At 38.8% G+C, this 72,089-nt stretch overlaps 1 non-coding gene and 1 pseudogene across 1 annotated transcript; one reads left to right on the top strand and one right to left on the bottom strand.

Annotated features, from left to right (window-relative positions):
* The first annotated feature begins 19,768 nt into the window (after positions 1-19,768).
* Positions 19,769-44,979, top strand: LOC128576987 (periphilin-1-like; annotated as a pseudogene).
* Positions 37,064-37,170, bottom strand: LOC128578688 (U6 spliceosomal RNA). The gene has a single exon (XR_008377828.1). It is a non-coding gene; the product is annotated as a U6 spliceosomal RNA (small nuclear RNA).
* Positions 44,980-72,089: the final 27,110 nt, after the last annotated feature.

Below are 72,089 nucleotides of genomic sequence, written 5' to 3'. Positions count from 1 at the left end.
TTTTGCTCAGGCTGGTCATTAACTCCTGAGCTCAAGTAATCCACCTGCCTCTCAGAGTGCTAAAATTGCAGGCATGAGCCACTATACTCAGCATACACATTCCTTAATGAGGTTTCTGTTAGAAGTTTTGGACCACTTTTTAATCAGGTTGTTTGTTTCCTTATTGTTGAGTTTTCAGAGTCCTTTGTATATTGGGGATAGCAGACTTCTATTAGATATGCCTGTGCAAATATTTTCTTCTGATATGTGGCTTTTCATTTGATTGACAACGTCTTTGGAAGAGCTGCATTTTTTTTTTATTTTGAATGAAACCCAGCTTATCAATTATTTCTTTTGTGGATCATGCCTTTTGTGTCCTATTTAAAAAGTCATTAACAAACCAAGGTTATCTGCATTTTCTAGGAGTCTCATAGTTTCATATTTTACATTTAGGTTAGTAATCCACTTGAGTCAATTTTTGCAAAGGGTGTATGGTCTGTGTCTATATTCATTAAGGTTGTTTTTTGCATGTAGATATTCAGTTGTTCCAGCATCATTTGTTGGAAGACTATCTTTGCTCCATTGTATTGACTTTGCCCCTTTGTCAAAGATTTGAATGAAGATCCTTGCTCTCATGGACCTTATCTCCCAGCAAACTCGATATTTGTGTGAGTATATTTCTTTTATTTTCCTTTGATTATAGTTGACATGTTAACTGTATGAGTCATAGGCTATAAAGTGATATTTCTATGCATCTATACAAGGTGTAATGATCAAATTAGGTAATTAACATATCCATTAGCTCAAATGTTTATCATTTCATTATGTTGTGAACATTCAAAATCCTATCTTCTAGATTTTTTGGTTTTGAAGAGATGGGGTCTTACTATGTTGCCCAGGTTATCCTCAAAATCTGGAGCTCAAGTGATCCTCCTACATCAGCATCCGAGGAGCTAGAATTATAGGCATGCACAGATGTGAATGGTTTAGCTTTTTGAAAATATACAATAAATTATAGTTAACTATATTCATTCTACAGTGCTACAGAACATCAGAGCTCATTCCTCTAATCTAGGTGTAGGTAATTTTGTATTCATTAACTAACCTCTCTCCCCATCCTCCTCTCTCCTCTATGTTTTTCTGCCTCTAATATCCACAATTCTACTGTTGTATATTTCTTGGCTGTTGTCTGTTTCATTGATCTGTTTGTCTATTTTTTCATTAATAACACATTCCCTTGATTACTGTAACTTTATAGTAAATCTTGCAGTGGGGTTGTGTCAGCCCTTCAACATTGTCAATATTGTGTTGGCTATTCTGGGTCTTTTGCCTCTGCACATAAACTTTAGAATCAGTTTGTCAATATCTGAAAAAAAAAATAACTTGCTGGGATTTTTAATTTGAGATTCCATAAAACATATAAATCAAGTGGCAAAGGATATACAATATTGTGTATTCCTATTCCTAAATCTGGAATATGTGTTCATTTATTTCTTTTTATTTCTTAAGAGTTTTGTAGGCTCGGCACCTGTAGGTCAAGCGGCTCAGGCACCAGCCACATACTCTGGAGCTGGAGGGTTCCAATCTAGTCTGGGCCTGCCAAACAACAATAATAACTACAACCAAAAAATAGCTGGGCATTGTGGTGGGCGCCTGTACTCCAGCTCCTTGGGAGGCTGAGGCAAGAGTACCTCTTAAGCCCAAGAGTTTGAGGTTGCTGTGAGCTGTGAAGCCACAGCTCTCTACCAAGGGCGACAGCTTGAGACTCCGCCCGCCCCCCCAAAAAAAGAGTTTTGTAGTTTTTCCTCATATGGATCTTCTACATATTTTATTGGATCTCTACCTAAGGATTTTATTTTGCTGGATCTCTACCTAAGGGTTTTATTTTGAGGGAGTGCTGATGTAAAAGATACTGCCTTTTAATTTCAAATTCCACTTTTTCATTGTTGAAATATAGAAGAGTGATTAAATTTTTAGTTTAACTTCATATCCTGGAAACTTGAAGGAGTATTTCTGCTATTAATTCATTCAGGTTTTGTACATGGACAACCATTTCACATGTGAACAAAGACAATTTTATTTCTTCCTTCCCAATAAATATACATGTTATTTCCTTTCTGCATCTTACTGATTTAACTAGAACCTCCGGTGTAAGGTTGAAAAGGAATAGTGAGTGGGGACATCTTAACTTGGTCCTGATTTTAGTGGCAAAGTTATTAGTTATGCCACTAAGTTAGCTGTAGTCTTATCATATTCTCTAACAATTTGAGGAACTTCTCTTCCATTGCTAATTTACTGAGACTTTTTATCTGAATGGGTGATAGATTTTGTTAACTGCATTCTCTGCATCTATTGATGATTGTGTGATTTTTCTTCTTTAGCCTTTTTTTCTATATATTTATGATTTACAACAGGTTATGTTTTTTTCTTTTTTTTTTTAGATTTATTCCTAGATCTTTTATTTGTATGCTACTGTAAATATCACAGTTTGAAATACTTTCTTTTCTACCTGGCTTATTGTACCCTCAATGAATCCCCAACAATAAAAAAAAAAAAGAAAAGAAATATTTTCTTTTCTAAGTGTTTGTTACTGATGTAAAGAAATACAACTATTAAAGAGTAATCATGTATCTAGAACCTTTACCAAATGTATTTATTCTGTTAATAATTTTTTGCAACTTCATCTGTTATTTTCCATATATACAATCATAGCATCTTATCATACATCCAATTAGAGTTTTCTTTCTTCCTTTCTAGTCTATATACATTTTATTTGTTTTTCTTGATTTACTCCACTTTCTTTATTTTATTTTATTTTATTTTATTTTATTTTATTGTTGGGGATTCATTGAGGGTACAATAAGCCAGCTACACTGATTACAATTGTTAGGTAAAGTCCCTCTTGCAATCATGTCTTGCCCCCATAAAGTGTGACACACACTAAGGCCCCACCCCCCTCCCTCCATCCCTCTTTCTGCTTCCCCCCCCATAACCTTAATTGTCATTAATTGTCCTCATATAAAGATTGAGTACATAGGATTCATGCTTCTCCATTCTTGTGATGCTTTACTAAGAATAATGTCTTCCACTTCCATCCAGGTTAATACGAAGGATGTAAAGTCTCCATTTTTTTTAATAGCTGAATAGTATTCCATGGTATACATATACCACAGCTTGTGAATCCATTCCTGGGTTGGTGGGCATTTAGGCTGTTTCCACATTTTGGCGATTGTAAATTGAGCTGCAATAAACAGTCTAGTACAAGTGTCCTTATGATAAAAGGATTTTTTTTCTTCTGTATAGATGCCCAGTAATGGGATTGCAGGATCGAATGGGAGGTCTAGGTTGAGTGCTTTGAGGTTTCTCCATACTTCCTTCCAGAAAGGTTGTACTAGTTTGCAGTCCCACCAGCAGTGTAAAAGTGTTCCCTTCTCTCCACATCCACGCCAGCATCTGCAGTTTTGAGATTTTGTGATGTGGGCCATTCTCACTGGGGTTAGATGATATCTCAGGGATGTTTTGATTTGCATTTCTCTAATATGTAGAGATGATGAACATTTTTTCATGTGTTTGTTAGCCATTCGTCTGTCGTCTTTAGAGAAAGTTCTATTCATGTCTCTTGACCATTGATATACGGGATTGTTGGCTTTTTTCATGTGGATTAATTTGAGTTCTCTATAGATCCTGGTTATCAAGCTTTTGTCTGACTGAAAATATGCAAATATCCTTTCCCATTGTGTAGGTTGTCTCTTTGCTTTGGTTATTGTGTCCTTAGCTGTACAGAAGCTTTTCAGTTTAATGAAGTCCCATTTGTTTATTTTTGTTGTTGTTGCAATTGCCATGACAGTCTTCTTCATGAAGTCTTCCCCCAGGCCAATATCTTCCAGTGTTTTTCCTATGCTTTCTTTGAGGATTTTTATTGTTTCATGCCTTAAATTTAAGTCCTTTATCCATCTTGAGTCAATTTTTGTGAGTGGGGAAAGGTGTGGGTCCAGTTTCAGTCTTTTACATGTAGACATCCAGTTCTCCCAACACCATTTATTGAATAGGGAGTCTTTCCCCCAAGGTAAGTTCTTGTATGGTTTATCGAAGATTAGGTGGTTGTAAGATGTTAGTTTCATTTCTTGGTGTTCAATTCGATTCCAAGTGTCTACGTCTCTGTTTTTGTGCCAGTACCATGCTGTCTTGAGCACTATGGCTTTGTAGTACAGACTAAAATCTGGTATGCTGATGCCCCCAGCTTTGTTTTTGTTACTAAGAACTGCCTTAGCTATACGGGGTTTTTTCCGGTTCCATACAAAACGCAGAATCATTTTTTCCAAATCTTGAAAGTACGATGTAGGTACTTTGATAGGAATGGCATTGAATAGGTAGATTCCTTTGGGAAGTATAGACATTTTAACAATGTTGATTCTTCCAATCCATGAGCATGGTATGTTCTTCCATTTGTTAATATCCTCTGCTATTTCCTTTCTGAGGAGTTCATAGTTTTCTTTATAGAGGTCCTTCACCTCCTTCGTTAGATATATTCCTAGGTATTTCATTTTCTTTGAAACTATGGTGAAGGGAGTTGTGTCCTTAATTAGCTTCTCATCTTGACTGTTATTGGTGTATACAAAGGCTACTGACTTGTGGACATTGATTTTATATCCTGAAACATTACTGTATTTTTTGATGACTTCTAGGAGTCTTGTGGTTGAGTCTTTGGGGTTCTCTAAGTATAAGATCATGTCGTCAGCAAAGAGGGAGAGTTTGACCTCCTCTGCTCCCATTTGGATTCCCTTTATTTCCTTGTCTTGCCTAATTGTATTGGCTAGAACTTCCAGCACTATGTTGAATAGTAAAGGTGACAGAGGACAACCTTGTCTGGTTCCAGTTCTAAGAGGAAAAGCTTTGAGTTTTACTCCATTCAGTAAAATATTGGCTCTGGGTTTGTCATAGATAGCTTCAATCAGTTTTAGAAATGTGCCACCTATGCCTATACTCTTCAGAGTTCTAATTAGAAAAGGATGCTGGATTTTATCAAATGCTTTTTCTGCATCTATTGAGAGGATCATGTGATCTTTATTTTTGCCTCTGTTAATATGGTGGATAACATTTATGGACTTGCGTATGTTAAACCAGCCTTGCATCCCTGGGATGAAGCCTACTTGATCATGATGAATGACTTTTTTTATGATAAGCTGTAATCTATTGGCTAGGATTTTGTTGAGAATTTTCGTGTCTATGTTCATGAGTGAGATTGGTCTGAAATTCTCCTTTTTGTTTGGGTCTTTTCCTGGTTTTGGTACCAGGGTTATGTTTGCTTCATAGAATGTGTTGGGGAAGATTCCTTCTTTCTCAGCTTTTTGGAATAATTTCTGCAGTACAGAAATAAGCTCTTCCGTGAAGGTTTGGTAGAATTCTGGAGTGAAGCCATCTGGACCAGGGCATTTTTTAGTTGGAAGCTTTTTTATTGTTTCTTTGATCTCAGTGCTTGAAATTGGTCTGTTCAGGAGCTCTATTTCTTCCTGGCTAAGTCTAGGGAGAGGGTGTGATTCCAAATATTGATCCATTTCCTTCACATTGTCAAATTTCTGGGCATAGAGTTTCTGGTAGTATTCAGAGATGATCTCTTGTATCTCTGTGGGATCAGTTGTTATTTCCCCTTTATCGTTTCTGATTGAGGTTACTAGAGATTTTACTTTTCTATTTCTAGTTAGTCTGGCCAATGTTTTATCTATTTTATATATTTTTTCAAAAAACCAACTCGTTTCATTAATTTTCTGAATGATTCTTTTGTTTTCAATTTCATTGATCTCTGATTTGATTTTGGATATTTCTTTTCTTCTACTGAGTTTAGGCTTAGATTGTTCTTCTTTTTCCAATTCCATAAGATCTCTTGTGAGATTGTTGATGTGTTCTCTTTCTGTTTTTCGAATGTAGGCATCTAAAGCGATGAATTTTCCTCTCAAAACTGCTTTTGCAGTATCCCACAGGTTTTGGTAGCTTGTGTCTTCATTGTTGTTATGCTCAAGGAAGTTAATGATTTCCTGTTTTATTTCTTCCTGCACCCATCTGTTATTCAACAGAAGATTGTTTAATTTCCATGCCTTTGGGTGGTGTTGAGCATTTTTCTTAGAGTTGAGTTCCACCTTTAGTGCCTTATGGTCTGAGAAGATACAAGGTAAAATTTCAATTCTTTTGATACTGTTGATATTTGTTTTGTGTCCCAGGATATGATCAATTTTGGAGAATGTTCCATGGGGTGATGAGAAGAATGTATATTCTTTGTCTTTGGGGTTGAGTGTTCTATATGCGTCTATCAAGCATAGTTGGTCTAAGGTCTCATTTAAATCTCTTATATCTTTAATTTCTGTTTAGAAGATCTGTCCAGCTCTGTAAGAGGTGTGTTAAAGCCCCCTGTTATGATGGTATTATCAGATATCATATTGCTCAGACTGAGTAAGTTCTGCTTCAAGAATCTGGGAGCATTTAAATTGGGTGCATAAATATTTAGAATTGAAATGTCTTCTTGTTGTAGTTTTCCCTTGAGCAATATAAAGTGACCATCTTTGTCTTTTTTGACTTTAGTTCCTTTAAATCCACATGTATCTGAAAATAAGATTGCAACTCCTCTTTTCTTCTGAATTCCATTTGCCTGAAAAATTGTCTTCCAACCCTTGACTCGGAGCTTTAATTTGTCTTTTGAAGCCAGGTGTGTTTCTTGCAGGCAGCAAATGGATGGCTTGTGTTTTTTAATCCAGTCAGCCAATCTATGTCTCTTCAGTGGGGAATTCAAGCCATTAACATTTATGGAGATAATTGATAAGTGTGGTAGTATTCTATTCGTCTTATTTGGTGAGAGCCCATTGCTTAGTTTTATCTTTTGCATCAGTGTGGAGGTTAGGTTCTGTCCTTTGATTTCTGAGTTCTTACTTTGCTGCTGATCCATTGTGGTGGTCAGTGTGCAGAACAGGTTGAAGTATTTCCTGTAGAGCTGGTCTTGTTGTGGCGAATTTCCTCAATGTTTGTATATCCGTAAATGATTTGATTTCTCCGTCAATTTTGAAGCTTAGCTTAGCAGGGTACAGAATTCTGGGCTGGAAATTGTTCTGTTTAATTAGATTAAAGGTAGATGACCATTGTCTTCTTGCTTGGAAAGTTTCATTAGAGAAGTCTGTGGTCACTCTAATGGATTTGCCCCTGTAGGTCAACTGGCGCTTACTCCGGGCAGCTTGCAGAATCTTTTCTTTTGTCCTGACTTTGGACAGATTCATCACAATGTATCTTGGAGAAGCTCGGTTAGAGTTGAGGCGACCTGGGGTCCGATAGCCCTCTGAAAGCAGTGTGTCAGAATCTTTGGTGATGTTTGGGAAATTTTCTTTTATAATATTCTCTAGTATGGCTTCCATTCCTCTGGGGCATTCTTCTTCCCCTCCTGGAATTCCTATAACTCGTATGTTAGAACGCTTCATAATGTCCCTTAATTCTGACAGTGAACGTTCTGCTTTCTCTCTCTTCTTTTCTGCCTCTTTTACTATCTGAGTTATCTCAAAAACTTTGTCTTCTACCTCTGAAATTCTTTCTTCTGCATGGTCTAACCTGTTGCTGATACTTTCCATTGCATCTTTAAGTTCCCTGATTGACTGTTTCATTTCCTTCAGCTCTGCTATATCCTTTTTATATTCTTCATATCGTTCATCTCTGATTTGATTCTGTTTTTGGATTTCCTTTTGGTTATTTTCCACTTTATTAGCAGTTTCCTTCATTGTTTCCATCATTTCTTTCATTGTTTTCAACATGTGTATTCTAAATTCCCTTTCTGTCATTCCTAACATTTCTGTATAGGTGGAATCCTCTGCAGTAGCTACCTCATGGTCCCTTGGCGGGGTTGTTCTGGACTGGTTCTTCATGTTGCCTGGAGTTTTCTGCTGATTCTTCCTCATGAGTGATTTCTTTTATCTGTTTCCTTGCCCTAATTTTCCTTTCACTTCCTCTTGCTCTTTAAGTTCTTGTGCCTGTGGAAGTTGTGGGCGGGTTTAGACGGATTGAACACACGCGACCACTTGCCGGTTTTCCACTGTTTTAGTCCTCCTCTTGGGGTCCAGAAGTCTCTCGCTGACTCCCTGTATCCTCATAGGAGTGATGATAGGCAGTTCCCACCAGCCAGAGATGCCTGGAATCCTATCTCCCCAGACTCACAGTGCCCAGATGCAAGGAAGCTGTTACTCGGCTGCCATGTTGCTCCGTCCACCTCTTTAGCCTTTTTTATGTGATGGATTACATTAATGGATTTTTGAATGTTGAACCAGTTTTGCATGCCTTGAATAAATCATATTTGGTCAAGGTATGTATTTATTTATATACATTATTTTTTTGTTTTGTTTTGTTTTGGAGACTCCACCCTCAGTAGAGTGCTGTGGAGTCATGGTTCACAGCAACCTCAAACTCTTGGGCTCAAGTAATTCTCTTGACCTCAGCCTCCCAAGTAGCTGGGACTACCACTGCCCACCACAACGCCCAGCTCTCTCTCTCTTTTATTTCTGGGATGGGGGTCTTCTACTTGCTCAGACTAGTCTCGAACCTGTGAGCTTAGGCAATCCACTGGCCTTAGCCTTCCAGAATGCTAGTATTACAGGCATTAGTCACCGCGCCCAGTCCATTGTTAAGTTTGATTTTTGTTGTCGATTTTTGCATGTATGTGCATGACAGATATTGGTCTATAGTTTACTTTTTATAATGTATTTGCCTGATTAGAGCAATGCTGGCCTCCTAAAATGAGTTTGGAGTATTCCTATGCTTATAACTTCTGAAAGAAATTGTACAGAATTGATATAATTTCTTTATTAAATTAGGTAGAATTCACCTGTGAACAGATCTTGGTCAGGTGCTTTCTGTTTTGGAAAATTGTTATTATTGATTCAACTTCTTAAATAGATAAGCCGTTTCAGATTTTCTAATTTCTTTCTGTCTGAGTTTTGGCAGAATAGGTTTTTCAAAGAATCAATCCATTTCTTCTGGGTTATAAAAGTTGTGAGCATAGAGTTTTTCGTAGTATTTCTTTATTATCATTAATATCCATACACTCTGTATTGATGTTTCCTCTTTTACTTCTAATGTTATTGTAGTTGACCCTTGAACAACACAGATTTGAACTGTGTGGTCCCACTTATATGGAGATTTTATTAACCAAACATGGATTGAAAATAGAACATTCAATGGATGCGAAACCATATATGTAGGCTGAATTTTCTTTTTTTTTTTAATTAATTTATTTTTTTTTTTATTGTTGGGGATTCATTGAGGGTACAATAAGCCAGGTTACACTGATTGCAATTGTTAGATAAAGTCCCTCTTGCAATCATGTCTTGCCCCCATAAAGTGTGACACACACCAAGGCCTCACCCCCCTCCCTCCTTCCCTCTTTCTGCTTCCCCCCCCATAACCATAATTGTCATTAATTGTCTTCATATCAAAATTGAGTACATAGGATTCATGCTTCTCCATTCTTGTGATGCTTTAGTAAGAATAATGTCTTCCACGTTCATCCAGGTTAATACGAAGGATGTAAAGTCTCCATTTTTTTTAATGGCTGAATAGTATTCCATGGTATACATATACCACAGCTTGTGAATCCATTCCTGGGTTGGTGGGCATTTAGGCTGTTTCCACATTTTGGCGATTGTAAATTGAGCTGCAATAAACAGTCTAGTACAAGTGTCCTTATGATAAAAGGATTTTTTTCCTTCTGGGTAGATGCCCAGTAATGGGATTGCAGGATCAAATGGGAGGTCTAGCTTGAGTGCTCTGAGGTTCCTCCATACTTCCTTCCAGAAAGATTGTACTAGTTTGCAGTCCCACCAGCAGTGTAAAAGTGTTCCCTTCTCTCCACATCCACGCCAGCATCTGCAGTTTTGAGATTTTGTGATGTGGGCCATTCTCACTGGGGTTAGATGATATCTCAGGGTTGTTTTGATTTGCATTTCTCTAATATATAGAGATGATGAACATTTTTTCATGTGTTTGCTAGCCATTCATCTGTCGTCTTTAGAGAAAGTTCTATTCATGTCTCTTGCCCATTGATATGTAGGCTGAATTTTCATATATGAGGATTGTCAGGGCCAATTGTGGGACATGAGTATATGCAGATTTTTATATAAGTATGTGATCCTGAAACTAGTCCATTGTGTATACCAAGGGATGACTGGACTTTGTTTATTTTCTTCTTAGCCTGGCTAGCAAGGCATTAATTTTATTCATTTTCTTCAAAGAACTAACTTTGGAGTTTGTTGATTTTCATTCATTCTTTCTTTTTTCTTTTTTTGTTGATTTTCTCGATTGTTTTCCTATTTTCAATAACATTGATTTCTGCTCAGTTTTGATTATTTCTGTTCTTCAACATGCTTTGGATTTAATTTGATCTTCTTTCTTTAGTTTCTTAAGGTGACTACTTAGATAATTCCTTTTAGATCTTTCTTCTTTTCTAATATATGCAATGTAATGCAAGCGATCCTCTTACCTCAGACTCCCAAGTAGCTGGGACTACAGGTACCTGCCATGATGCTTAGCTAGTTTTCTCTAGTTTTTTGGTAGAGACGGGGTCTTGCTCTTAACCAGGCTGGTGTCAAACTCCTGAGCTCCTGCAGGAGTGGTAGGATTCTAGGCATGAGCAAGCTCACCAGGACATCTCCTTCACTTTTTAATGATAAATTTGCAAGCTACACAAGTCTAGGCTGGTGGCTTTTTTCTCTGAACACTTCAATCTTTAAACACTTAAATTTTTAAGATTTCACTCCACTCTCTTCTTGTTCACATGGTTTCTGGGAGGAAGTCAAATGTAATCCTTATCTTTCTTCCTTTACACATAAGTTCCCCCACACACACACGGTTCCTCAAGATTTTTTTATCTTGGATTTCCTGAAATTTGAATATGATGTGCCCTGGCATAGATTTTCAGCATTTATTATGCTTTGTGTTCTCTGAGCTTCCTGGATCTGTGCTCTGATGTCCAACATTAATTTGAGACAATTTTCAGTCATTATTACTTTTGTTCCTTTCTCTCTTCTCCTTTTGGTATTCCCATTACTCAAACATGTATGTTACAGTTTTCGTAATTGTTCCACAGTTCTTGGATACTCTGTTCTACTTTTAGTTTGAGGGTTTGTCTTTGCTTTTTAGTTTTAAATGTTTCTATTGTCATATCCTCATGTGCAGAGATTCTTTCCTTGGCTGTGTCTAGCCAACTAATAAGTCCATCCATCAAAGGCATTCTTCATTTTTTTTCTTTATATTTTTTTGTTTTTTAAATTTATTATTAAATCATAGCTGTGTACATTAATGCAATCATGGGGCACCATACACTGGTTTTATATACCATTTGACACATTTTCATCACACTGGTTAACATAGCTCTCCTGGCATTTTCTTAGTTATTGTGTTAAGACATTTATATTCTACCCCCCTCTTCCTTCCCCATATTCTTAGGTTATAACTGGGTTATAGCTTTCATATGCATTCTTCATTTCTATTACGGTGTTTTTAACCTCGAGCATTTCTTTTTGGTTTTTCCTTAGAATTTCTATCTCTCTGCTTACATTATCCACTTGTTCTTACATGTTGTCTACTTTTTTCATTAAAGCCTTTTGCACATTAATCATAGTTTTTAAAAATTCCTAGTCTGAAAATTCTAACATTCCTGCCATATCTGACTCTGGTTCTGATGTTTGTTCAGGCTCTTAAGATTGTATTTTTTGCCTTTTCATATGCTTTATACTTTTTTTGTGAGAGTGAACATGATGTACTGGGCAAGAGGAACAGCTGTAAATAGACCTTTATAATGTGGAGGCAAGATGTTGGGGGAAAGGAAACATTACATTTAGTTCTTGGTTTCTTAGTGTGCTTATGCCTCTGGACCAGTGATTTTCAACCGATGTGCCGTGAGAGGATCTTAGATGTGCCGAGAACATTTTTAAAGATAATTAACTAAATTATTTTCAAAAGAAGTTCAAAGCACAGCAAGTATATTCTTTTTTTTTTTTACCTTTTTTTTGATCAACACAATTTAAGTGTGCCCCAGAAGTTTAACTCTAGATTGAAGTGTGCCATGAGATAAAAAAAGGTTCAAAAACACTGCTACAAAATATGAACTTTACAAGTGCTTCTCAGTCTTCACTCTCTCCTACTTTATTGGGACAGGATGGCTAAACTGGACTGGCCTTGGGTATTTTCCTTTCCCCAAGACAGTTAGATACTGATAAAATCTTAGCAGATTAGACTCTGGTTAAATAGTTTCGCAGGAAGGCAGACTTTTAAAGAATAGAATGCTCCAGGAGGTGCCTGTGGCTCAGTGAGTAGGGTGCTGGCCCCATATACTGAGGGTGGCAGGTTCAAACCCGGCCCTGACCAAACAGCAACAAAAACAACAATAACAAAAATAGCCGGGTGTTTTGGCAGGCGCCTATAGTCCCAGCTACTCGGGAGGCTGAGGCAATAGAATAACCTAAACCCAAGAGCTGGAGGTTGCTGTGACCTGTGACGCTATGGCACTCTACCAAGGGTGACAAAATAAGACTCTGTCTCAAAAAAAAAAAAAAGAATAGAATGCTCTGCCATATTTCAAAATGGTTCATTTTCCCTTCCTCATGCTGGAAGTTTGAGATTTTTCTCCAATTTACTGTGAGAACCTGGTAAAGCTCCTGGAGGCAAAACTTTAAAAAGTGTGAGGCCCCCAGTGATTGCGTCCCTCTGGAGTTTTTAACTCTCAGAGTTGTCCACACTCAGTCTTCAGTAATTCTTCAATTACACTTCAGGTTTTCCTGCCCCAGCACTGATTTCCTGCAGAAGTTTCTGCTCTGATAAATTGTGATTCTCTGTATTTCTAATTACTGAGGAAAGTGGTTTGCCTCATGATCTCATTTCTCTTTTAGATCAAATAGTAGTTGTTGGTTTTTCAGGGTTTTTTTTTTTTCCCAGTCTTTTCTTATTAGTATAGAGTGACGACTTCTAAGCTTCTTACATGCTGAACTGAAAACCAGAAGTCTCATTCACAGCATTTTTACCAGGCTTAGCTTCAGAGTTTTTAAACAAACTTCTAAACTAGCTTCCTAAATTAATATTACACTAATAGGCATATAACACTGATGCTGGGCCCTCAGTCCCACATCCAACCATTTTCTCCTTCCCCCAAATGATCTATATCTTCTCTTCCTGAGGATTGTAAATGCACAGAACTTTTTACATGTGCCATCGTTTGCTCTTTATTGTTCAAATTGTTTCTATCATAGAAGGAAGGAGTCATCCTATCATATGCTGGTCATTTGGCCATTTCTCACCAAGTTCCATTTTTTCATTCTCTGATTTTCATCATGAATATAATTATTCTTTGTTTTTATCTACCAATTCAATGCCATCCCTATTGAAATACCAACATTGTGACTTGGCGCTCATAGCACAGTGGTTATGATGCCAGCCACATACACCAAGGATTGTGGGTTCGAAACTGGACTGGGCCAGCTAAAAAAACAATGACAACTGCAACAAAAAAAAGCCAGGTTTTGTGGCAGGCGCCTGCAGTCCCAGCTACTTGGGAGGCTGAGGTAAGAGAATTGCTTCAGCCCAAGGGTTGGAGATTGCTGTGAGCTGTGACACCATAGCACTCTACCCAGGGCAAAATAGTGAGATTCTGTCTCAATATTAAAAAAAAAAAAAACAAAAAAAAAAAACATTGTACTTTCAAGACTTGGAAAAAATAATTTTCCATTTTGTATGGAACCAGAAAAAAACCCATATAGTTCAGGCAGTTCTTAGTAATAAAAACAAAGCCAAGTGCATCAGCATACCAGACTTTAGGCTCTCCTACAGGCCATACTGATCAAAACAGCATAAAAATAGAGACATAGATATTTGTAATCTAATAGAAAACCAGGAAATGAAAATAACACCTCACAGCTGCCTAATCTTGGATAAACCAAACAAGAACATACACTGGGGGAAAGAATCTCTATTCAATAAATAGTGCTGGGAGAATTGGATAACCACACATAGAAGACTGAAACTGGACCTGCACCTTTCTCTACTCACAAAAATTGATTCAAGATGGATAAAAGACCTAAATTTAAGGTATGAAATGATAAAAATCCCTAAAGAAAGCATAGGACTTTTCCGGGGCAACTACAACAACAACAACAACAAAAATAAACAAGTGGGACATAATTAAACTGAAAAGCTTCTGTACAGCTAAGGAGATAACAACCAAAACAAATAGACAACCTACACCATGGGAAAGGATATTTGCATATTTTGAATCAGGCAAAAGCTTGATAACTAGGATCTACATAGAACTCAAATTAATCCACATGAAAAAAGCCAAAAATCCCATATATCAATGGGCAAGAGAGATGAATAGAACCTTCTCTAAAGAAGATAGACGAATGGCTAGCAAACATATGAAAAAATGCTCATTGTCCCTAATTATTAGAGAAATGCAAATAAAAATCATCCTAAGCTATCATCTAACCCTAGCAAGAATGGCCCACATCACAAAATCTCAAAACTGCAGATGCTGATGTGGATGTGGAGAATAAGGAACACTTTTACACGGCTGTTCGGACTGCAAACTAACAACCTTTTTTGAAGTAAGTATGGAGACCCTCAAAAAACTCAAGCTAGACTTCCCATTTGATCCTGCAATCCCATTACTGGGCATCTACCCCGAAGGGAAAAAATCCTTTTACCATAAGGACACCTGCACTAGACTGTTTATTGCAGCTCAATTTGCAATTGCCAAAATGTGGAAACAGCCTAAATGCCCACCAACCCAGGAATGAATTAACAAGCTGTGATATATGTATACCATGGAATTGTATTCAGTCATTAAAATTATGGAGAATTTTCATCCTTTGTATTAACCTGGATGGAAGTGGAACACATTATTCTTTATTATTTTTTTGTTTGTTTAAGAAAACATTTTTATTTCTCTTTTACCTCTATTTATTATGAATTGCATAGATTTCCATTTACAGCGATACATCTGCATACTTTTTAACCAGTGATTTTTATACATTTGTTTAATAATTCTAGACAGCAATACAAATAAGCGATTTTTCTCTTTGTGTAATCTGAAAGGATGTCACAAAATAACACTGAGTCAAATAGTTTCAAACTAACACGTGTAGCATAATATATTTATACACAATGAAAATAAGCAAGAGAATGATTAAAAAACGCCATTTGGAATAGTGTCTACCCTTGAGAAAGCTGAAGGAACGTATTATTCTTGGTAAAACATCAGAAGAATGGAGAAGCATGCATCCAATGTACTCAATTTTGATATGAGGACAATGACCTAGTACGTGGTGGGGGTGGTGGAAGGGGAGAGCAGAGAGAGAAAGAAGGAGGGGTGGGGGAAAGGAAGAGTAGAGAGTGGGAAGGAGTGGGGTGGGAGAAGGAAGAGCAGAAAGAGGAAAGGGGGAGGGGGTGGGCGTCTTGGTGTGTGACACACATTTTGGGGGCAAGATACAAGTATAAGAGGGACTTTACCAAACAAATGCAATCAGTGTAAGCTGCTTTCTTGTACCCTCAATGAATCCCCAACAATAAAAATATATATATAGGGACCATAACCGTAAAATTCTTACAGGAAAACACAGGATAAGTCTACATGACCTTGGATTTGGTAATGGATTCTTAGATGTGACACGAAAAACATGAGCAACAGAGAAAAAATAAATTGGACTTCATCAAAATTAAAAACTTTTATGCATCAAAGGATATTATCAGGAAAGTTAAAAGAGCTGTAAGAATGGAAGAAAATATTTACAAATCTAATAGGGTTTAATATACAGGATACGTAAAGAACTCTTATAACTCAGAAAGAAGACAACCCAATTTTAAAATGAGCAAAGGACTTGAATGGACATTTTTCCAAAGAAGATACATAAATAACCAACAAGCATATGAAAACATGCTCAACATCATTAATCACTAGGGAAATGCAAATCAAAACCACAATGAGGCATCACTTCACCCCTATTAAGAAGACTATACTAAAAAAAGGTAAAATAAGTGAAATAAATGTTGGTGGGGATGTGGAGATATTGTAACTCTCATACATTGCTGATGGAAATGCAAAATGGTATATGTGGAAAACAGTTTAATAGTTTTCCCAAAAGTGAAACATAGAATTACCATATGACCCAGAAATTCCACTCCTAAGTAAATATCCCAAATAATTAAAAACAAAGACTAAAAAAACAAAAAAATAAAACAAAGAACTGAGGTGACAAAAGCAGTCTGGAGAAAACGTAGCATGAACAAACTAGCCTCAAGGCCTGATAGTAGCTCATGTATCCTGGCATAGGTAAAATGCCCAGGCTAAAGTTTTATTGATGAAATTTGGAGAGCATCCAGCTGGTATGTCAGGGAAATTTATATGTCATAATTGTTCTAGAATCCCAGACGTGTGCGTGGAGGCCAGTCACAAGGACCTACTTTTTCACAATTGACAGAGGTGTAGCAGTTGCCCTAGCTGGTTTGAGGGTGAAGAAGGTTGAAACTAAGATGGGGACAGGCTGGATACAGTGGCTTACACCTGCAATCCCAGCACTCTGGGAGGTTGAGACAGGTAGATTGCTTGAGTTCAGGAGTTCGAGACCAGCCTGAGCAGGAGTGAGACCCTCCCTCCCCAAACTCTACTAAAAATAGAAAAATCTAGCTGAGTGTAGTGACGCATGCCTGTAGTCCCAGCTACTCAGGAGGGTGAAGCAAGAGGATAAAACGAGTTCAGGAGTTTGAGATTGTTGTGAACTATATTGCCATGGTACTCTGCCCAGGGTGGCAGAGTGAGACTCTGTCTCAAAAAAAAAAAAAAAAAAAAAAAAGAAATGAAATGGACGACAAACTTGTGAACAGCCTTGTAAGGTTTGTCTCCAGAATTACCTGGGCAATTATCATTTGTTACCTGGATATGATTTGGAACCTGAGATTTTTCAGTGTGGCTCTCTGCATATCCTTCATGTCTGAGGATTAAAGGTCAATTCTGAGGAGGAGTACTGATATATAAAAGGAGAAACTCTTCAACCTCTGAGGAATGGTGTTGAGAAAATGATAACAAAAATGTTGACTATTCTGTTACTTGAGTAGTCCTAGCATTTTGGCCCCAGAAAGTGTGTTGAAAGAAAAGAAACAGGTCTCAAACACCCTTCTAGTTAACATCCCTAACACTCTGCTCTAATACTTAGAGACCTAAAAATAGACCTGCCATTCGATCCTACAATTCCTTTACTAGGTTTATACCCAGAAGACCAAAAATCACAATATAACAAGGTCATCTGTACCAGAATGTTTATTGCAGCCCAATTCATAATTGCTAAGTCATGGAAGAAGCCCAAGTGCCCATAGACCAACAAATCGACTAGCAAATTGTGGTACATGTATACTAGGGAATATTATGCAGCCTTAACGAAAGAGGAGACTTTACCTCTTTCATGTTTACATGGATGGATCTGGAACATATTCTTCTTAGCAAAGTATTTCAGGAATGGAAGAAAAAGTATCCAATATACTCAGTCCTACTATGAAGCTAAATTACAGCTTTCACTTGAAGGCTATAACCCAACTATAGCACAAGACTATGAGGAAAGGGTGAAGGAAGGGGAAGGGAGCGGGGAGGTTTTGGTGAAGGGAGGGTAATTGGTGGGGCCACACCTACAGTGCATCTTAGAATGAGTACAGGCAAAACTTACTAAAGGCAGAATACAAATATCTACATACAATAACTAAGAAAATGCCATGAAGGCTATGCTGAACAGTTTGATGAGAATATTTCAGATTGTATATGAAACCAGCACATTGTACCCCTTGATTGGACTAATATACACAGCTATGATTTAACAATAAAAAAAAATGGTGAAGATCTCAATTTTTGTGAAAGGAATTGCAAAAGAATGTTTAAAATAAATTTACTCTTCAGAGAACAGTGTCCTGAAGTAATCAAAATGAACCCATAAGAAAATAATTTTCTTTCCTTGCTTATATTAGCTGCTAGTAGCAAACAATACACTATTTGATATCAACTGATACTTTTAAATGAACCTCAGAGGAGAAGAAAGTGCAACTAATTACTGAAAAGAAGCCCAAGGAGACACAGTAAACTGTGTTAATATGGTGTGCAAAGAGCTTTGAAATATGTATTCATTAGCTTATTTTGTGTATGCTCAAATCCATATTCTAGAGGTTTTATTTAATACTACCAATATATATAGTCATATTTTGATTATCAAAAATTGTTCTGTAGGCTGGGAACGGTGGCTCATGCCTGTGTAAATCCTAGCACTATGGGAGGCCAGGGCAGGTGAATTGCTTGAGCTCAGGCATTTGAGACCAGCCAGAGCAAGAGCGAGACCTCGTCTCTACTAAAAATGGAAAAACTCAGAGCCCAATGTCTTATGAATCTTCCACATTGATGAATGATGCTCTGGCCAGTGTCTTTTCACAGCAGACTGACATCACATCTGCCACTAAACGACCTTTGAAAAGATCATCTTTCCTCATGAAAACTTTCCCAGTCCTCCTCCTGATTTGATGTTTTGTTTTGTATCTTATACAGTATTTAATTATACAGTTATTAAAGTGAAAAAAAATAAGAATGGAAAAACTAGCTGGGCATTGGGGGGGCATCTGTAGTCTCAGCTACTTGGGAGACTGAGGCAAGAGGATCACTTGAGCCCAAGAGTTTGAGGTTCCTGTGAGCTGTGATGCTACGGCACTCTACCCAGGGTAATAAAGTGAGACTCTGTCTCAAAAAAAAAAAAAAAAATGTTCAGGGCGTCTACAGCCCAATGGTTAAAGCGCCAGCCACTTGCACTGGGGGCAGAGAGTTTGAACCCAGCCTGGGCCTGCTAAACAACAACAACAACAAAATGTTCAGTAGATGTACTAGTTAAGATCATAAACTTGAAGCCCAGCATGCATATCTGTTTTCTGCCACTTCCTGGTTGTGTGCCCCTATGCAAGTTTCTGAACTTCTCTGAGCCTGTATCTTTACCTAGTATATATTAGGTAGGGTTATAGTGAGAGTTGAATAAGGTCACCAATATAAAGGAATTAGTAGAGTGTTTGCTACATAGTTAAGGGCCCCTCAAAGCCAGGGGCTGTGATACTGCTCATTTCATTCTTCTCATAATTAAGTGCTAGAATCAAATGAAAAAATGCCATTTCTTATAGTCCCCACAAAGAGTACCAGGACATCCAAATGCTCTGATACTGCAGCAAATTTGAGAACAACTTCCCTAATATAGCAAAGACTGCGTGGGTCTGTGTTACCAAAAGTTTGGTACTTGTCCCCACTACTGAACAAGAACAAGTAGATTGAGGTGAAAAGAGAGAGAAGTTTATTAATTTTACAGAAAATGAAGATTTCAGACTCTTTTATTATGGTACCATTATCCTCCCTTTAAAGAGAAGTACAGAGCTTATGAAGGGAGTTTTCAGCTTCAGACTATTGCTGTTTAACTGTAGTATCCCCAGTGAAGACATTCTAATGACCTTTCCATGACCTCTGACAATTATGTTCAGCCATCTCCTGTGGCATAAAAAACAACACTCCCTGCACGACTGATTACTAGCCTGCAACAATGCAGGTTTTAATTCCCCAAAAGGGTGAGGGGGTTTTAAAGAGACAGCTCATAAAACATTTTTGCTCTTTTTCAGGCCTTTGCCTCTGTTACAAAGGTATTTCACAAGTTCTCTGGAGTCAGGTACCCATTTCTCTTCTCTATCTCTAGAGCTTGCCCCAGAAATGTGTATTGTCATGGTCAACAGCCATCAAAAGCCAGACCTCTACTGGTGCCTTCCTAAGGTACAACTGGTGGCCTGCACTGTCCACACACATATTGTCAGTGCCAGCCCAATAAGGAAGATGCTGTCTTCCAATGCTGGAAGAGCTAGTGGTGCAAACTCCCAGGATGCTGCTAAAGCTGTTGGCACTGAGGCTGCTGGCATGGTGGAAAAAAGTTCTTTTCATTTTCACTTGTTCTTTTATTAGAGAGCCTTTGCTGTAAGATTTCAGCATGGGTTCAAGGGATCTGGGCCAGATGGTATCTGTGACAGACATACTGGTGGACTTATAATCTAGCCAAGCTCCTTCTTACACAGCTCCAACTGCCCTTGAGCCAAGTTATATGACACTCTTTTAATTTTGGATGATTTATTTCCCAGGAGGTTTCTCAATGCTTTTGCCGTATAAAACATCCAGATGTACGCAACCAGTTGTGCATAATGTTTAGAGTAAATATCACTTAGGTTCATAATGAGGTTCTCTATTATGATGACATGGTCAGCAAAAAGGGCTAGGGAGAAGGAAGTGAAGTTCATTGAGCAGTTCATTTTATCAGGCATTTGCTAAATAACCACTGTGTGCTTCACAACAATTGTGTAAAGCTGCTATTATCGTATTCATTTTATTGGTAAAGAGACCGATGCTCAATTGGTTAAAGTAAAAGTATCAAGATCATATAGTAAATGACAGAATTAAAATTTCAAACCAGGTATTCCTACTTTGATTATCTCCAGGTAGGGTAATATTCTGTATTTTTGTCACAAGGAGTAATTATATTTGGCCCTAGGGGTTTAGGGTTAAATATATAAGAGGGCACAAGTACACAGGTTAGATTCTATAGCACTGAATCTTTTTTTTTTTTTTGAGACAAGAGTCTCACTCTGTCACCCTGGGAAAGAACGCTGTGCATCATAGCTCACAGCAACCTCAAACTCTTGGGCTCATGCAATCCTCTTGCCTCAGCTTCCCAAATAGCTGGGACTATAGGCACCCACTACAACACCCACCTACTTCTTTTAGAGATGAGATTTCACTGTTGATCAGGCTGGTCTCGAATACCTGAGCTCAAGCAATCCCCCCACCTTGGCCTCTCACAGTGCTAGGATGATAGGCATGAGCCACTAGGCCTTGCCAGCAATGTGCTACTTTTTTAAAGCAAGATACAGTTTTGTAGACCACTCATGAAAACATCTAGCTCAGCTAAATGCTTTTTTAAACTCCTGGAGAGGCTGGGTGCAGTGGCTTAAGCCTGTAATCCTGGCACTCTGGGAGGCCAAGGTGGGTAGATTGTCGGAGCTCAGGAGTTTGAGACCAGCTTGAGCAGGAGCAAGACCCCCATCTCTAAAGATAGCCAGATGTTGAGGTGGGCACCTATAGCCCCTGCTCCTTGGAAGGCTGAAGCAAGAGGATTGCTTGAGCTCAAGAGTTTAAGGTTGCTAGGCCTGGCACAGTGGCTCACACCTGTAATCCCAGCACTATGGGAGGCCAAGGCAGGTGGATTGTTTGATCTCAGGAGTTCAAGACCAACATGAGCAAGAGCAAGACCCTTCTCCACTAAAAATAAAAAAACAAACTGGGCATAGTGGTGGGCACCTGCAGTCCAAGTTACTCAGTAGCCTGAGGAAAGAGGATCATTTTAGCCCAGGAATTTGAGGTTGCTGTGAGTTATGATGCCAAAGCGCTTGAGGGTGACAAAGTGAGACTCTGTTTCAAAAAAAAAGGGGGGGGGCGCGGCATCTGTGGCTTTATGGTAAGACAATGAAAGTTTTATCACAGCTATTGGACATATTCAAAAACAATGGATCATTTACAAAAAAATCTCTTTAATCAAGAACATTTTGTAAAATAGACATTCTGATACACAACAGAATTATCTATTTTAAAATTACACTTTAAAGAGTTAAAAAAAAAAAACTCTAAATAGTTTAACACTGACAAGCCTACCGGAATAATGCTGATGTCAAGCTATAAACAGCTTTCAATGCTAAATGTAATTTCGGGGATAGGGAGAGGAAGAAATTATCTGTTGAACCTACATTTCAATTCATCTGTTAGTAAGACTTATCTAACTTAATGAATTTCAACAAAGTGAACAACTCATTTACCTTTGGTGGTTTAAGTTTTATTTTTAAACTTGTGACAGCTTCACTAAAGATAATGAATCCTGGGGCTAGAATACTTGAAGAAACGAAAAGCATTGGTGGGGAAAGAGTGAAAACATAATCAGTACTTTCTTAGTTTATCCAAAATGGATAACAAAAATCACTGCCATTAAGGAAGAATACTATAGTTGATAAGTGGGACTTAGCTTGCCTTAAGGTTAGGTAAGTTAACATCTAACTGGCAAAAATATAGATTCAAGGTAGTCTCATTTAGGAAATTTTACAAAATAATTGTTGCCCTCAATTAGTTTTTAGATCTCTGGACAACACAGTACATACTTTAAGACACCTGTTATGAGATCTGTTAAAATTATTCATACTGTTATTTCCATTTTTCATATAATTTTTATGTAGCTCTTTAGATATTATCAGTAGGGGGCCACTAAAAATAACACCAGAATTTGAGGGAGAAGAGAGTAGAAAATGAAAAGAGGATGGGAGGGATACGAAATTGGGTAGCAATAACAAACGTTTTTTAAGGTTTCCTCACTAAGTAATGCCACATAACTGTGTATTTTGGCTCAATGCCACTGGGCTGCTGAAGTGATCAGGAAACAAATGGAACATCCTAATTGTTCCACTTAGATTCTCAACTAACCCGTGATTTTGATGGGTCACTCATGAAGGACTATTTACACAGACTTCTTGGCAGGGGCCAATGAGTTGGGCATACTACCTTTTTTTTTTTTTTTCTTGCAGTTTTTGGCTGGGGCTGGGTTTGAACCTGCGACCTCTGGCATATGGGGCCGGCGCCCTACTCACTGAGCCACAGGTGCTGCTCTAAGTTGGGCATACTACCTACTGCTTTGTTTCTTTTAAGAAAACTTCTGACAGGCTAAGGACCTCTAAAGGGCAGAACAAAGAATTCACTTAACTACAGAGATTAAAAAGGAAATAATGTATACATAGTGTTATCACGGGCATGTTATCAATCACCTTTCTTGTGGTGTAGAGTATGGGCCTATGAAAAAAACACAACTCCACCTCACTACTGAGCCTACCGAAAAATCAAAGTCTAAATTTTTTCTTTTTAGGCCAGAAATCTCAACTTTAAGGTATCCCTAATCTCCATCCAAATTACCCCTTCTTTTAGTTTTATTAAATAATATTGTTTAAGTCTCCCAATCCATGAAAGGCTCAGGAGTTTCAGGATTAATAGAAGATGCTGAATCTTGGAGAAAAAGGCTTTTAATTCTGAGGTGTATTTCAGAGATTTAAGTGCTCTACATTGTTACTGAATGAGACTTATTCTCAAACATTCTGTATGATCCTAAAGCATTCAGTTTATGACAATAGTACTTTAACACATAAAAGTTACAAACCCTAAGAAAACCAAGCAAAAGTCAATAAAATCACAACTCAGAATTTTCACATTTTCACATGGTATCATTCACTATGAAATGCAAACAGTCTACTAATATTTAAGTGGAATGATCTCTAGTCTCTAAATTACACTCCTGTGACCAAATGATTACATACTTGGAAGAGTACAGAACATGAGTAGGCACAGAAAGCTATTCTTCAAGACTGCTTTTTCAAAGCTTGAAAAATTAATTGACCATCATTTTAGGGGGCAAAAAAAAGGTGAGTATGGATTAAGATGCTCTACATGTAGAAAAAATTCTAATGAAAAGATATATATGGATGGATGGATGGATATATATTATTGCTAAATCATAGCTGTGTACATTAGTGTAATCAAGGGGTACAAATGTGCTGGATTCATATACAGTCTGAAACATTCTCATCAAACTGTTCAACATAGCCTTTATGGCATTTTCTTAGTTATTGTAAGTAGACATTTGTATTTTGCATTTAGTTAAGTTTTGCCTGTACCCATTCTAAGATGCACCATAGGTGCTGTCCCTCCCATTACCTCCCTCCACCCCAACCTTCCCCCTGCCTTCCCCCCGCTTGGCCCTTTACCCACATTCTTGTGCTATAGATGGGTTATAGTCTTCATGTGAAAGCTGGAAAAACAGTTAAGGACTCTATCCCATTCACAGTAGTGCCAAAGAAGATGAAATACTTGGGAGTTTATCTAACAAAGGACATGAAAGATCTCTATAATGAGAACTATGAAACTCTAAGAAAAGAAATAGCTGAAAATGTTAACAAATAAAAAAACATACCATGCTCATGGCTGGGAAGAATCAACATTGTTAAAAAGTCCATACTACCCAAAGCAATATGTAATTTTAATGTAATCCCTATTAAAGCTCCACTGTCATACTTTTAAAGATATTGAAAAAACAATACTTCATTTTATATGGAATCAGAAAAAACCTCGAATAGCCAAGACGTTACTCAGAAATAAAAACAAACCAGGAGGAATCACGCTACCATACCTCAGATCATACTACAAATCGATAGTGATCAAAACAACATGGTACTGGCACAAAAACAGAGAAGTAGATGTCTGGAACAGAATAGAGAACCAAGAGATGAACCCAGCTACTTATCATTATTTAATCTTTGACAAGCCAATTTGTAGGATAATATTTAGAAATAAACATATCCTACATCAAGCACACAAAGTAAATTCAGTGTGAGTTTAAAATGACTTGCTTTTCTTCCAGAGGCTTAAGAGACCTGGACCCCCCTGGGGTACTCGCAGGGTTAGGCTTTTTTGGAGTTGTAAATTCCTTAGACCTTTTCCCTGAAGCTGTACACCCCATGAAGCCTGAGATCCAAGGACATGCCGCCCTTCCTCAGAGGTATGGGCCAGAGGGTTGACATATGTTAACAACATATTATCAGAGGTCTATAGGTACTCTGCCCTGAAGGAAGGACACAATCATTACTTCATACTGAGTAAACTGAGTGAATGCTTGAAGATATTTAATTCCCCTATGGCTACTTTCGTCTCTGTGATCTGCTCGGAAATTAGTCACTGTTTAGAAGAAGAGATTTACTACACAGATGATTGCATTGATATGATAAATATTTCCTTTCAAGTTAAATTTCGGATATGTAAAAAGAAGATAAGATGATGATGAAACTAATAGACAATAGATTAAGTGTGTAGGTCACTGGAAGAGTATAAAACCAAAACTTGGAATAAAGATTTTTGCTATATGCAATCCCACGGTGTATAGTCTGTTTCTTGACTTAATACTTACACGAGCGAGTTTACACCCATGGCAAAGCTTCTGTTCGTTCGTGTCTCTGGTCACGCAACACAATTAAAAACATTCAGTGGGGAAAAGATTCCCTATTTAACAAATGGTGCTGGGTGAACTGGCTGGAGACCGGCAGAAGACTGAAACTGGACCCAAACCTTTCACCATTAACTAAGATAGACTCTCACTGGATTAAAGATTTAAACTTAAGACATGAAACTATAAAAATACTAGAAGAGAGTTCAGGGAAAACCCTTGAAAAAATTGGTCTGGGCGAGTATTTTATGAGGAGGACCCCCAGGGCAATTGAAGCAGCTTCAAAAATACACTACTGGGACGTGATCAAACTAAAAAGCTTCTGCACAGCCAAGAAAACAGTAAGTAAAGTAAGCAAACAGCCCTCAGAATGGGAGAAGATATTTGCAGGTTACGTCTCCAACAAAGGTTTAATAACCAGAATCCACAGAGAACTCAAACGTATAAGCAAGAAAAGAACAAGTGATCCCATCGCAGGCTGGGCAAGGGACTTGAAGAGAAACTTCTCTGAAGAAGACAGACTCACATCCTACAGACATAAGAAAAAATGCTCATCGTCTTCAATCATCAGAGAAATGCAAATCAAAACTACTTTGGGATAACATCTAACTCCAGTAGGATTAGCCTATATCACAAAATCCCAAGACCAGAGATGTTGGTGTGGATGTGGAGAAAAGGGAACACTTCTACACTGCTGGTGAGAATGCAAATTAATGTATTCCTTTTGGAAAGATGTTTGGAGAACACTTAGAGATCTAAAAATAGATCTGCCATTCAATCCTGTAATCCCTCTACTGGGCATATACCCAGAAGACCAAAAATCATATCATAACAAAGATATTTGAACCAGAATGTTTATTGCAGCCCAATTCATAATTGCTAAGTCATGGAAGAAGCCCAAGTGCCCATCGATCCACGAATGGATTAATAAATTGTGGTATATGTACACCGTGGAATATTATGCAGCCTTAAAAAAGATGGAGACTTTACCTCTTTCATGTTTACATAGATGGAGCTGGAACATATTCTTCTTAATAAAGTACCTCAAGAATGGAAGAAAAAGTATCCAATGTACTCAGCCCTACTATGAAACTAATTTATGGCTTTCAAATGAAAACTATAACTCAGTTACAACCTAAGAATAGGGGGAAGGGGGAAAGGAAAGGGAGGGAGGGTGGAGGCGGACAGAGGGAGGGGGATTGGTGGGATTACACCTGCGGTGCATCTTACAAGGGTATATGTGAAACTTAGTAAATGTGGAAAGTAAATGTCTTAGCACAATAAATAAGAAAATGCCAGGAAGGCTATATTAACCAGTGTGATGAAAATGTGTCAAACGGTCTATGAAACCAGTGTATGGTGCCCCACGATCACATTAATGTACACAGCTATGATTTAATAAAAAATAATAAAAATAAATAAAAGTTTTGTAGTAGAATCCCTAGTGTTTTCCAGATATACGATCATATCATCTGTGAAGAGTGAAATTTTGATCTCTTCTGACCCTATGTGTATACCCTTGATCTCCTTTACTTTCCTAACTGCAATGGCTGAAACTTCCATTACAATGTTAAAGAGCAATGAAAACAATGGGCAACCTTGCCTGGTTCCTGATCTAAGTGGAAATAATTTTAATTTAACTCCATTCAATACAATATTGGCTGTGGGTTTGCTCTTGATGGCCTCTATGAGTTTAAGAAATGTCCCTTCTATACCAATTTTCTTTTCTTTTTTTTTTTTTTTTTCGTTAAGGGCAATTTATTTAACTAACACAAGAAAAAGAGAAAAGAGAACTTGTCCCCTTGACCTTATGCCAATAATGGTGTCACTTTCTTCTTTTTATTTTTTTATTTTTTTTTATTAAATCATAACTGTATACATTGATATGATCATGGGGCATCATACACTCGCTTCATAAACCATTTGACACATTTTTATCACAGTGGTTAACATAGCCTTTCCGGCGTTATCTCAGTTACCGTGCCAAAACATTTACATTCTACATTTACCAACTTTCGCAAATACCCCTGTAAGATGCACCACAGGTGTGATCTCACCAATTTTCTTAAGTGCTCTGATCATGAAGGGATGCTGGATATTATCAAAAGCTTTTTATGCATCAATTGAGAGAATCATATGACCTTTAGTTTTTAGTTTGTTTATGTGTTGAATTACATTTATAGATTTACATATATTGAACCAGCCTTCAACCGTGGGATAAATCCCACTTGGTCATGGTGTATAATTTTTTTGATGTGTTGTTGGATTCTGTTTGTTAGGATCTTATTGAGTATTTTTGCATCAATATTCAATAGTGATATTGGTCTATAATTTTCTTTTCTTATTGGGTCTTTCCCTGGTTTAGGGATCATGGTGATGTTTGCTTCATAGAATGCGTTGGGTAGTATTCCTTCTTTTTCTATATTTTGGAAGAGGTTTAGTAATATAGGTACTAGTTCTTCTTTAAAGGCTTGGTAGAATTCTGATGTAAAGCCATCTGGTCCTGGGTTTTTCTTTTTAGGTAGATTTTGTATAGTTGATGCTATTTCGAACTTGATATAGGCCTGTTTAACATTTCCACTTCATTCTGGCTAAGTCTTGGTAGGTGGCGTACTTCCAAGTATTGGTAAATTTCCTTCAGATTTTCTTGTTTCTGAGAGTAAAATTTCTTGCAATATTCGTTAAGAATTTTTTGAATTTCTGAGAAGACTGTTGTTATTTCATCTTTACCATTTTGAATTGTTGAAATTAGAGATTTTACTCTTTATTTATTTATTTATTTTTTTGTCTTTTCTTTTTTTTTTTTTATTGTTGGGGATTCATTGAGGGTACAATAAGCCAGGTTACACTGATTGCAATTGTTAGGTAAAGTCCCTCTTGCAATCATGTCTTGCTCCCATAACATGTGAGATTTTACTCTTTTTTTCCTGGTTTGGCTGGCCAAAGGTTTATCTATTTTATTGATCTTTTCTTAAAACCAACTTTGGGGTTTATTGATCTGTTGTATAATTCTTTTGTTTTCAATTTCATTTAATTCTGCTATGATTTTGGTTATTTCTTTTTTAATGCTGGGTTTGGGGTTGGAATGTTCTTCCTTCACCAGTTGCTTGAGATGTCCCATTAAGTTATTAACTTCCTCTCTTTAAATTTTCCTGAGGAAGGCTTGCAGTGCTATAAATTTCCCTCTTAGGACTGCCTTTGCAGTATCCCAGAGGTTCTAATAATTCGTGTCTTCATTGCTGTTTTGTTCCAAAAATTTGGTGATTTCCTTCTTAATCTCATCTATAAACCATTTATCCTTCATCATAAGGTTATTTGGCTTTCATGTTTTTGTATGGGAATGCAGATTCCTGTTGTTATTGAGTTCAACTTTTATTCCATGATGGTCTGAGAAGATGCAAGGAATAATTTCTATTTTTTTAAATTTGCTGAGGTTAGATTTGAGGCCTAGGTTGTAGTCGATTTTGGAGTATGTTCCGTGGGCTGATGAAAAGAATATGTACTCAGTATTGTTGGGATGAAATGTTGTGTAGATGTCTGTTAAGTCCAGATGTTGAATGGTTAAGTTTAAATATAAAATTTCTTTGCTTACCTTCTTTTTGGAGGATCTATCCAGCACTGCTAGAGGGGTGTTAAAATCTCCAACTACTATGGAACTGGAGGAAGTCAACTTGCTCATGTCTGTTAGAGTTTCTCTTATAAATTGAGGTGCATTTTGGTTGGGTGCATAAATATTAATAATTGAAATCTCATCTTACTGAGTATTACCTTTAACAAATATGAAGTGTCTATCCTTATCCTTCCTTATTTTGGTTGGTTTAAAGCCTATTGTATCTGTAAATGGGATTACAATGCCTGCTTTTTTCTGCTTTCCATTTGCCTGGAGTATAGATGACCATCCCTTCACCTTGAGTCTATATTTGTCTTTTAAGGTAAGATGAGATTATTGTATGCAGCAGATATCTGGTTTGAGTTTTTGTATCCAGTTAGCCAACCTGTGCCTCTTTAGAGGACACTTTAAAAGATTCACATTAATTGAGAATATTGATAAGCCTTTTGAGAGTCTGGTGGACATTTTTAATCCTTTTGCAACTGTGGAAGTTGGAATTTGATCAAAATTTTCTGGGTGGGTTTACTTTTGTGGTGGAGGATTACGCTGGTCTTCCTGGAGGATAGGTCTGAGAATATCTTGGAGAGCTGATTTAGTTATGGCAAATTTCTTCAACATGTGAATGTCATTAAAGTATTTAATTTCTCCATCATAAATGAAACTCAGTTTAGCTGGTGCAGGATCCTGGGTTGAAAGTTATTTTGTTTTAAGAGATTAAAAGTCAATGACCATCCTCTTCTAGCTTGAAAGGGTTCAGCAGAGAGATCTGCAGTTATTCTAACATTCTTCCCTTTGTAGGTTATGGTTTTCTTTCATCTGGCTGCTTTCAGAATTTTCTCCTTCATATTAACTTCAGTGAAATTGATTATGATGTGTCTGGGGGATGTCTTATTCGGGTTGAGTCATGCTGGAGTTCTGAAACTGTCTGCTATCTGGCATGTCTGGAAAGTTCTCTTTCATAATCTTATGGAGAAGAGATTCTGTGCCTTGTGAAGCCATTTCGTTGCTTTTGGGAATCCCATAAGACGAATATTGGCTTTCTTTGAATTATCCCAGAGGTCTCTTAGAGAGCGGTCTGTTTTTGCCCTCCATTTCTTTTCCTTTTTCAGAGTTTAGGAGTGTTCGAAAGCTTTGTCTTCAATGTCAGAAGTCCCTTCTTATGCTTGCTACATTCTGTTACTGAGGGATTCTACTGTTTTTCTCAGATCTTTGAAGGCTGCAACTTCTTGTCTCAATGCGTCAAAATCTTTTGTCATTTGATCTTTGAATTTATTGAATTCTTGAGACATAGTCTGGGTTACTGCTTGGGATTCTAATTCCATCTTATTTGCTACCAAGATTCTGAATTTGATTTCTGACATCTCAGCTATTTGTTTTACATAGGATCTTGTACTGTGTCTGCCCCATTGTTCTTTGGGGGAGTTGATCTACTCTGATTATTGATATTGCCAGGGTTTTTCCATTGATTTTGCCTCATGATTGTTTTTTACCATTGCCTCTGGCTGTCCTCAGAGTTGGGGAAATGTCTCTCCAAGATTAGACCCCAGCAGGATCACTCTATTGTTGCTGGATCTTTGTAGGGAGTGACCCTGTGTAGCTCCTCAGGGGCTGCCCCATCCAGGGAGTTCTGGTTGTGGGAGCAACTGTGGAGTGTGGCACATCTGGGTCCAGCCACAGGGCGGAGGGTGATGCACACATTTCTGGGAGTGCCTGGCACCTGGTGACTTTGGCACAGAAAGCGCAAGGCTCTAGCAGTCTCTTGCCAGGAGAAGGTCTCTGCACAGAGGCAGGGAAGTTTCCGGAGGGTGCACAGCTACCAGAGTCCCTGGCCCGACGAGAGGGCTGGTGTGGCATCAGGGAGGGTATGGGAGGGAGGACGCAGGGTTGCCCAGCTCTCAGAGTTCCTGGTCAGGGCATGCAGAGGCCCAGCCGGTGCATATTTCAGGTCATGGCGCTGCTCATATGGAGGTCCAGGTGGCTGCTGGTCACGGGTCGTGGGGTGTGAGCCTGTGTGGCTGCTGGTGGAAATTCTGTTCGGGGTGTCTCAGCATGTCTCTAGAGTCTCTTGCTGGGGGGGGCACTTGGTCTGGCAGACGGGTGGGGTAGCACTGCTGAAGAACCTCCTCCCTCAGTCTCAGCAGGGGTTAGGCTTCTGGTTCATCGGGTAAGGGGGGAAGGGTGTACTGGAAGTTCAGAATGGCAGTGAAGTTCTTAGTTCAATATTTCTGCCTGCAAGAGAGTTTTCAGAGTCACAGCAAGGTCCCTCTGAGGAAGTAGTCCCCACTTCCCACAGCACTCACCTGTGGTGTGAGGCAAGAGGTCCACATTCACCACTTGTGCATAGAAAACCTGCAGGAACGAAGAGATAAAAGAAAGGACACAGAAAAGCAAAGAAAAACCACATCTTTCTTGGGGGAGGGACACTCCTCCTTCCAGATGAATTTTGTAGCTGAAGCGTGGTTTCTTGCACTCGCAGGTGACCTTAGCAGAGGTGACCTGCTGTTATCATCTCTCTCTTGGCTGGGCTCCCAGTTATCAGCTTAATTGGGCTGTTTTTGGACATTACCTTTCCTTTTGGACAGGAGCCTTCATGGAAGCTGCTCTCAGTTGGTCATCTTGCCCTTCCCCCTACCACTTGCCAAATTTTAATACACAATTCAGTATTGCTAGTTATAAGTGCTACTAGGCTGTCTAGTAGATCTCCAGAACTTACTTGTCTTTCATAACTGAAATTTGGTGTGCTTTCAACATTACATCGCCAGTTCTCTCACTGCCAGCCCCTGGCAAACAACATCCTACTCTCTGCATCTAGGCCTTTGATTCGAAATAGAATAATTATTGTTCCAAATTCCTGCACTGAATTTGGAAGGGGTGGCAGGGTGAAATGGCTCACACCTGTAATCCTAGCACTCTGAGAGATTGAGGAAGTTGTATTGCTTGAGCTCAGGAGTTTGAGACCAGCCTGAGCAAGAACAAGACCCCAACTCTACTAAAAACAGAAAAACTAGCTGAGAATTGTCGTGGGTGCCTATGGTCCCATCTACTTGGGAGGGTTAGGCAAGAGCATCATCTGAGCCCAAGGGTTTCAAGTTGTTGTGAGCTCTGATGCCATGCACTATACCCAGAGCTACAGAGTGAGACTCAGTCTCAAAAAATATATAATTAATTAAATGAATAACTAAAATTGCCTTTTCTCGTAAACCAAGCTTATTAACTAGGAAGGGAATTGCATATTTAATTAAATATTGACGCTTCATTAACAGAATCATTCAAACATCTATTCTTGGCCAGGCTCAGTAGCTCCTGCCTGTAATCCTAACACTCTGGGAGCTCAAGGTGGGCAGATTGCTTATCTTAGGACTTTAAGACCAGCCTGAGCAAGAGCTAGACACTGATTCTATCCAAAGTAGAAAAACTAGCTGGGCATTGTGGTGGGTGCCTGTAGTCCCAGCTACTTGGAAGGGTGAGGCAAGAGGATTTCTTGAGCCCAAGAGTTTGAGGTTGCTATGAGCTATGATGATGCCAAGGCACCCTACTCAGGGTGACAGAGTGAGATTCAAAAGAAAAACGTATCTGTTCTTAGAGGAGTATAGTAGGTTATCACACAGCTTCTGTCAGGGGTAAGTCATATTTTGAAAGGAAGAAAAGGACTGGTTTTTGTATTAAATACAATGTACTAACTTGTTGAAAACAAATTTAAGAAATAAAATGTCATAAAATTTATTCCGTTTTCCTCACAAGAATACTATGATCACCAAATGGCACAGAGGTGTGGAAGACATAGAGTAATAGACAAGTTGTATGCCAGTGCATAGAGGTGGTAGCGCATAGAAAATTCCCATCAGCTCCTACTCATCCCTAAGTTTATATTGCATTTCCCACAATACTGTGTTGACTGGAATCAAAACACTCCTCAGGCTGAAAACTTTTAAAGCCCTCTTTATTTTTAGTTTAAAGTGCTTGTACCTACATGTTTCTCCCTTTGTATCTACTTTTTTACTATCTCAAACTCCAGTATATCACGTTATAGAAATCAAGTAGGTTTTTCTCCATTACGTTCTGCATTTCTGGAATCCTAACATTTACCCTTCATTTAACCAGATTACTCAGTAAGTCTTGAAATTGACTATCTAGAGTCTATAGTTTCCAGAAGCCTCTCTGCAGTATATGTCTTGTATTTATTCTGAACAATGTTCCACTAGAAATAAAAAGTTGATAGCAGATTTTCCAGAGTGTTGGAAGGCATAAAATTATAATGGCTAAGAGAGGAGTCAAATTGCCTCAATCTGTAATCCTGGCTTTTATATTTTTCTTCTCTATAATATGGTAGCAATGATAACATTCACCTTACAAGGTCATTTCAACTGTAGAATTAGATAACAAACAGAAACTGCTTAGCACCAGGAACAATATACAACAAAGTACTTAATTAATGTTACCTATTATCATCATTATATAAATTATAAAGTTGACTTTTAATTTGTAAATATTTTACATGAACATGTATTTAAGACAATTTCAATTTAATAAACAACCACAAAGCTGACCTCTATTACTTATGTGTAATCCCATAATTTAGGTTCATGGCCTACACTTCAGAAAATGGAAAACTCACAACTTCCATGTGGGCGGCTGCCTGGAGAAAACACCTCTTATTTCCATAATGTTTAATGGTTTCAAAGAACTTTTTATGTATATTTACATTTAATCCTCACAATAATCCTGATTAGAAAAGTCAATATGGATTTTTCCAATTATGCTGCACAGTAATTATGCAACAAAGCTGGTATTAGAACCTAAGTCTATATATAACCTTCTTTTGTGGTAGGTTGCATGATTACTTGTTAGGATCTTCTGGACCATGTTGATATCACAAAACAAGTATACTTTAGACAAGTTTTATTTGAAAGAAAAATATCTAAAAGTTTATATGGTAAATTAATTTTTTAAATTCAGGAGACTTAGGGCAAACAATGGAGCAGGCGTAATAGAATGCCCATTCTCCTCAAAGCCTGAAGCAAACGTAGGGCTCTCTTTGTCACTTCCCAGATTGTAAATTCAATCATGTTTCAGGCTCTCAAACCCCAGTAGTCAGAGACACTCAAGGGGAATTTTATGTAAGATCATCAACTGTAAAAAGCAGCTACTCAGATGGAGTGAGTACTTCTATAATTCTGCTTCATCCTTGGTGAAAGATATTTTAATTTCATGCCGGGAGCTGTTCTTTTTCCATCACTCAGATTACTTTATGAGCCATTTACTTTGCCAGTAAGTATTTTTTTTTTCTCTCTTAACGGAATGAAGTGGTACAAGGTTAAGGCTCATTGTCAAATTAGAATGCAGAGGCAACATTGTCCATTCTTTAAATGTGCTACTGTAAAAAATGTAAATAATATATATAAAAAAGAATGTTACCCACTGAAAAACTCTGAAGAGACCTTGACACATTCAAGACTATCAACTTTAGTGAAATATTCAGACTCACTAGAAATATGCCACTGAAGCAAGACATTTCATATTTCTTGAAGTTTTAACTGTCCAAAAGATTTGCTTGTTTTTGAGACAGAGGCTCACTCTGTTGCCCCTGGCTAGGGTGCCATGGCATCATGATAGATTATAGTAATCTCAAACTCCTGGGTTTAAGCAATCCTCCCGCCTCAGCCTCTAGTAGCTCGGCCTAGAGGAGCCTGCCATGATGCCCAGCTAATTTTTCTACTTTTTTAGTAGAGATGGAGTCTTGCTCTTGCTCAGGCTGGTCTGGAACTTGAGAGCCCAAGAGATCCTCCCACCTTGTCCTCCCAGAATGCTAAGATTACAAGTATAAGGCACCACACCTGGCCTGTCCAAAAGTTTTTTTGATTTGTGTTGCTTTGTTTTTTGAGACAGAGTCTCTCTTTGTTGCATTGGTAGAGTGCTGTGGCAGCACAGCTCACAGCAACCTCAAAATCTTGGGCTCAAGCAATTTCCTTCCCTCAGCCTCCCAAGTAGCTGGGACTACAAGGACGCACCACAACACTCAGCTACTTTTTAAAGATGGGATCTCACTCTGCTTCAGGCTGGTCTCAAACTCCTGAGTTCAGGAAATCCACCCATCTCAGGCTCCCAGAGTGTTAGGATTAAGAATTGAGCCACTGCGCCTAGCCCGTCCAAAAGTTTTTGAATTCTCAGAATGTAGGTAAGATAGTTTCCTTCTCTGTATATAAATATGAAATTATTTAGCAGTCAACATAAAGTAAATATAAACAAAACTTTATTACTTGATATGGGTAGATAAACCAAATTAATGCTATGTGTGAATAGTTAAAGAAAAGAAAGAATAATTGTGTAGCACATCACCTATTCTTTTCTGTGGAGTAACAGAGCTCCCCACATGAAGTACATGAAGTGAGTCTGGTAAGGGTTAATTGGCTTTTGCTAACACAGAAGCAGCTTTTGCAAACAGGCCAGATTATAGGCGGGAGCCATCTCGCCTGGCCCAAATATGAGTTTTCCAATGAACACTGTATATTTAGAATTTCTCTGTTTCTCTTCATGTATTTCAAATTTCTTTAATTTCTCTCAGTAGTGTTTTGTCACTTTCAGTATAACTTTTTTTTTTTTTTTTGAGACAGAGCCTTACTCTGTCACCCTAGATAGAGTCCTGTGGCTTCATAGCTCACAACAACCTTAAACTCTTGGGCTTCAACAATCTTCTTGCCTCAGCCTCCCCAGTATCTCAGACTTCAGGTGTGCACCACCCTGTCTAGCTAATTTTTACATTTTTAGTAGAGACAGGGTCTTGCTCTTCCTTAGGCTGGTCTCGAACTTCTGAGTTCAAGCAATTTACCCGCCTTGGCCTACCAGAGTGCTAGGATTATAGGCATGAACCACTGCACCCAGACGGGTCTTGAACATCTTTAATAAAGTTTTTATGTTTTGTTTTGTTTTTGTTTTTGTTTTTTTAGAGACAGAGGCTCACTTTATCACCCATGGTAGAGTGCTGTGGCGTCATGGCTCACAGCAACCTTCAGCTCTTGGACTTAGACAATTCTCTTGATTCAGCCTCCTGAGTAGCTAGAAATACAGGTGCCTACCACAACGCCTGGCTATTTTTTTGTTGCAGTTTGGCAGGGCCTGGGTTTGAACCCACCACCCTCAGTATGTGGGGCCGGTGCCCTACTCACTGAGCCACAGGGGCCACCCAGTTTTTATGTTTTCCCCACTCTGTTGCCTATGCTGGACTGCAATGGCCTAATCATAGCTCACTGTAACCATGAACTCTGGGCTCATGTGATCCTCCCACCTTAGCCTCCAAAGAACCTGAGATTACAAGCCCGTACCTCCATACCTAGCTAATTTTTAATTTTTTTGTACAGACAGGGTTTTGTTATGTTGCCCAGACTGGTCTTGAACTCCGAGCCTCAAGTGATCCTCTTGCCTTGGGATCCCCAAATGCTGGGCGTATAGGTGTGAGCCCTGAAGCTTTGCCTCAATTGGATTTAGTCCTACCTTTTAGGTGATTTTCCATTTTTTATGCTATTATAAATGGTACTGTTTTCTTTAATTAAAATTTCCATTTGTTAGATGCCAGTATATAGAAAGAGTATTGATGTTTTCCATTTTCATCATGTATCCCACAACCTGGATAAACTCACTTATTATGTTTGTTAATTTCTTTGCATTCCATAGATCTTCTGTATAGACGAACATGTTGTGTGTGAATAAAGATGGTCTCAATTCTTTCATACCAATTAGGATACTTTTTATTTCTTGCCTTATTACACTGACTAGAACTTCTAGTACAATGTTGAAAGGAATTGGTGAGAACAAACCTTCTCTGGTTCCTCTTCTCGAGAGCAAAGCATTCACTTATTTTACTTTGTTACCATTAATATGATGTTAAGGATGCCTTTTGTCAAATTTATCAAGTTCTGTTCAACTTCTAGTGTCCTGAGATACTACACATGATGTATTTCTGTACTTTTGTAGGTTTGGGGGGCTGAACAAAAGATTGAATAATCATAATAAACAGAAGGACACCAATGTTTTCCTATTAAGAAGATTCCCAAGATGGCAGATTTAAATAGAGCTCTCACTCATTTCTAGGTGCAGCTCAGACACTGTTGCTGCAAGTCCTTCTGCAAATCACTTAACTTCTCTGAACATCAATATGTACCTACAGTAAAAAAAACTAGTATCATTATATAATTCATTGGGTCTGTGTAAGTGTCAAATAAATAATAGTACACAAAACATTTAGTGTTTGACCAAGCATACAAACATTGGTGATTCTACCACCACAAGAAGTTTATAAAATCATATTATTTATTTATTTTTATTTACTTATTTATTTTCATGGAAAAATATGGAACGCTTTACAAATTTGTGTGTCATCTTTGAGCAAGGGCCATGCTAATCTTCTCTGTATCGTTCCAATTTTAGTATATGTGCTGCCAAAGTGAGCAGTTATTTATTTATTTTTGAGACAGAGTGTCACTCTATGGCCCTGTGTAAAGTGTGGTAGCGTCATAGCTCACAGCAACCTCAAACTCTTGGACTTGAGCAATTGCCTTGCCTCAGCCTCTTGAGTAGCTGGGACTATAGTGTACCACTACGCCTGGGTAGTTTTTCTATTTTTAGTAGAGACTAGAGTCTCACTCTTGCTCAGGCTGATCTCGAATTCTAAGCTCAAACAATCCACCTGCCTTGACCTGCCAGAGTGCTAGGATTACAGGCCTGAGCCACCATGCCTGGGATAAATCATATTTTTTAATTTAAAAGGTTGGAGAATTCATGAGAAATATTTGAGAAGCTATAAATTTTTAAATGATTTCTAAATTTACTTCTTCATCATGGACATCTGTCATAATAGAGGTAAAACTTTAATAAGAAGCTGTCTCAGGGTTTCATACAATGATTTTCTTATGACACAATAAAGCAACTATGAAAAATCTATAATATTCCTGACAAGGTTTAGTTTGCATAATATGATTCCCCTCCAAAAATTGTAAATCTAGAGAATAGCCTATGTGATGCTCATTTGTACTATTTGTCATACTTAGAATCTACCTTTAGGGATAGCCTGGAATGAAGGGAACTAATCTCCTTCTGAGATAAGCAGTAATTAAGTGATCAGGAAAGCAGATATCAGGGCATTCAAATGTAAAGAAAATGCATTTCTCCTTCTAAAATTGGTAAGAACTAAATGCAGAATCATCAACTTTTCATGCTCTTTTGAACCCTCTGATGGAAGTGTGAAAATGTTCATTGAAATGATCAGAACAGGTACAGAATTAGAGAGATATCTGTGAGGAAGTGACATTCTGTAATTACAAAAAGTCCACACGAGGACATACTCATTTTTAAATTGCTATATGTAGTATAATACATGTATACAGTTTCAGAGTATATGTGATAATTTAAAACATTCATATAATTGGTAAAGTTCAAATCAGTATACTTGAGATATCCATCTACATATCCATTTTGGATGCTCCCCAGGTTCTCATTTTATTCATTTTATTTTAGATTAATATATGGATACAACATATGATGTTCTCATATTAAATACAGTCGAAGTTCTGTTAGCTGACCATCCAAGAGAATGTAACAAACTGGTCAATATACAGATGTGGTCAAGATAAGGAACTAGGCCTACTCTACTGATATGTACATGTGGTGCATATCCAGTCTATGAAAATAAGGTCAACTTAAGGAGGTGGTCAGCTATGGAGGTTCTACTAGGTTTCCATTGCTTTGTCTCCTGCCCGCCAGACCCCAACCTCTACCCCATCCTGGCTGAGTCTTTCTACTCAGAACAGGGTTTAGGCACTTACAGTTAAGGCACTTATCCATATGATTCAACCCAGATCACAAAATGAAGACCAATTAGGACAGCACAAAAAGGGGACCAGAAAGAGACTTTTTGTTCACTTTTTTTTTTTGCAGAGTAGTGCAGAACTTTCAAATAATTCATTCATGAAATAAATAGATTTCTTCACAGAAAATCTTTCCATTCATTGCTAGAAATTCTACATGATATAGAGACAGCCAGAACTGGGAAAAGATGAAAACCTGAGAACTAAAAGCAAATCTGCCTCCTTAAAATTAGCCAGCCCACTGGAATACTATATAATCAAGCAATACTCTCAAAGGCATTGTTCTCAACCTTCCTAATGCCAAGACCCTTTAATACAGTTCCTGTGGGTCGCAACCCACAGGTTCAGAACTGCTGCTCTAAGGTTAGGGTTGCTCGATATTGCATGGGGCATACTTATATTAAAAATTATTTATTGTTTATCTCAAATTTAACTGGGCATCCTGTTATTTTATTTGCTAAACCTGACAACCCTAATAAGGTGTTACACCATCACATCTGTGCCATTTAAAATTTAGAGTTCATTTTCATAATTTAGCATTCTTTAAGGAACAAAAAGTTTTTACATTGCTATGAACAGAAAAAAAAAATCATGGTTTTTTCTTTGATGGTGAAAAAATAAATTGAAACCTAACTGTTCCATTACTTTTCAGAAGGTTTAGGATGGTGGTAATTTTATTTACAGATTTTGATTCCAAATTCTTACCCAGCATTAATATCAATGTAAGAGTAAGTTTCAGGCTGGTAAGTTTTCTAGCTATCCATGGGTCTGTTACCTTCTTAGTGGGGCCCTGTATTTTTTAATACCAGACTTTCTGTTTCCGTGAGCTTGGGGGTAGGGGAAAAAATAAGGAATACCACTTTGCTATTAGTCTTGGTGCAGGGAGCACAAAGTAGACTGTGTATGTGCTTCAGACCTGCTGGGCAACAGAGGGTTAACATCGTTTTCAATATTGCCACTCAAATTGCTGCTTACCATCTAAAGTACAGGGTACAGAGTGAGGAGAAAGGCCACAAGGGTCATTATGCTTTGGTGGCAAGAGACCTATTATTATTTTCATTCTATTCGATGCCAACAAACCATTTATTAAAGGACAAAATTGGAAATTCTCCACTTGAATATTTTTGAGGACTTTTATTTCTACAACTTGAGAGAAAGAAAGAAGGCTTTGCACAGCGCTGCAGTTGTCAAGGCCTTTTGGTGCCCACAGGCTGCCTCATCCAATGACACTACAGTCTTTGTTAAGACAATTGAATCACATTTCTTCCTCATATTAAGTTGAAACATTTTAATATCTCATGGCTGAGGCCATGAAACTGACATACTATTTGGTCAGTCACTGGAGGAAACTAATGACAGAGATTTTCAGCCTGGAGGAATCTCTCTGTTCTTTTAAGATACATTCTGTTTTATCTGTACCACTTGCAGGCCATTTATACCTTTATGCTGTTGTTTGTGTGCGTGGCTTATTTCCCCTATTCAACCAGAAACCCCATGCGAATAGAGTCATCTAGTTAGTCATCTTAATCTGCTCATCCAGAACTTTATGTTGTACATAATAGGTTCTTGATAAATACTTTGTGAATAAATCATTGTAAATGAACTGTTTTCATTTTTTTATTATCTATAGCATGATCAGAGCACATCCAAATGTGTGGGGCTTCCAAGAAAATAGCTCAGAAAGGAACCTTTTTCCTTTCATTAACTGAAAAGAAAGGCTTTGGAATTCTGTTATCCAGGACTACTTGGAACCAGAGAGAAAGAGGAAAAAGGTTTTGGCATTTTCCCCACTGACAAATTCTAAAAAGTAAATAACACTCCACAACTTGAAAAATTTCTTGGGCCCCTATGGATAAATTGAGAGGTTTAATTAAATAAAATAAAATTAAATAACAGGAGTAAGAAGTGAATAATGACTGTAAGTGCAGTGTATTCCAAAGCCTTAAAACTAAGTCTCTTATCATACTCTTGAGGTCAAGTGGTGAAAACTGCAGCCTGGTTGGAACATCATCTATCATTAATTGGATTCCTAGGTCATTGACTTTTGCATATCTGTAGAATGATTTGAATGTGGCCAGAAGAAGATGATGAACACTGGAGGGCTAGAAATATTACTGTAGGTTGAGGGCAGCAGAGATGTGAAAAAAATGTCATATGCAACAGTAGGAAAATTGATGTGTAATAAGAAAAATTAGGAAGGGGGTTTGGATCTTGTAGCACAGTGATTATGGCACCGGCCACATACACCGGGGCTGGCAGGTTCGAACTCAACCTGGGCCAGCTAAACAACAATTATAAAAAAAAAAAAAAAAAAAAAATAGCTGGATGTGGCTCAAGCGGCTAAGGTGCCAGCCACATACACCTGAGCTGGCTGGTTCGAATCCAGCCAGGGCCTGCCAAACAACAATGATGGCTACAACCAAAAAAATAAAATAAAATAAAATAGCTGGCCATTGTGGTGGGCACCTGTAGTCACAGCTACTTGGGAGGTGGACGCAGGAGAATCTCTTGAGCCCAAGAGTTGGAGATTGCTTTGAGCTGTGATGCCAGAGTACTCTACACAGGATGACAGCTTGAGGCTCTGTCTCAAGGAAAAAAAAAAAATAGCTGGATGTTGTGGTGGTGCCTGTAGTCCCAGCTACATGGGAGGCTGAGACAAGAGAATCACTTAAACCCAAGAGTTTGTGGTTGCTGTGAACTGTGATGCCACAGCACTCTACCAAGTGTGATGTAGTGAGACTCTGTCTCTAAAAAAAGAAAAAAAAATAGGAAGGGGTCATACACAAAAAAATGGTTGCCAAGTTCACAGAGATTCCTCTGAGTAGACGTCTATGGGAATATATTGAGTATTTAGGAGGCTAAGAAAAGAAATTTTTCTTATTTTTTGAGACAGGGTCTTGCTCTGTTGCCCAGGCATGAGAGCAGTTGTGTCATTATAGTTCACAGCAACCTCAAACTCAGGAGAGAATTTTTAATCTAAAGAGAAGTGGTCCTAGATTCCAGATCAAAAGAAGGTCACTTGTTTAAAAATAAAGGTAGGAAGGAGGGAGAGAATATGAAAGATAATGAAAATGAAGAGACAAATCAAGTAAATAAGGCTAACACTTGTGAAGAATAATTGAGGATCCCACAGAATAGGGCTAAAGTGAGGAGTTAGGCACTATACTAGAAAATCAAGTTGGAAATATTGGGAAAAAATGTCATCATCATAGCTCACTGCAACCCCAAACTCGTGTGCTCAGGCATTCCTCATACCTCAGCCTATCAAGTAGCTGGGACTACAGGTGGGCACCACCTTGCTCAGCTAATTTTTTCTATTGTTTAGTAGAGATGGAGGTCTAGCTTTTGCCCAGGCTGATCTTGAACTCCGGACTTCTAGTCATCCTCCTGTCTAGACCTCCCAAAGTGCTAGGATTATAGGCATGAGACACCATGTTGGGTCCCTAAAATTCAGTTAATCTATTTAAAAGAATACTAGGACCAACCATAGTGCCTCAAACCTGTAATCCCAACCCTTCAGGAGGTTGAGTCAGGAGAATTCCTTGAGGCCAGCAGTTCCAGACTAACCCAGGTAACATAGCAAGACTCCATCTCTACAGAAAATAAAAAAAATTAGCTGGGCCTGTGGCACTCACCTATAGTCCCATCTACTCTGGGAGACTGAGGTAAGAGGATCACTTGAGCCCAAGAGTTGAAAACTGCAGTGCACTATGCTCAGGCAGCTGTGCTCTAGCCCAGGTGACAGAGTGAGACTTGGTCACAAAAGAAAAAAAAAAAAGAATACTGGGCACTTACTATGTATTATTTACTTGCAGCCATTGTACCAGGTTCTTTTATTATTATACCTTATTTAATCCTCAGCTATTCAAGTAAACATTTTTATCTCCATTTTCCAGATTTCAAAAACTATGTATAGTTCATATACATTGTATTCAGGATCACAAAAATAGGCAGGCCAGAGTGGCTCACAAACTAGCACTCTGAGAGGTGGGTGGACTGCCTGACCTGAGGACTCTGAGACCAGACTGAGCAAGAGCAAGACCCTGTCTCTAAAATTAGCTGGATGTTGTGGTGGGCCCCTGTAGACCCAGCTGCTTGGAAGGCTGACACAAGAGGATTCCTTGAGTCCAGGAGTTTGAGGTTGTCATGAGCTGTGATGCCATGGCCTTCAACTGAGGACAACAAAGTGAGACTGATATACCAGTTTCAGATCTATCTTTGACCTCAAGTCCTCATTCTTGCTTGCTTTTTGTCCTTCGCCTCCATGGCTGTTCCTCTCTAGCCCAAAGATTCTCAAATTTGAGGGCACACCAAAATCATCTGGGGTGCTTTTTAAAATTTGGATTCTGTGATTTCAATCCCAAATTATCTGATTTGGTATGTTTGGAGAGGGAGCTAGGAAGTCTACATTTTAACAGGTATTCCAGGTGATTACGATGCCAGGCGTCCAGTGACCACCCTTTAAAAAATGCTTTTGAGCTCTTCTGAAATAAGGCTATAATCAGATAATACTCAAAGTAAAAATGCTGGAGGATCCTTCAGTCTGAGTGCCGTGTTGCCTTGTGTTATAGCACTCTTACACAATATGAAACGAGTAATGTGGAACATTCAATCAACACGTTTGTTCACTGCAATAAAATGTCAACATTTCAAGTCTTTTTTCAAAAGACTTCTTAAGAGTTGCTTTTTCCAAACACGGTCCTGTTTAAAAGGAATTACAGCTGCTCCTACTTTTATAACCAAGAGTTCAAAAACTGTCTATAAAATATTTAAAATGAACAAATTGCAGTTATAGCTATATTTGCAGTCATGTAGAATAAATCCATTGCCTTCAAAATTATAAGCCAGGTTAATTAAAAATAACAAAAAAACTCTACTGACTAAGAATGGAATTTTTAAACAAAAAATCAATAGAATAAATCATACATGGAAAATCAATAGATTTGGACTACATAAAAATGAAAAAGTTGAAGCTCAAAAACCATTACTAGGCTTGGCACCCATAGCTCAATGGTTAGGGTACGGGCCACAAGCACCGAGGCAGGTGGGTTCAAACCCGGCCCAGGCCTACTAAAAAACAATGACAACTAAAACCACTGGTAGCACAGTGTTTACAGCACCAGCCAGGTACACCGAGGTGGCAGGTTCCAACCCAGCCCAGGCCAGCTAAACAAGTGCAACAAAAATATAGGCGGGCATTGTGGTGGGCACCTGCAGCTGTGAGACTAATGATGCTAAACAGGTCTAATTTGGGGGGGGGCGGGGGGCGCAAACTCTCATGCCTCAATAATGATTTTAAAAACCACAAGTACTGGCTTGGCGCCTGTAGCTCAGCAGCTAAGGTGCCAGCCACAAACAGCAGAGCTGGCGAGTTCGAGTCAAACCGGATTACAACTGAGCATTGTGGCGGGGGCCTGGAGTCCCACCTACTTGAGAGGCTGAGGCAAGAGAATCACTGAAGCCCAAGAGTTTGAGGTTATTGTGAGCTGTGACGCCACGCACTCTAGCCAGGGAGACATAATGAGACTCTGTCTCAAAATAAAAATCGCTTCCTGAAACCGGCTGCTTTGTGAGGTCATCGTGTGCACTGGAAGCGCCTGTTGCCTGGGATAGCCATGGGCAGCAGCCGAGGAGTCGCTGGGCGGCCAGGAGTCATGGCTTATGGGCGGCCTGGACTCATAGCTTATAGAAGAGATGAAATGTGGTCGGAAGGACGATTAACTGTGAAATCTCTCCTTTCAAGATAACCAGTCAGTCTTTCCATCAGCCTCAGCGTAGAAAGTCCAGGCATGTTGATGTCTCCTACAAAGGGCAGCATGAAAGAAAGCCAGAAACAGATAAGGAGAGGCCTGTATGATCTTTGAAAACATCAAGAGATACTTCACTCTGGTTTTATTAAGCAGTTTCGTCATCCAAGGTGTTAGCCAAACCTCGTAGGCTAACGCAAAAAGAACTTGCTGAGGCTGCAGGAAAGTGGGCTGCGGAAAAGCGAGAGAAGTCAGATGAAAGTAACTCGCCTGAAATTTACGAGTATGAAGCGGGATCCACAGCACCGTCGTTCATTTACCAGGCAGAAGAACCTGAGGCAAATGCAGCATATGGCATAGAGTTCTATGAAGATGAGCTAACCCATCGCTCTAAAGCAATAGCATTAAAAGCCAAAAAGACTGAACAGGCTTACCGACAAGACTGTGAAACTTTCTGGAGGGTACTGAAAATGCTGATTGAAAAAGATCCTTCATTAGAAAAGTCTATACAGTTTGCGCCGAGGAAGAATTTACATGAAATAGGTGAGAGGAGTGTTGAAGAACTCAAGCATTTCATTGCAGAGTACGATACTTTAACTCAAGAGTTGGAGAGCCTTTTTATATTTCTTGCTCAGGCAAAATGTTTCTAGATTTTTTTTCCCTCCCTGAATTGCATAAATCCTTAATATATGGACGTTTTGTGATGAAGAGAAATAACTTTATGATGGCTGACCATACTTCCATTATCAAATAAACGTCTAAAATTGACTAAAATATTTTCATTAGAATTTTTTCTACATGCAGAGCGTCTTAATCCATACTCACCTTTTTTTCCCCTATAATGATGGTCAATTAATTTTTCAAGCTTTGAAAAAGCAGTCCTGAAGAATAACTTTCTGTGCCTACTCATGTTCTGTCGTCTTCCAAGTATGTAATCATTTGATCACAGGAGTGTAAGTTACAGGCTAGAGATCATTCCGCTTAAATATTAGTAGTCTGTTTGCATCTCATAGTGAATGATACCATGTGAAAATGTGAGAATTCTGAGTTGTGATTTTATTGACTTGTTGCTTGGCTTTCTTAGGCTTTGTAACTTTTATGTGTTAAAGTACTATCGTCATAAACTGAATGCTTTAGGATCGTGCAGGATGTTTGAGAATAAGTCTCATTCAGTAACAATGTAGAGCACTTAAATCTCTGAAATACACCTCAGAATTAAAAGCCTTTTTTTCCCAAGATTCAACATCTTCTATTAATCCTGAAACTCCTGAGTCTTAATGTGGGAGACTTAAACAATATTATTTAATAAAACTAAAAGAAGGGGTAATTTGGATGGAGATTAGGAATATCTTAAAATTGAGATTTCTGACCAAAAGAGAAAAAATTTAGACTTTGATTTTTTTCGTAGGCCCAGTAGCGGGGTGGAGTTGTGTTTTTTTCATAGGCCCATATTCTTCACCACAAGAAAGGTGATTGATAACATGCCCATGATTACACTATGTATAGATTATTTCCTTTTTAATCTCTGTAGTTTAGTGAGCTCTTTGTTCTGCCCTTTAGAAGTCCTTAGCCTTTTAGAAGTCCTTAGCCTGTCAGAAGTTTTCTTAAAAGAAACAAAGCAGTGGGTAGTATTCCCAATTCAGTGACCCCTTCCCAAGAAGTCTGTGTAAACAGTCCTTCATGAGTGACCCATGCAAATCACAGGTTAGTTGAGAATATAAGTGGGACAATTAGTATGTTCCTTTTGTTTCCTGATCACTTCAGCAGCCCTGTGAATTGAGCCAAAATACACGGTTATGTGGCATTACTCAGTGAGGAAACCTTAAAAAAATGTTTGTTATTGCTACCCAATTTCATTACCCTCCCATCCTCTTTTCATTTTACTCTCTCCTCCCTCAAATTCTGGTGTTATTTTTAGTGGTCCCCTACTGATAATATCTAAAGAGCTACATAAAAATTGTATGAAAAATGGAAATAGCAGTATGAATAATTTTAACAGATCCCATAACAGGTGCCTTAAAGTATGTATTATGCTGTCCACAGATCTAACAACTAATTAAGGACAAAAATTATTTTGTAAAGTTTCCTAAATGAGACTACCTTGAATCTATATTTTTGCCAGTTAGATGTCAACTTACCTAACCTTAAGCCAAACTAAGTCCCACATATCAACTATAGTATTCTTCCTTAATGGCAGTGATTTTCATTATCCACTTTGGATAAACTAAGAAAGTAGTGATCTTGTTTTCCCTCTTTCCCCACCAATGCTTTTTTTTTTTTCTCAAATATTCTAGTCCCAGCATTCATTACCTTTAGTCAAGACGTCACAAATTTAAAAATAAAACTTAAACCACTAAAGGCAAAGGAGTTGTTCACTTTGTTGAAATTCATTAAGTTAGATAAGTCTTACTATCAGATGCATTTAAATGTGGGTTCAACAGATAATTTCTTCCTCTCCCTATCCCCCAAATTACATTTAGCATTTAAAGCTGTTTATAGCTTGCCATCAGCATTATTCTGGTAGGCTTCTCAGTGTTAAACTGTTTAGAGTTTTGTTTTTTTTTAACTCTTTAAAGTCTAATTTTAAAATAGATAGTTCTGGTGTGTACCAGAATGTCTATTTTACAAAATGTTCTTGATTAAAGAGATTTATTTGTAAATCATCCATTGTTTTTGAATATGTCCAATAGATGTGATAAAATTTTCATTGTCTTACCATAAAGCCTTGCTGATCAAGAAGGGGAACACAGATACTGTAAAGCTTTTTGTGAATTTTAAAATGCAAAATAAAGCAACAATGTCTGAATAAAAAAAAATAAAAGACACGTACTCAGAGGTCATTTTCAAACTCAATAGATAAGTGTACCATAAGCTATGATGAAGTGTCTGGGTCAGGGGAATGGCACTAGGTGTGACAAAAATATGCTGAGGATTGGAGGTTTCCAGCCTGTTCTGAAGAGGTAGAAGGCCTAGGGCAGAGGTTGGCACAGAATATGGGCTCAGACAACTCATATAATTCATAGAACACTACCTTTCAAATACTTTCATTCTTCGCACCCCCTCCCCCCGAAATTAGCCAGAGAAGATGCAAATTCTCTACTAATGCGAGATGCAACTATCTTACCTCTGCGTTTTTTTTTTTTTTTGTTTGTTTGTTTTTTGTATTTTTTCTGCAGGTTTTGGCCGGAGCTGGATTTGAACCTACCACCTCCGACATATGGGGCCAGCACCCTATCCCTTTGAGCCACAGGCGCCACCCTCCCCCCTTTTTTTTTGCTACAGAGTCTCACTTTGTCCACCTCAAGTGCCTTGGCATCATAGCTCACAGCAACCTCAAATTCCTGGGCTCAAACGATCCTCTTGCCTGAGCCTCCTGAGTAACTTGGACTGCAGGCACCCACCACTATGTCCAGTTCGTTTTTCTATTTTTAGTAGAGAAAGGTCTTGCTCTTGCTCACGTTGGTCTGAAACTCCTGAGCTCAAACAATCCACCCGCCTTGGCCTCCCAGAGTTCTGGGATTACAGGTGTGAGCCACTGTGCCAGGCCTAGCAACCTTAAACTCTTGAGCTCAACTGATCCTCTTGCTTCAGCCTACCAAGGAGCAGGGGCTATAGGTTCCCACCTCAACATCTGGCTATCTTTAGAGATGCGGGTCTTGCTATTGCTCAGGCTGGTCTCAAGCTCGGGAGTTCAGGCAATCTACCCACCTCAGCCTCCCAGAGTGCTAGGATTGTGGGCATGAGCCACTGCACCCAGCCTCTCCAGGAGTTCAAAAAAGCATCTAGCAGAGGTAGATGTTTTCATGAGTGGTATGCAAAACTGTATCTTGCTTAAATAAATAAAAAGTAGCACATTCCTGGCAAATCCTAGTTGCTCATGCCTATCATCCTAGCACTGTAAGAGGCCCAGGTGGGAGGATTGCTTGAGCTCAGGTATTCGAGACCAGCCTGATCAACAGTGAAATCTCGTCTCTAAAAGAAATAGCTGGGCGTTGTGGTGAGTGCCTATAGTCCCAGGTATTTGGGAAGCTGAGGCCAGACGATTGCATGAGCCCAAAAGTTTGAGGTTGCTGTGAGCTATGATGCACAGTGTTCTTTCCCAGGGTGACAGAGTGAGACTCTTGTCTCAAAAAAAAGATTCAGTGCTATAGAATCTAACCTGTGTACTTGTGTCCTCTTATACATTTAATCCTAATCCGCTAGGGCCAAATATAATTACTCCTTGTGACAAAAGTATAGAATGTTACCCTACCTGGAGATAACCAAAGTAGGAATACCTGGTTTGAAAATTTAATTCTGTCATTTACTATGTGATCTTGATACTTTCACTTTAACCAACTGACCATTGGTCTCTTTACCAATAAAATGAATACAATAATAGCAGCTTTACACAATTATTGTGAAGCACACAGTGGTTATTCAGCAAATGCCTGATAAACTGAACTGCTCAATGAACTTCACTTTCCTCTCCCTAGTCCTTTTTGCTGACCATGTCATCTTAATAGAGAACCTCATTATGAACCTAAGTGATATTTACTCTAAACATTATGCACAACTGGTTGGGTACATCTGGATGTTTTATACGGCAAAAGCATCAAGAAGCCTCCTGGGAAATAAATCATCCAAAATTAAAAGAATGTCATATAACTTGGCTCAAGGGCAGTTGGAGCTGTGTAAGAAGGAGCTTGGCTAGATTATAAGTCCACCAGTATGTCTGTCACAGATACCATCTGGCCCAGATCCCTTGAACCCATGCTGAAATCTTACAGCAAAGGCTCTCTAATAAAAGAACAAGTGAAAATGAAAAGAACTTTTTTCCACCATGCCGGCAGCCTCAGTGCCAACAGCTTTGGCAGCATCCTGGGAGTTTGCACCACTAGCTCTTCCAGCATTTGAAGACGGCATCTTTCTTATTGGGCTGACACTGACAATATGTGTGTGGACACTGCAGGCCACCAGTTGCACCAGTAGAGGTCTGGCTGTTGATGGCTGTTGACTATGACAATACGCATTTCTGGGGCAAGCTCTAGAGATAGAGAAGAGAAATGGGTACCTGACCCCAGAGAACTCGTGAAATACCTTTGTAACAGAGGCAAAGGCCTGAAAAAGAGCAAAAATGTTTTATGAGCTGTCTCTTTAAAACCCCCTCACCCTTTTGGGGAATTAAAACCTGCATTGTTGCAGGCTAGTAATCAGACGTGCAGGGAGTGTTGTTTTTTATGCCACAGGAGATGGCTGAACATAATTGTCAGAGGTCATGGAAAGGTCATTAGAATGTCTTCACTGGAGATACTACAGTTAAACAGCAATAGTCTGAAGCTGAAAACTCCTTTCATAAGCTCTGTACTTCTGTTTAAAGGGAGGATGATGGTACCATAATAAAAGAGTCTGAAATCTTCATTTTCTGTAAAATTAATAAACTTCTCTCTCTTTTTACCTCAATCTACTTGTTCTTGTTCAGTAGTGGGGACAAGTACCAAACTTTTGGTAACAGAGACCCACACAGTTTTTGCTATATTAGGGAAGTTGTTCTCAAATTTGCTCCAGTATCAGAGTATTTGGATGTCCTGGTACTCTTTGGGGGACTATAAGAAATGGCATTTTTTTCATTTGATTCTAGCACTTAATTATGAGAAGAATGAAATGAGCAGTATCACAGCCCTGGCTTTGAGGGGCACTTAACTATGTAGCAAACACTCTACTAATAATTCCTTTATATTGGTGACCTTATTCAACTCTCACTATAACCCTGCCTAATATATACTAGGTAAGGATACAGGCTCAGAGAAGTTCAGAAACTTGCATAGGGGCACACAACCAGGAAGTGGCAGAAAACAGATATGCATGCTGGGCTTCAAGTTTATGACCTTAACTAGTACATCTACTGAACACTTTGTTGTTGTTGTTGTTTAGCAGGCCCAGGCTGGGTTCAAACTTGCCGCCCCCAGTGCAAGTGGCTGGCGCTTTAACCATTGGGCTGTAGACGCCCTGAACAATTTTTTTTTTCTTTTTTGAGACAGAGTCTCACTTTATTACCCTAGGTAGAGTGCCATAGCATCGCAACTCACAGGAACCTCAAACTCTTGGGCTCAAGTGATCCTCTTGCCTTAGGCTCCCATGTAGCTGAGACTACAGATGCCCCCCACAATGCCCAGCTAGTTTTTCCATTTTTATTTTATTTTTTTCAATTTAATAACTGTGTAATTAAATACTGTAAAAGATACAAAACGAAACGTCACACCAGGAGGAGGACTGGGAAAGTTTTCATGAGGAAAGATGATCTTTTCAAAGGTCGTTTAGCGGTAGATGTGATGTTAGTCTGCTGTGAAAAGACACTGGCCAGAGCATCATTCATCAATGTGGAAGATTCATAAGACATTGGGCTCTGAGTTTTTCCATTAGTAGAGATGAGGTCTCGCTCTTCCTCTGGCTGGTCTCAAATGCCTGAGCTCAAGCAATCAATTTACCTGCCTTGGCCTCCAATAGTGCTAGGATTTACACAGGCATGAGGCACCGCTCCCAGCCTACAGAACAATTTTTGATAATCAAAATATGACTACATATTGGTAGTATTAAATAAAACCTCTAGAATATGGATTTGAGCATACACAAAATAAGCTCATGAATACATATTTCAGCTCTTTGCACACCATATTAACAAAGTTTACTGTGTCTCCTTGGGCTTCTTTTTAGTAATTAGCTGCATTTTCTTCTCCTCTGAGGTTCATTTAAAAGCATCAGTTGATATCAAATGGTGTATTGTTTGCTATTAGCAGCTAATATAAGCAAGGAAAGAAAATTATTATTTTTTTTTTTTGGAAGCAAATATTTTTTTTTATTATGTTGCATGTCGAAGCTTTATTAAGAGAATAGATGTTAAATGTTCTGACCCTACATACAGAAGATAAGTGATGACTAGGTTAATTAGCTAGTTTTTGGTAATTGTTGGGGATTCATTGAGGGTACAATAAGCCAGGTTACACTGACTGCAATTGTTAGGTAAAGTCCCTCTTGCAATCATGTGAAAATTATTTTCTTATGGGTTCATTTTGATTACTTCAGGACACTGTTCTTTGAAGAGTAAATTTATTTTAATCATTCTCTTGCAATTTTTTTCACAAAACATGAGATCTTCACACTTTTAAAGAGCAGAGTGTTAGAGATGTTAACTAACATCTCTAAGGGTGTTTGAGACCTGTTTCTTTTCTTTCAACACACTTTCTGGGGCCAAAATGCTAGGACTACTCAAGTAACAGAATAGTCAACATTTTTGTTATCATTTTCTCATCACCATTCCTCAGAGGTTGAAGAGTTTCTCCTTTTATATTTCAGTACTCCTGCTCAGAATTGACCTTTAATCCTCAGACAGGAAGGATGTGCAGAGAGCCACACTGAAAAATCTCAGGTTCCAAATCATATCCAGGTAACAAATGATAATTGCCCAGATAAGTCTGGAGACAAACCTTACAGGGCTGTTCACAAGTTTGTCGTCCTTTTCCTTTCCTTTTTTTTTTGAGACAGAGTCTCACTCTGCCACCCTGGGCAGAGTACTGTGGCAATATAGTTCACAGCAACCTCAAACTCCTGAACTCATGTTATCCTCTTGCTTCACCCTCCTGAGTAGCTGGGACTACAGGCATGCGTCACTACACTCAGCTAGATTTTTCTATTTTTAGTAGAGTTTGGGGAGGGAGGGTCTCACTCCTCCTCAGGCTGGTCTCGAACTCCTGAACTCAAGCAATATACCTGCCTCACCCTCCCAGAGTGCTGGCATTGCAGGTGTAAGCCACTGTATCCAGCCTGTCCCCATCTTAGTTTCAACCTTCTTCACCCTCAAACCAGCTAGGGCAACTGCTACACCTCTGTCAATTATGAAAAAGTAGGTCCTTGTGACTGGCCTCCACGCACACGTCTGGGATTCTAGAACAATTATGACATATAAATTTCCCTGACATACCAGCTGGATGCTCTCCAAATTTCATCAATAAAACTTTAGCCTGGGCATTTTACCCATGCCAGGATACATGAGCTACTATCAAGCCTTCAGTCTAGTTTGTTCATGCTACGTTTTCTCCAGACTGCTTTTGTCACCTCAGTTCTTTGTTTTATTTTTTTGTTTTTTCAGTCTTTGTTTTTAATTATTTGGGATATTTACTTAGGAGTGGAATTTCTGGGTCATATGGTAATTCTATGTTTCACTTTTGGGGAAACTATTAAACTGTTTTCCACATATACCATTTTGCATTTCCATCAGCAATGTATGAGAGTTACAATTTCTCCACATCCCCACCAACATTTATTTCACTTATTTTCCCTTTTTTATTATAGTCTTCTTAATAGGGGTGAAGTGATACCTCATTGTGGTTTTGATTTGCATTTCCCTAGTGATTAATGATGTTGAACATGTTTTCATATGCTTGTTGGTTATTTATGTATCTTCTTTGGAAAAATGCCTATTCAAGTCCTTTGCTCATTTTAAAATTGGGTTGTCTTCTTTCTGAGTTATAAGAGTTCTTTACGTATCCTGTATATTAAACCCTATCAGATTTGTAAATATTTTCTTCCATTCTTACAGCTATCTTTTAACTTTCCTGATAATATCCTTTGATGCATAAAAATTTTTAATTTTGATGAAGTCCAATTTATTTTTTCTCTGTTGCTCATGTTATTTTTCTCTGTTGCTCATGTTTTTTTGTGTCATATCTAAGAATCCATAACCAAATCCAAGGTCATGCAGACTTATCCCGTGTTTTCCTGTAAGAATTTTATGGTTATAGTCCCTATATATATTTTTTTATTGTTGGGGATTCATTGAGGGTACAAGAAAGCAGGTTACACTGATTGCATTTGTTAGGTAAAGTTCCTCTTATACTTGTATCTTGCCCCCAAAACGTGTGTCACACACCAAGACGCCCACTTCCTCCCCCTTTCCTCTCTCTGCTCTTCCTTCTCCAACCCCCACTCCTTCCCTCTCTCTGCTCTTCCTTTCCCCCACCCCCACCATGTACTAGGTCATTAATTGTCCTCATATCAAAATTGAGTACATGGGATTCATGCTTTTCCATTCTTCTGATATTTTACTAAGAATAATGTGTTTCACTTCCATCCAGGTTAATACAAAGGATGAAAAATCTCAGTCATTTTAATGACTGAATACTATTCCATGGTATATGTATACCACAGCTTGTTAATCCATTCTTGGGTTGGTGGGCATTTAGGCTGTTTCCACATTTTGGCGATTGTAAATTGAACTGCAATAAACAGTCTAGTGCAGGTGTCCTTATGGTAAAAGGATTTTTTCCCTTCTGGGTAGATGCCCAGTAATGGAATTGCAGGATGAAATGGGAGGTCTAGCTTGAGTTCTTTGAGGGTCTCCATACTTCTTCAAAAAAGGTTGTTAGTTTGCAGTCCGGCCAGCAGTGTAAAAGTGTTCCTTTTTCTCCACATCCATACCAGCACCTGCAGTTTTGAGATTTCTCGCTAGGGTTAGATGATAGCTCAGGGTGATTTTGATTTGCATTGCTCTAATAATTAGGGACAATGAGCATTTTTTCATATGTTTGCTAGCCATTGGTCTATCTTCTTTGGAGAAGGTTCTATTCATCTCTCTTACCCATTAATATACGGGATTGTTGGCTTTTTTCATGTGGATTAATTTGAGTTCTCTGCAGATCCTAGTTATCAAGCTTTTGTCTGATTCAAAATATGCAAATATTCTTTCCCATGGTGTAGGTTGTCTATTTGCTTTGGTTGTTATCTCCTTAGCTGTACAGAAGATTTTCAGCTTAATTATGTCCCATTTGTTTATTTTCGTTGTTGTTGCAGTTGCCACGGAAAAGTCCTATGCTTTCTTTAGGGATTTTTATCATTTGATACCTTAAATTTAGGTATTTTTTCCATCTTGAATCAATTTTTATGAGTAGAGAAAGGTGCAGGTCCAGTTTCAGTCTTCTACATGTGGATATCCAGTTCTCCCAGCACTATTTATTGATTAGGGATTCTTTCCCCTAGTGTATGTTCTTGTTTGGTTTATCCAAGATTAGGTGGCTGTGAGGTTTTAGTTTCATTTCCTGGTTTTCTATTAGATTACAAATATCTATGTCTCTATTTTTATGATGTTTTGATCACTATGGCCTTGTAGTACAGCCTAAAGTCTGGTATGCTGATGCACCTGGCATTGTTCTTATTACTAAGAACTGCCTGAAATATATGGTTTTTTTTCTGGTTCCATACAAAATGGAGAATTCTTTTTTCCAAGTCTTGAAAGTACAATGTTGGTATTTTTCTTTTTTATATATTGAGACAGAATCTCACTATTTTGCCCTGGGTAGAGTGCCGTGGTGTCACAGCTCACAGCAATCTCCAACCCTTGGGCTTAAGCAATTCTCTTGCCTCAGCCTCCCAAGTAGCTGGGACTGCAGGCGCCTGCCACAACGCCTGGCTTTTTATTTTGTTGCAGTTGTCATTGTTTTTTTAGCTGGCCCAGCCCATTTTCAAACCCGCAAGCCTTGGTGTATATGGCTGGTGTCATAACCACTGTGCTATGAGCACCAAGCCACAATGTTTGTATTTTAATAGGGATGGCATTGAATTGGTAGATTACTTTGGGAAGTATAGACATTTTAACAATGTTGAATCTTCCCAGCCACAAGCATGCTATCTTCTTCCATTTGTTAATATCCTCTGCTATTTCTTTTCTTAGGGTTTCGTAATTTTCTTTATAGAGGTCCTTCACCTCTTTTGTTAGGTATATTCCTAGGTATTTCATTTTCTTTGAATCTATGGTGAAGGGAGTTGTGTCCTTAATTAGCCTCTCATCTTGGCTGTTATTGGCATATACAAAGGCTACTGACTTATGGACATTGATTTTATATCCTGGGACATTACTGTATTTTTTGATGACTTCCAGAAGTCATATGGTTCAGTCTTTGGGGTTCTCTAAGTATAAGATCATATCGTCAGCAAAGAGGGAAGAGTTTGACCTCCTCTGCTTCCATTTGGAAGCCCTTTATTTCCTTGTCTTGCTCAATTTTATTGGCTGGAACTGCCAGCACTATGTTGAATAGAAGTGGCAATAGAGGACAACCTTGTCTGCTTCCAGTTCCAAGTGGAAAAGCTTTCAGTTTTACTCCATTCAGTAAAATATTAGCGGGGATTTGTTGTAAATAGCTTCGATCAGTTTAAGAAATGTGCCACCTATGCCTATACTCTGCAGTGTTCTCATTATAAAGGGATGCTGGATTTTATCGAATGCTTTTACTGCATCTATTGAGAGGATCATATGGTCTTTGTTTTTACTTCTGTTGATATGGCGAATAACGTTTATGGACTTGCATATGTTAAACCAGCCTTGCATACCTGGGATGAAACCTACTTGATCATGATGTATGACTTTTTTGATGATAAGTTTTAATCTATTGGCTTGGATTTTGTTGAGAATTTCTGCATCTATATTCATTAGTGTAAGTGGTCTGAAGTTCTCCTTTGTAGTTGGGTCTTTTTCTGGTTTTTGGTATCAGGGTGATGTTTGCTCTTTGTAGAACGTGTTGGGGAAGATTCCTTCCTCCTCAGTTTTTTGGAATAATTTCTGCAGTACGGGAATAAGCTCTTCTTTGAAGGTTTGATAGAATTCTGGTGTGAAGCCATCTGGACCAGGCATTTTTTTGTTGGGAGATTTTTTTTATTGTTTCTTTGATTTCAGTGCTTGAAATTTGTCTGTTCAGGAGATCTATTTCTTCCTGGCTAAGTCTAGGGAGAGGGTGTGATTCCAATATTGATCCATTTCTTTCACATCCACTTCCTTGTCAAATTTCTGGGCATATGGCTGGTCTAAAGGTAGTGCGTTACCTTACTGGATTGTTCATAATCAGTTACAGATTGAACTCTGTGTTCTACTCTTTCCCCCTTCTCACTACTGCACTTAACTCGTTCTAAAAAAAAATGTCTGGGCATAGAGTTTCTTGTAGTATTCAGAAGTAATCTCTTGTATCTCTGTGTTATTTCCCCTTTATCTGTTCTGATTGAGGTTACTAGAGATTTTACTTTTCTGTTTTTAGTTGGTCTGGCCAAAGGTTTATCTATTTTATTTATTTTTTCAAAAAGCCAACTCCTTAGCCGGGCGTTGTGGCGGGTGCCTGTAGTCCCAGCTACTCGGGAGGCTGAGGCAAGAGAATCGCTTAAGCCCAGGAGTTGGAGGTGGCTGTGAGCTGTGTGATGCCATGGCACTCTACCGAGGGCCATAAAGTGAGACTCTGTCTCTACAAAAAAAAAAAAAAGCCAACTCCTTGTTTCATTGTCACCTCAGTTCTTTCTCTTCTTGTCTTTTTACAGTTTGTACTTGACTCAGAATAATTTTAAGTTCTAGATTATCTGTGCATTTGTATTTTATCACTCATGAGCCAGCATCTGTAGTGCCTGCATTGTCTTCAACGTGTATAAAATAGCATTTCTTAGAATAAAAAGGAGCTATCTAGATGATAAAGATGTTCTATGGGAGGCACGAGCCATCACATCTTCAGTGCATAATGTAATTAGTGCATCATATCAAAGAAACAAGTCTCCAAAGTCTCAGACCATTATATATTCACCAAAACCCTGAGGAGTTAGAAAGGATTGTTGTAAGAAATGTCTGTTTTTTTTCGACTTTGCCTTAAAAACAACATTTTTAAAAATCACAAGCAGTGAATTGAGAATCTTTTTTTTTTTTTTTGAGACAGAGTCTCACTATGTCATCCTCAGTAGAGTGCTCTGACATCAAAGCTCACAGCAAGCTCCAACTCTTGGGCTTAAGTGATTCTCTTGCCTCAGCCTCCCAAGTAGCTGGGACTACAGGTGCCCACCACAACACTTGGCTATTTTTTGGTTGCAGTTGTCATTGTTGCTTAGCAGACCCGGGCCGGGTTCGAACCTACCACCCTAGGTGTATGTGGCCAGTGCCCTGCTGACTGAGCTACGGGCGCCCCCTGAATTGAAAATATTATTCTTCTGTGCAAAGATTCAGGTGTGGCTGACTAAAAAATATATTAAATTTCTTTTGGGGAACCTAAGTTGTCAAAAAGTATGTGAAAATCCACAGGCTAATTGAAACAAAAAGTTCTCTTAAGGCAAAAGTTAAATGCAAATTGCATTTTATCTTGATGGTTGTAATATTCTCAGATTGCTGCCTGATGACAGTAACTTTCTTTCATAATCACTTGCTACACAGAAGATCTTTGTTAAATAGAAAATCCTTTACCAGAAAGTTTCCTTTAAATAAAATCTCTAAAAAATCATTCAAAAGAAAGAGCTCAGTGAGTAGGGTGCCACCTCCATATACTGAGGGTGGTGGGTTCGAACCCAGCCCTGGCCAAACTGCAACAACAAAAAAAGAAAGAGCAGCTAGTTATTTGTGTAGTAATTTTCTTTTTAAGCTTTTTAAACTGTGATCAGATCCTAGTGTGGTGGGAATGAAAAACTTTCCATTTGAACCCAGTTTCACTGAAAGATCAATTCACATTAAGGCAGATTAATAAAAGAAAGAGATCACAAATTTATTTAGTGTGCAAATGGGGAGAATCACAGAGTGAATACTCAGTATCCCAATGGGGCCCAGAAGTTTATATCCCTTATTTTTAGAGAGGATGAGGGAAATGAGGAAATATAAGTAATTTTACTAAGGTTTTCATACAGGTAGAGGGAAAGCCCTTTCTAATCACTTTTCTTTCTTTTTTTAATATTAAATCATAGCTGTGCACATTCAAAATATTCTTTATATAATTCCAAATGCTCTTTATACCAAGGAGTTGTATTTTGGGGTAAAATTCCCTGGGCTCCTTCACTAGACTTTGTGCCAAATTATAAAGACTGAGCTTGTATGAATGGCACTGTAATCAGACAAAAACACTCTCCAGTATGTTAGGTCTGACAATTAAGTTCATGAACTTGCCACCATGCGCTTATGTTGGCATCATTGTAACAAACAACAAGCTTCATGACCCTGTTATATTAGTGTCTCACAGTTGTGTTCATGTAGATGTGTGGTGGTATCTTGCTGAGTTGCACTCATTATTGTTGCATCTTTTTGGTGTCCCATTGCAAGAATGTTGGAGCTTGAATTAGAGCAACAAACGAACATATGTTCTGGGAGACCAAAGCAGGTGGATCCCCTGAGCTCAGGAGTTAGAGACCAGCCTGAACAAAAGCAAGACCCTGTCTCTATTAAAAATAGCTGAGCATTTTGGCAGTTTCCTGTAGTCCCAACTACTTGGAAGGTTGAGGCAGGAGAATCACCTGAACCCAGGAGTCTGAAGTTCCTGTGAGCTATGACTCCATGGCACTCTAGCCTAGGTGACAGAGTGAGACACTGACTCAAAAAAAAAAAAAATACCAAAAAACAAAAAAATGAACATTCGTAAATTTCTTGTTAAACTTGACAAGAGTTGAAGTGAAATCAGGGACATGTTACTCTAAGTTTATGAGGATAATGCCATGGAGAAAATGGCAGCGGACAGATGGATTAAATGTTTTTCTTTTTTTTTTTTTTCTGAGTCACAGTCTCACTATGTCACCCTTGGTAGAGTGCCATGGGGTCATAGATCACAGCAACCTCAAACTCTTTGGCTCAAGTGATTATCTTGCCTTGGTCTCCCAAGTAGCCATGACTACAGGTTCTCCCACAATGCCCAGCTATTTCTAGAGATTGGGTCTCACTCTTGCTCAGGCTGGTCTCAAACTCCAGACCTCAAGCAATCCACCCACATTGAGTTCACAGAGTGAAACCCTGGGATTATAGGCATGAGCCACCTAGCCTGGCCTTGGATGAAATGTTTTTCTGAAGAGAGAGAAAGTGACACTGATGAAGAGACATCAGGATGGGCAGTAATGAGCAGAACAGATGAAAACGTTGCACAGAATCATCAAATTGTGCATCAGAATCATCAGCTTACTGTGAGAAGCATTGTAAACCAAGTACACATCAATGGAGAAACAGCTGGGAAAATCTTAACTGAACATCTTTGCCAACAACTCATGGCTCTTGCATCACCATAATGCACCAGTTCACAAGGCACTGTCTATAAGGGAGTTTTTAGCCAGTAAATAAATAAGTGTATCAGAACACCCTCCCTATTCCCCTGGTCTGGCCCCCAGTGACTTTTTGCTTTACCTGTAGATAAAGGAAATATTGGAAGGAAGACATTTGCATGAAATTCAGTACATCAAGGGTAATTCCAAAGAATAAGTTCCAAAATTGCTTTGAAAGCGAACTAGGCACTGGAGTCAGTGCATAGCAAGTGGAATACTTTAAAGGTGATTGTAGTGCTAGTCAGCAATATAGTACTTTTTGTAGGATGAGTTCGCAAACTTAATTGTTAGACCTCATACATGTTTAGCCCTTTTACTACTTTTTGCTCCTCCTATGTTTTTAGCTATCTATAGACATCTTCATTTGGGTTTCTCAAATTTGGATTTTCTCAACCCCCTTTTTTTATATAAATAAACTCATCCTTTCCCCCACCTTTCTATTTCTCTGATATTCATCTATATTTCCTACCCAGAAATCTTGGTGTCACCATGAACACGTATCTTTCTTTCATTAACAAATATTTATCGAGCATCTACTTTGAGCCAGGTTCCACGCAAAATGTCTGGACATAATGTGAGCTCTCAAGATGCTCTATATTCAGATAGTAACTGAGTTGTATTGTTGTCTCATTAACATAAAGGCATATAGAAAATGAAAAATGGTATCTACTATTATTTTTAATATTGACAGCGTTTTAAAATGTCTTAGATTCATCCTGTTCATAAGCTAGGATTTAGGTAGTGAAAAGGAGAGCCATGTAACTACTGATATTCTGTGAAGACAAGAAAAAGTTGTTTCAGTATCTGTGGTTGCATGTCCTTCATTTTAGTATTGTTGTTTAGTCTACTTCCTGAATTTGTTGTTTTCAGGCTTAGCTTTATTTTATGCATGTTATTAACTTCATTCATCTTGTTTCAGATTCAGTAGAAACAGAGCCTGGGACAGGGATTTGGTTGCATAAGATGTACTGAAGAAAATACTCTTTAGGAAAATAAATATACACAAATCAATAGCACTAATAACAACAAAGCTGATAATCAAATCAAGAACTCAATCCCATTTGCAATAGCTGGTATAAATTACCTTGGCATACACTTAATTGGGGAGGTGAAAGATCTCTACCAGGAGATCTATAAAACACTGGTGAAAGAAATTGTAGATGATACAAATTAATAGAAAAAAATATCCCATACTCACGGAAGAATCAATATCATGAAAATGACCATACTGTCCATAGCAATCTGTATATTTTATGAAATTCCTATTGAAACACCGATGACATTGTTCACAGAACTAGAAAAAAAACCTAAAATCCATATGGATCAAAAAAAGATGAAAACAATAAAAAAAATAGTCAAAGTGATAGTAAGCAATCACATCACATCTGGAGGCATCACATTACCCAACTTTGAATTTTACTACAAAGGTATAGTAACCAGCACAGCGTGGTACTGGTATAAGAGTAGGCACATAGACCAATAGAACAATATGGAGCAGCAGTTCTCAACCTGTGGGTCATGACCCACAGGAACTGTATTAAAAGGTTGCAGCATTAGGAAGGTTGAGAACCACTGATATAGAGAAACCAGAAATAAAGCCAAATATCTACAGCCAAATGATCTTCAACAAAACAGAAAAAAATACACTGGGGAAATGATATCCTATTAAATAAATGGTATTTAGAATATTGGAAAGCCATATGCAAGAGAATGAAACTTGATCCCTGTCTCTCAGCAACTACAAAAATTAATTCAAGATGGATTAAAGAATTAAATATAAAACCAGAAACCATAAGAATTCTCGAAGAAATCCTAACCTAGAAAAAACTCTTCTGGCTTAGGCAAAGAATTTATGACTAAAACCCCAAAAGCAAATGTAACAACACCATAATTAAACCAAAACCTTCTGCACAGCAAAAAAAAAAATAATCAACAGAGTATATAGACAACCTGCAGAAGAAGAGAATATATTCACAAATTATGCATCCATCAAAGGACTAATATCCAGAATCTTTAAGGAACTCAAACAAATCAGCAAAACAAACAAATAAACAAACAAACTCCCACACCAAAACCAACAAAGCCCCCACATAACCCCATTAAAAAGTGGATAAATTACATTAACAGACAGTTTTTCTTTAAAAAAGAAGAGATACAAATGGCCAAACAATATGAAAAAGTGCTCAGCATGACCAATCATTAGGGAAATGCAATTAAAACCACAACGAGATAGCACCTTACTCCTGTCAGAGAGGCCATTATTTGTTTGTTTATTTGTTTATTTATTTATTTATTTATTTATTGAGACAGTCTCACTTTGTCACCCTTGGCAGAGTGCTATGGCATCATAGCTTACAGTAACCTCCAATTCTTGGGCTCAAGCTATTCTCTTGCCTCAGCCTCCCTAGTAGTTGGGCTTACAGTCACCTGCCACAACACCTGGCCTTTTTGTTGTGGTTGTTTAGCATTATTAAAAAATCAAAAGACAATAGATGTTAGCACGGATGTGATGAAAGGAGAATGCTCAAACGCTATTGATGGGAATGTAAATTAGTACAACCTCTACGTAAAACAGTATGGAGATTTGTTAAAGTACTAAAAGTTAGATCTACCTTTTCACTTTGGCAATCTCACTACTACATATCTAACCCAAAGGAAAAGATGTCATTATATCAAAAACATGGTTACAATTTTATGTTTATTGCAGCACAAAAATTGCAAAGATATGGAATCAACCTAAGTGCCCATCACCTGATGAGTGCATACAGAAAATGTTGTGTGTGTGACTATATCTATGCTTATATACATATATATACACATACACACACACACACACCATGGAGTACTACTCAGCCATAACAAAGAATGACATAGTGTCTTTTGTAGCTAGTTGGCTAGAACTCAAGGCCATTATGTTAAATGAAGAAAAAAATATCGCATGGTCTTACTTATTAGCAGGAGCTAAGCCATGGGTACACAGTTGCATACAGAATGGTACAACAGACAATGGAGATTCATAAGGGGGGGAGAAAGAAAACTTACCTATTGGGTAGCAGTGTATGCTATTTAGTTTATGGGTACACTAAAAGCCCCTAGACATCACCACTATATAATTCATCCATGTAATCAAAAACCACCTGTACCATTTAATCTATTGAAATAAAGAAAAAAAAAACGACAGTTGTTCAAAATACAGAAAACGAAATGCTCTTTAGGAAACACTGGTGAGTGACTGAGAACTGCAGGATAGGGGAAAGAGAAGAACCAGGAAAAGGTAAAGTCTCAAAGTGTAGCCTCCGTCTGATCCACGGAGTTAGGGGCCTGGAGCACAAACCACGTGGCAGAGTTGTTCCCCCTTTTGGCAAGATATTAGCCATTTATACCTGTTTGAGTTGTTTTAATAAATTGTGGGTCACCCCCATGCTGGGACAGAACTTGCTGGGAGAAGTGGCTCTGACAGCTGAGGGCAATTCTCCAGAGAAATGTGGACAAATGTGAGACTTGAGCAGCCAACTCTTTAGGAGCTGCAGGATGGATGCGCTGGTGAGATCTAGGTGGGACACTAAAAGAGATGCTTCTACCAGTCATTTTCAAACATTAGTATGTATCAGAATCACCAGGTGGGCTTTTAAAACAGAGATTTGTGGTCTCTAAAGCCCAGAGTTTCTGATTCATTTGGTTTGTAGGAAATGAAGCCTGAGAATTTGCGTTGCTAACACATTTCCAGGTAATGCCTATGCTGCTGGTCTCAGGTTCATTTTGAGAACCACTGCTCTAGTGCTTATAATGGGATTTCAATAGATCTTGATGAATTTAATGGAATCCTGCCCAGAATTGCCAGATTGAATATAGGATGCATAGTTAAGTTTCAATTCTATATGGAAAACAAGAAATTATTATTGTAAATATATTCCAAATATTGCATGCAACATACTTACACAAAAAATTGTTTCTCTGAAATGCCCATTTAAATCTCATTGTATTTCTTAAATTGGACAACTCTAATCCTCCATCATCATAAATGAAAATATAGAGAAAGTGTTTCAAGCATCACAAGATGGCTTAGCATTATTAAAAAGTCAAATATACACTAATAACAACAAAGAATAACTATATTCATGATGAAAATAAGAGAATGAAAAAATGGAACTTGGTGAGAAATGACCAAATGACCAGCATATGATAGGATGACTCCTTCCTTCTATGATAGAAACAATTTGAACAATAAAGAGCAAACGATGGCAGATGTAAAAAGTTCTGTGCATTGGGCGGCGCCTGTGGCTCAGTGAGCAGGGCGCCGGCCCCATATGCCGAGGGTGGCGGGTTCAAACCCAGCCCCGGCCAAACTGCAACAAAAAAATAGCTGGGCATTGTGGTGGGCGCCTGTAGTCCCAGCTGCTGGGGAGGCTGAGGCAAGAGAATCGCGTAAGCCCAAGAGTTAGAGGTTGCTGTGAGCCGTGTGACGCCACGGCACTCTACCCCAGGGCGGTACAGTGAGACTCTGTCTCTACAAAAAAAAAAAAAAAAAAAGTTCTGTGCATTTACAATCCTCAGGAAGAGAAGATACAGATCATTTGGGGGAAGGAGAAAATGGTTGGATGTGGGACTGAGGGCCCAGCATCAGTGTTATATGCCTATTAGTGTAATATTAATTTAGGAAGCTAGTTTAGAAATTTGTTTTAAAACTCTGAAGCTAAGCCTGGTAAAAGTGCTATGAATGAGACTTCTGGTTTTCAATTCAGCATGTAAGAAGCTTAGAAGTCATCACTCTATCATAATAAGAAAAGACTGGAAAAAAAAAACCCTGAAAAACCAACAACTACTATTTGATCTAAAAGAGAAATGAGATCATGGCGAAAACCACTTTCCGCAGTAATTAGAAATACAGAGAATCACAATTTATCAGAGCAGAAACTTCTGCAGGAAATCAGTGCTGGGGCAGGAAAACCTGAAGTGTAATTGAAGAATTACTGAAGACTGAGTGTGGACAACTCTGAGAGTTAAAACCTCCAGAGGGACACAGTCATTGGGGGCCTCACACTTTTTAAAGTTTTGCCTCCAGGAGCTTGACCAGGTTCTCACAATGAATTGGAGAAAAATCTCAAACTTCCAGCATGAGGAAGGGAAAAAGAACCATTTTGAAATATGGCAGAGCATTCTATTCTTTTTTTTTTTTTCTTTTTTTTTAGAGACAGAGTCTTATTTTGTCACCCTTGGTAGAGTGCCGTCACAGGTCACAGCAACCTCCAGCTCTTGGGTTTAGGCTATTCTATTGCCTCAGCCTCCCGAGTAGCTGGGACTATAGGTGCCTGCCAAAACACCTGGCTATTTTTTGTTATTGTTGTTTTAGTTGCACTTTGGCCAGGACCGGGTTTGAACCTGCCACCTTCAGTATATGGGGCCAGCACCCTACTCACTGAGCCACAGGCACCTCCCGGAGCATTCTATTCTTTAAAAGTCTGCCTTCCTGAGAAACTATTTAACCAGCGTCTAACCTGCTAGGATTTTATCAGTATCTAACTGTCTTGGGGAAAGGAAAATACCCAAGTCCAGTCCAGTTTAGCCATCCTGTCCCAACAAACTGGGAGGGAGGGAAGATGGAGAAGCACTTGTAAAGTTCATATTTTGTAGCAGTGTTTTTCAACCTTTTTTATCTCATGCACACTTGAATCTAGAATTAAACTTCTGGGGCACACTTAAATTGTGTTGATCAAAAAAAAAAAAGGTAAAAAAAAAGAATATACTTACTGTGCTTCGAACTTCTTTTGAAAATAATTTAATTATCTTTAAAAATGTTCTTGGCACATCTAAGATCCTCTCACGACACATTGGTTGAAAAATCACTGGTCCAGAGGCATAAACACACTAAGAAACCAAGAACAAATGTAATGTTTCCTTCCCCCAACATCTTGCCTCCACATTATAAAGGTCTATTTACAGCTATTCCTCTTGCCCAGTACATCATGCTCACTCTCACCAAAAAAAGGATAAAGCATATGAAAAGGCAAAAAACACAATCTTAAGAGCCTGAACAAACATCAGAACCAGAGTCAGATATGGCAGGAATGTTAGAATTTTCAGACTAGGAATTTTTAAAAACTATGATTAATGTGCAAAAGGCTTTAATGAAAAAAGTAGACAACATGTAAGAACAAATGGATAATGTAAGCAGAGAGATGGAAATTCTAAGGAAGAACCAAAAAGAAATGCTCGAGGTTAAAAACACTGTAATAGAAATGAAGAATGCATATGAAAGCTATAACCCAGTTATAACCTAAGAATATGGGGAAGGGGGAGGGGGGGTAGAATATAAATGTCTTAATACAATAACTAAGAAAATGCCAGGAGGGCTATGTTAACCAGTATGATGAAAATGTGTCAAATGGTATATAAAACCAATGTATGGTGCCCCATGATTGCATTAATGTACACAGCTATGATTTAATAATAAATTTAAAAAACATAAAAAAATAAATAAAAAGAAAAAAGAAATGAAGAATGCCTTTGATGGATGGACTTATTAGTTGGCTAGACACAGCCAAGGAAAGAATCTCTGCACATGAGGATATGACAATAGAAACATTTAAAACTAAAAAGCAAAGACAAAACACTCAAACTAAAAGTAGAACAGAATATTCAAGAACTGTGGAACAATTATAAAAACTGTAACATACATGTTTGAGTAATGGGAATACCAAAAGGAGAAGAGAGAAAGGAACAAAAGTAATAATGACTGAAAATTGTCTCAAATTAATGTTGGACAGATCCAGGAAGCTCAGAGAACACAAAGCATAATAAATGCTGAAAAACTATACCAGGGCACATCATATTCAAATTTCAGGAAATCCAAGATAAAGAAAAAAATCTTGAAGGAATCCTGCGGGGTGGGGGGGGGGGGAACTTATGTGTAAAGGAAGAAAGATAAGGATTACATTTGACTTCCTCCCAGAAACCATGTGAGCAAGGAGAGAGTGGAGTGAAATCTTCAAAATTTAAGTGTTTAAAGATTGAAGTGTTCAGAGAAAAAAGCCACCAGCCTAGACTTGTGTAGCTTGCAAATTTATCATTAAAAAGTGAAGGAGATGTCCTGGTGAGCTGGCTCATGCCTAGAATCCTAACACTCTGGGAGGAGCTCAGGAGTTTGACACCAGCCTGGTTAAGAGCAAGACCCCGTCTCTGCTAAAAAACTAGAGAAAACTAGCTAAGCTTCATGGCAGGTACCTGTAGTCCCAGCTACTTGGGAGTCTGAGGTAAGAGGATTGCTCGCATTAAACTGCATATATTAGAAAAGAAAAAAGATCTAAAAGGAATTATCTAAGTGGTCACCTTAAGAAACTAAAGAAAGAAGATCAAATTAAATCCAAAGCATGCAGAAAAACAGAAATATCAAAACCGAGCAGAAATCAATGTTATTGAAAATAGGAAAACAATCGAGAAAATCAACAAAAAACGAAAAAAGAAACAATGAATGAAAATCAACAAACTCCAAAGTTAGTTCTTTGAAGAAAATGAATAAAATTAGTGCCTTGCTAGCCAGGCTAAGAAGAAAATAAACAGACTCCAGTCATCCCTTGGTATACACAATGGACTAGTTTCAAGACCACATACATGTATAAAAATCTGCATATACTCACATCCCACAATTGGCCCTGAAAATCCTCATATATGAAATGTCAGCCTATATATATGGTTTCACATCCATTGAATGTTCTATTTTCAATCCATGTTTGGTTGATAAAATCTGCATATAAGCGGGACCTTATAGTTCAAATCTGTGCTGCTCAGGGGTCAACTATAATAATATTAGAAGTAAAAGAGGAAACATCACTACAGAGCCTAGTCCTGCGGGTTTGTATTTGCAGCACGATCAGTTGTTGGCTGTAGCCTCTTGGCCTCCTTTGTCTATAGGCTGGTGATCCCCTAAGGGCCAGGTGCGTCTTAGGCTCAGTAGAGCGGTTCTCTGGATCAGCCCCACCCTAGGAGTTTCCCAGCTCTGCGGGTGTGTTTTCTAGTCCCCGTGTTCCACCCAGGTCGGTACCGTCTCAGGAAAACCCTTTACTCACGGGGCCTGTGTTTCAGTCCCAGGTCTGTTCCATGGTGGTTGCCATCTGAGAAGATGCTCGGCCTCATCTGGTTGCCCAGGAAGACAGGAGGAGAGGCTATGGGATATCTGGGGGTGGGCCTTGTTATTGCTGAAGATGGTTGTTGCTCTGCACCTCGGGGCACCACCGCTCCAGTGTAATTCCCTCTCAGCCACCGTTGTCTTCTCGCTCCTTTGCTACTGTGTCAGCACTGGCCAGCTGCAGTCCAGGTCCTGTCTATACCTCTTGAGAGTTCAGCCAAGAATCTGGACTCCTGAGGGGGCAGGTCGCCAGATCACGGAGTGAGAGTGGAGGGGGGTGTTAGGAGCTCAGGGTTACAGGTCATAACACCAAGCTCATTGAGTCCAAATGAACAAATAAACAGATACAAAGGTTACCAGGCACATGGGCCCATAGATACAGAGATAGACGGAAACACATAAACATACAAGCAATAGCCACGACAACAGCAATATAAGAACAACTGCAATAAAAACAGTGATAATTGTAAAATAATTGAAAGGGAAAAAAAGAGAAAAAAGTGGTGTTAGAAGGAATGTTAAGTGAGAAGAAAGAAGAAATTAAAATTAGAAGACATAGAAATAAAAAATATATCTATATAAAATGTAATAATAAAAAATTATCGAAATCTCCTCTAAGAAAATGGTGAGGAAAAATCAGACAAAAAGAAAACAACAGCAAAAAAACAAACAAACAAACAAAGAACCATGAAAACAAAAAAAAAATAAGGCACCAACTGCAAAAATATTCTTGTGGTAGAAATATACCTATAAGTGTCTATATGTCTGCTGTAGGGATTAACTTTCGTAGGAATATATTCATACTGCAATATACTTTCTGGACACCAGGTGGCGCTGTGAGTGGTTTTGAGACTTATACCTGGTTTATACCGTTACCATGGTAACCACCTTCCATGGCCATCGCCATTTTGGAGTTTCTGTAAAAGTTTGTCGCCTAAGAATTGTGCAACCTCGGCTGTTCTCCTCCGGACAGCACTTGCGACTGACCCTCCCACTCAGTGCAGGTGTCCAGCTTTCTAAGTCCCTCCACTCTGCTCCCAGGTTCCCCTGCAAACTGGCGACTGCAATCGGCCATAAGGGGAGTGGTGCTGAGTTCCCGCGGTGTCTCCTGTAGCTGGTTCCCGGGGCTTCAGCAGCCAAAACCGGTCCGCGCCTTCAGTTGCTCCGCTACCCCAGAAGCCAAAGCCGGGTCCTAGGCTTCAAGCCGTTCGTGGTTGGAGCGCTTGTGGGATTTATTCTGAGTTTTATGATTTAGAGTTTTGGATGGGCGGCTGCCAGTTCACTGCGCAGTCTGAACTGCCAGCCCCCTCCAACACCTGGGGGAAAGGTGCCTGCCCTTTTGGGTAGTTCAAAATGTCTGTTTCCCGGGCAGGATCCCTTCCCTTCAATTGTCCAACAGTTTGCCCAGCTCCCTATGGTTTTGAGTGGCTCTCCTTTCGGATGCCTCCCTCAGTTCAGGATTAATTACTTGTCAATTGGATTTTGTCAGCATTTACAAGCTGCTGACCTCCGTGGGGGAGGGGCCTGCTGGCCGGCACGGCTGAGCAGGGAAGATTCTCTACAACAGAGTCTGTGATTTTAAATTACCCCTCATATATAGCAAACCGCCAGTTCGCTGGGCGTCTCCAGCTGTCTGTCCACTCCAATAATCCACACACAGGGAAGGTCCAGACCGCCTTTCCTCTCACCTGGTGGCTTGGGAGAGGTGGGCTACACGTCCATCCTGTCCGCCATCATGCTCCGCCTCCTGTTTTTACTCCTTCCATGCCACACAGTTCTAAAAATAATTGGTCATGTGGTCTGAATAACCAAAAGGTTCCTTAGGAAGTGTCACAGAACGTTTGAGGATATGAAGTTTCAGTTTGAATCAACAAACAGCTCCTGAAATTGAGAACCAATAATGCTTTCACTATTTTGCTTCTAGATCTATGCCATAGGGTCACCTGCACTAGGGTGTAAATTAATGTAAAGCTGTCCAGGGTGGTGTTACCTTTCATACCCTGAGCACTGTTACCTTAGGATAAATCCTATTTTGTAGGTGAAATAGAGTAGGCCGATAACTAACTGTATATAAGCTTTATTAAAAAAAATTACAATAATATGGGAGTCTTCTGGAAAGGATGTCATGTGAAACAAGATTAGATCCTAAGGAATATCCTAAGTTAGGTGTGAGTATACTTTGTCTGCATAGTCTTTTTTTTTTTTTTTTAGACAGAGTCTCAAGCTGTCGCCCTGGGTAGAGTGCCATGGCATTATAGCTCATAGCAGCCTCCAACTTGGGTTCAAGAGATCCTCTTGCCTCAATTTGTCTTCTTTTTTTTTTTTTTAATAGAGACGGGGGTCTCACTTTTGCTCAGGCTGGTGTTGAACTTGTGAGCTCAAGCAATCCACCCACAGCCTCCCAGCATGCTATGATTACAGGCGTGAGCCACTGCGCCTGGCCAGGCCATACGGTCTTTGTTGCAACTATTCATCTCTGTTGTTGTAGTACCGAAGCAGCCATTAAAAATAAACAAGCTTCAGGGTGTCCCACTTAAACATTATTTATAAGAGCAAGTAGTAACAAATTGCACCTGCAAGTGGCAGTTTGTCAACCCCAATCTAGATTCTGGTGCTTGCCCTGCCATGGTCTTGGCCTCTGGGTGGAGCTCTTTTTTTAAAGAGGTATTTTATTAAAAGAGTCAGTTCATGACTGAAGATTTATCATCCTTCCTTTATTATAATCTTAGGCCTTTACAATCTTTACTATAAAGCAACCAATGGATGGCTATCTACTCTCTCTTTTTTTTTTTCATCTTTCAAATTTGAATGTAATCACAGTGGCAAAATTCCATGGTGTGGGGAGGGGTATAGTGAGGAAGGAATAAAATGGCAACTACTACAAACACTCCTTGAGTTCTTTTTTATGGCAAGCTTTGTACTAGGATCTTTATGTAATCTCATTTAATGCTAATAACTCCTTTTTTCCAATTTCACATGAAAAAGATAAAAATGAACTAAGTACCTTTTGCCCAAGATCATTTGGCTCATAATGCAGGACTGGGGGTGTGTGAGTGTGTAGGATGATTCCATGTCATGTCTGACTCTACAACTTGTGATTAGAAACAAAGGATGTTACCAGAAGCATTCACTGTACTTTTATCCCAAGAAATAAAGCATGGGAATGCTACTAAAGATTTCACCTTTCTTCGCACTTCTATGAAAAATTCGTTAGCTCAACTGGTGGTAAATCTCTCAGATAAGCAGGCGTGTTTATTACATGCTGTGGTCTGAATGTATCCTCCCCAAAATTCATTTGTTGAAACCTAATCACTTACGGGATGGTGTTAGAAGATATTAGATGGGGCGACGCCTGTGACTTATTGAACAGGGCGCCACCTCATATACCGAGGGTGGCAGGTTCAAACCTGGCCCCAGGCAAATTGCAACAAAAAAATAGCCAGGCATTGTGGTAGGTGCCTGTAGCCCCAGCGACTTGGGAGCCTGAGGCAGGAGAATCCCTTGAGTCCAAGAGTCTGAGGTTGCTGTGAGCTATGATGCCACTGCACTCTACCCTGGGCGATAAAGTGAGACTCTGTCTCAAAAAAAAAAAAAAAAAAGAAGAAGAAGAAGAAGAAGATAGTAGATGACAGCATTAAAAGAACAGGGTATAATTTACACAACTTTCCAGAAAATGTACTATTGCAGCCCATCTTGTCCTACTTGATTAACTCTAAATAATGGGTCACATAAATCACTATAGAGGGGTAACTTTAAGCAAATTAAAGATATAGTAAAATAAATGGGTTCATAAGAAAAGTACTCAAAGCATATGGCTGACATTTCATTTCATTTCATTTCAGGCAGGATCTCTTAGGGGATGAAATGTAAAAAGTAAAATAATTTGGCCAAGCAGGGAGGCCCACACCTGTAATCCTAGTACTCTGGGAGGCTAAGGTGTATGGATTGCTTGAGCTCAGGAGTTCGAGACCAGCCTGAGGAAGAACGATACCCTTTCTGTAAAAATCTAGCTGGGTGTTGTGGCAGGGGCCTAGTCCCAGCTTCTTGGGAGACTGAGGCAAGAGGATTGCTTGAGCTCAAGAGCTTGAGGTTGCTAGGCCTGGCACAGTGGCTCACACCTGTAATCCCAGCACTCTGGGAGGCCAAGGTGGGTGGATTGTTTGAGCTCAGGAGTTCGAGACCAACGGGAGCAATAGAAAGACCTTTCTCTACTAAAAACAGAAAAACAAACTAGGCTTAGTGGTGGGTGCCTGCAGTCCAAGTTACTCAGGAGGCTGACGCAAGAGGATTGTTTGAACCCAAGAATTTGAAGTTGCTGTGAGCTATGATGCCAAGGCACCCGAGGGTGACAAAGTGAGAATCTGTCTCAAAAAAAAAAAAAAAAAAAAGGGCGGCGCCTATGGCTCAAAGAAGTAGAGTGCTGGCCCCATATACCGGAGGTGGTGGGTTCAAACCCAGCCACAGCCAAAAACTGCAAAAAATAAATAAATAAATAAATAACCGAGAGAGGTAAGATTGTTGCACCTTGCATTACTAGAGTATTTGCTTCTTCTCTGGCTAATTCCACGGGGGCAGGGA

The sequence above is a fragment of the Nycticebus coucang genome, chromosome X (genome assembly GCF_027406575.1).
Source record: "Nycticebus coucang isolate mNycCou1 chromosome X, mNycCou1.pri, whole genome shotgun sequence".
NCBI classification, from domain to species: domain Eukaryota; kingdom Metazoa; phylum Chordata; class Mammalia; order Primates; family Lorisidae; genus Nycticebus; species Nycticebus coucang.
This window is presented reverse-complemented; position numbering and strand designations above follow the sequence as displayed.